At 39.9% G+C, this 72,089-nt stretch overlaps 1 pseudogene; it reads left to right on the plus strand.

The window, feature by feature from the left end:
- The first annotated feature begins 18,882 nt into the window (after positions 1 to 18,882).
- Positions 18,883 to 48,479, plus strand: LOC149317473 (uncharacterized; annotated as a pseudogene).
- The last annotated feature ends 23,610 nt before the right edge of the window (positions 48,480 to 72,089 follow it).

A 72,089-nucleotide genomic window follows, 5' to 3' on the forward strand; every position in this document is an offset into this window, starting at 1 on the left:
TCTTTCAGCCAATATCACTACAAATAATTTATAATCTGAATTCAGTAATGAAATTGGTCTATAATTTTTAGTTAATTTAAGATCTTTTCCTTCTTTTGGTATTAGGGTTATATCTGATTGTGTCCATGTTTGAGGTATTTTCCCAATTATAATTTCATTCATTATTAGTAGTAAGGGTCCACTCAAATGTTCTGGACATATTTTGTAGTATTCGTTTGGGAAGCCATTAAGATGGTTTTAAAGTTCATGTGATAAGCTCCTTACAGTCTCCTGATGACATGAACATATGAATCCAATAAGCTTCCTTATATCAGGGCCTCTATCACAATATACAGTTATAGCATTTTGGTATCACTTTAGCTGTCATGGCTGAGTCCTAGTACCTCACCAAACTACAAATCCCAGGATTCCATAGGATTCATCCATGACAGTTAAGGTCATATCAAATTGTTTTACTAGTACAGTGTGAAAGGGGCCCAGGCCTGTCTATTTTTCCAGTCTATCTATTCTGATTGACAGATGATTTTCAGAGTCTTTGTCAGAAAGAGATATTTCCCATCACCTGGTACCTGATTTGTCGGAAATCTGCTCCCAGCTTATGGAATGGCCTGCCAGATGAGATCCATCAAATTACCAATCTAGAGAGCTTTTTAAAAGCCATTAAAACGGATCTCTTCCGGCAGGCCTTCCCGGAATAAAATACTCAGCCACAAATAAGACTTCCCTATTAATCGAACTCTGCCCATGGTTATTGTCTGGATTTTAAAATGTTAGTTTTAGTTTTATACTGTTTAATCTTGTTTTAAGGGGGGGTACTGTGTATATATGGATGTATTTCAATCTACTGTACGCTGCTTTGATTGCTTGGCAAAAAGTGGGAGAAAAATAAAAACATATTTTTATTTATTTTATTTTATTGTTTCATTTTTGTTGCATTTCTCTGAATCCTACCAGCATTCTCATTCCACTCAAATCCTCTGTCAGTTACTAAGTCCTTTCCCCACTTTTTCTGATACATATTTTGATATGCAGCTTTCATAATGTAAACATTTTCCCTCTTTATTAAAGTTGGTTTGTGCACATTTTAAAAATAAATACATTTTTAGTTAAACAGGTTTACTTTTGAATAATTTAGGGGAAATGGAACCTGATGTTCATGTTTTCCTCCCAGTGACATGAAACCAAAAGAAGCTCATGCAAATTCATTAGTAGTCTTGCAGACCATGTGTTGGATGAATCTGGAATATCTTGGCAAATGCAAATTTCTTTCCAGTTACTATGCCTAACACCAAGTACATCAGGCACTGAAACTGATATGTGTATGTGTGTATTGCAATGCAAAGGATGCTGATCCCCATTCTAGCCTTCTATGTAGCTCTTACAATGATGAGCCACTGCACTAAAATCCTGAGAACTGAGAAAAGTAGCAGTGGTTTTAAGCTATGTAAACTACTTGTAACTATCCCCACCATCTTAAATACATTTACTTGTAGCCCTAAAATAAGAAGTTTTGAAATTCTATTCCCCAGTGAAAACACAACTTCTCCCCATAAGCTTGACTGATGATTTGGCATTTATGTAGGCATGACATGTCTTGGAAAACTGCCTACCCAGAAATGCATGCATTATTTTTTTAAGGCTCACATTACTATCTGTGTATTTCCACAAGTGCCCAGATGTCAATAAAAATGAGCTCCGGGGAGAAGAGGCAAAAAAGGGAAAATGTTGTTTCAAGCTGATATGAATTTCGTAAACTATGCAGGCATGAAAAATTTGAAACATAAATCTGTAAGTCCAGACCTTATCATAAAAACACCTCTGCTTTCTAGATTCAGTATGGATAGATAATAAACTGCTGACTATCAGTTGTTCTGCTGCATACAGGCATAGTCATGATGGTAAAGTAAGTAATAGTTTTAAAATAAAAACCACCCTGGCTCTTCTACTTTATCCCACAGTGCTTTAGGGGTTTAAGAATAGTTGCTGTTTCCTCTGATTCTCCTCATGCCTTGAAGGTCAATTGTGTCTTAGTACATAATACATCAACCTAAAGAAAACACTGTGCCTTCTAATTGCTTATTTTAAAGCCTACTGTGAAAAAACACAGGTTAAACATATTGTCACAGAAGAAGAAATTGATGTGTTGCTTGGCAAATAGGGACAGCTCCAACCAAGGTGTAAAATCTCGTGTGGGGTTTAGTCCTCTCATATGTCTGATATCTTTCAGCTGCCAGCAGACATCTGCGTGGGATGTAATGGAATATCGAAGAGTTCAGAAGTTAATTTCAACAAATGGCAGAGTGTGAAAGAAAGTTTTATGATGAAACTGGTGGGGATAAAAAGGCACTAGTAGAGTTCATTACCCTGAAAGTTCAGAAGTTATGATCATACTTCACCTGCGTGTATCCCAAACTGTTCCATTTCTCTCTCTATCTCTTTAAAAAAAATCTATCTCTTCATCAATGGCATTTACAACCGCAAGGAAATAACACACATTTCTGTTAATGGTGCAGAACTGAAGGGTTTTTAACCTTATTCAGGCATTCCAAAAAAAGTTAACATGAATGCATGATCAGAGGGAACATGCTAGTTCTGCCTCTCCATTATTAGTCTCCACCTGGTGACTGATAGTCTGAAATGAAGTAGGCCTTCAGTACATCTGTAGCCTCTCTATGTGATCAGAAACCCTGATTTCAGAATTCAACAAAATCAGGGTTTCTGAATTGCATAGAGAGGCTGCACACAGGAGAAGTGTGAAGAAAGACGTTTGTCAATCCTAGATGGTACTAGCCAATCACAGCTCCAGGGATACAAAACTGAGGCTAATCTATGGCAGAAGGCAGATAGGGGAAAGATGGAATTGTTGGTGTTGTGTGCCTTCAAGTGGTTTCCAACTTATGGAGACCCTAAGGTGAAACTATTGTGGGGTTTTCTTGGCACATTTCTTCAAAGCAGAATTGGGATTGCCATCCTCTGAGGCTGAGAGTGTGTCACTTGCCCAAGATCACCGAGTGGATTTCTGTGGGATTGCTGGGATTAAAACCCTGGTCTCCAGAGTCATAGAGGCAGGGAAAGATTGCAGAGAGATAGGGTAAAGATGGTCTAGAGATAACGAAAAGATTGCAAAGAAGCAGCAGAAAGGTGGCCCAGAGAAAAGAAAAAGATTGTAAAGAAACAGTGGAAAGATAATCCAGAGTTAAGGAAAAGATTTCAGAGAGGTAGGAGAAAGGTGACCTAGAGATAAGATAAAGATTGTGAAGAGGTAGGGGAAAGATGGCCTAGAGATAAAGAAAAGATTACAGATGGGTAGGGGAAAGATGGTCTAGAGAAAAGCGAGTCAGCCAGGGGGGAAGCCTGAATCGGATTTTTGGGAAACTGTGAATGTTTAAATAGTTCAGGGGTTAATGTGTGATCTAATTGTGTATTACAATGGGCTCTCATTATCATCAGCCTTGCCATCTGCGGATATGAGCTTCCGCGGAAAGCAAGCCCCATTGTTCTTAATGGAGGCACAAACAAGGGGCCACCAGTGTGGCTGTGCACACATCACTCCACCATAAATTACTATTACGGTTGTGTTTTATTGACCGTTTATGGATGTATTTTAGTTGTAATCCCGCCTCGATCCAACTAGGAGAGATGGGAAATATAAATAAACTATATTATTATTATTATTATTATTATTATTATTATTATTGGGAACAACAGGACTTGAAGTTGCATGTCCCCCCTATGGGGGAATTCAGACAGATGGATACAAAGGGAAGACTGTAATAAACTTCTGCTATTTTATTCTTTTTTTTGGTAACAATGTATGGTTGTTCTTGGTTTTGACAGAGGGGTTTATTGCATGCCGTTCAAAGTGACTTACCCCATTTGCATTTAATTTTGAAGCTGGATTTTATCACACATGCTGGGGGCCAGGTGAGTGCAATCCGGCTGCAGCTCAGGTCCCAGCTATACTTATCTGACATCTTTTCAAAAATGGCAGATTCCTGAAAAGATGTTGGATAAGTGTGTCTGGGACCTGGGCTGCAGCCAGGTTGCACTCGCCTTGCCCTTAGCATGCGTTATAAAACCCAGGTTCAAAATTAAATGCAAATGGGTAAGTTGCTTTAAACAGTGTGTAATAAACTCCATAGTTTGGTCATGTTTACCACAATGAACTCATTGAACAAACAGCCACTGATCCATATAGGGATTACCTTGAGGCCCAAGTACCTGATTCAGGAAGGGATCTTGAGGAGGAAAAGGGACAGGAGCTCATGAGTTTGAACTCAGGGCCAGCCTGAGTTCCCTCACAAGAAACTTGCCTACTCATGGTCCTCATGGTGAGAATCATGAAAAAGTGAACAGGGCCAGCCAGTTTTCTCTCTACACATGTTTAATACCCCACACGAATGCATGAGTAGGACTTCTGTCTTTATGAATTCATATAAGAAATTGCCTGATCTATACCTGTCCATCAATTCCATGCTGGAATATTGCATTTCTCCAAATATTGCAATATAGCTCTTGGCAGTTTAAGTTACGATGGTGCACAAACAGATCTTCAAAATCTTCACTCTAATTGTGGAATGGAGGAGGGGATCAGTTTTTTTCCATAGGAAAGGAAACTCTCCAGTACTTCCTCATGTTGGAGTTCACCTTTAGCAAGGGAAATCACACAACAATCCCCCCATCACCCTTATTTTTTATTTATTTATTTATTTATTACTTTTCCTATGCCCTCTTTCTTTTTTGTTGCTACTACAAATGGCAGCTGCAGCAGCAATTGTTCTGGCAACTTGGCTACCATTTTGTCTCTCCTTCCATGCCCCAGACCTGGGGTGCTGGCATGGGAAAACCATGGTCATCAGGGTGACATAGTGGCACTGACCGAATGACCTTTGAGAGAAATTTGATTTTAAAAACATCTATTTAAAAATACCTATTTTGAGAGAGAATTCACTGTTAATAAAATGTGTTTTGGAAATATAGTTTGAGAAACAGGGAAAATTTATAATTAACATTAAAACTAATGTGGACCAGGAAAGGAAAGATTTGCTCATCTACAACTGAGGTATAGGGAAAATGCTACATGAATAAAAGATTTCTGTGGTATAGACCTGGATAATACTTCAAAATGCTGGCAGGTGATTTCATGATTTAGTGTTTCCTTGTGTGAGAATCTTCCTGCACACAGAAATGTGACACAGAGAAATGAACTTTCATTGTGAAGTACAGAATCATACAGCAGAGAAGGTTCAAATAGATATGCAACTGAAGTATCTCCTCAAAGACTGCATATGCACTCCATTAGCTCTCTAAAGATCAACCTACATAATCCCAGCCACACTGAGGGCTGGGATTGCATTAGGTACTTAAAAAAACACTAGTTTCAGATAAAATGTGTAGGGATCGAGACTAATTGCAGGTTTAACAGAAGAATTTCTTTCAAGAGTATACAAACATGCATTACAACTATGCTTATGAAGCACTTTTTCACTGAAAATTCCTCAGCTTCATAATTGATTAATTAGTGGACAAAACATAAACAAATTTGTATATTATCAAGACCTCAACATAGATGTCTTTTTGAGAACACTGGGGAAAGTATGCAATCACTTAACAATTGAGTAAATAAGTCTGCCAGTCATTCAAATGAAAGAATATATTTGATTTTTTTTTCTTTGTCCGACCTTTTTACACACATGCCAGAGTCCAAGTAGTTAAAATAAATATGAAAAAGTGCACTTAAGTCTTGTTCTTACTGCTTAAAATTGAACCACACAGATTAATGATTACATGTGAACTGGAAAACAAAAACAATCCAGTCACTTCTCTATTATATATTAAAACTAAATTGCCTTTCAGAGGAATTAAATACAAAACTGTTTGTATATAAGCCTTTTGACCTACTACATAACTCCCCTGGTAGCCATATGAACACAACATGGTGGGATCATTTCATTTCTGCTGGTTTGGCATTCATAAAAAATACCGTAGAGATACAAATACTTCAGAAATAGCACAGACCAAAAGAAAAGAAAATCATCCTAAAATGTTAAAGTACAATCTGATCAAATGGGTGCTTTGAAACCTTTGCTGGTCATGCATCAAACTAACAAGCCTGTTTTTATCGCAAAAAGCAATGCATTTGCCTTGAGAATTTCTTCCCTCTCCCATGTTGAATTGAATTGCTCCATTTCAATTTCCTTTTTAACCCAAATGGCATAGACTGGCATACAATGCAGACAGACATTTTAAAGGGAAAATTGTTTTCTGTTGCCAGGTTGCTGATTCTGAAGGGATATTAACCATGGCTATGCTTCCTACTTTGATCCCTCCCTTTTTATTTTCTAGATATATGTCTTGCTAAAAGGGTGGTGTTCCAATTTCAGCTTTGGCCATGTTGTGATCACACATTGTCTCTCATTAGCTCAAGCTTATAGGTGTTTTTACCAAGGTATTAATTCATGTAAAAACAATGTCATTGCTTTTTACATGGTCATATCAATATACCGTTGTTCACTCTCTGTTTCGTCTTTCAACCTAGATACTGGCTTTTGAAAGGAAATCAATCTTGTCAGTCTCAAGGAATGCTCATAAGAGGTCATTCCAATACTTCACCACCAATATAGCACTGCATCTTGCACTGGTGGCTGGGGGTTTTCATGTCACTGGAATGGTAAATACATGTTTTTATCTGAACTCTAAAGTTGCCGAACTCCCTTCTCTAAAATAGGCTCAGTGCCTTGGACAGATGCTTTAAAGTGTGGAATAAAACCCAAAGTGGTTTCATTTCCCTACTTATATGGCTACCACCAATTGCTAAGCTAATCACTATTAGTGAAGAGAGAGAGAGAGAGAGAGAGAGAGCAATTAATGCAGTGGTTGGCTTTGGAAAAGCCATTGTCTGTTGCTCAAAAGTAGCTCTCCAGGGGCTCTGTGAGAAGAAGAAGAACAGACAAGTCTACATTACAGAGACATTTATAATGTATGTGAAATAGAACTATCTAGAAAGTTCTCCTGGGCTAGCTCAAATGAGGGCAAGTTTAAAGTCTTCAATTTTTGTTCCTCAGCCTTGGATTATAAATTAGCAGGTGTGCCAACCACCTTACAAAATATCAGCTCCTTTCCTGTCCATTTCCTCCTGTTCAGAAAGGTTTTGCACATGAAGTTGGAGGTCTATGTGAGTAGTGCTTCAGCAAGGAGCCAGTTCAGGCACAGGGCTTATATTAGAGCAGAATGTCACACCCTTCCTATTTCTCAGATGGCCCTGATTAGGCAAGTGCTGACATGAACTTTCCTTTCTTCCTGTGTTATGGCTAGCTTGGCACTTTGGCAATGGCTCACCATGACATTTTCCCTGTGCCTGTAGCCCTAGCAGTAGTGGGATGAGTCATCTGCAAAACAGCTAGGAACCTGGGCTACTAGCATGGGAAGCTCATAGAAACTATCTGAGTCCAAAATCTCTTTGGGTTTCTGGGGATCTGCTAGAAGAAAGGGGCATACTTCTCCTACAAGACTGCACCCAAAGTCACAAGCCAGAAGTTCCAATGCTATGCAATTAGATTGATTGCTCAATAACCCACAAACCTTGTATGCATTACAGGGAGCTCTGTCAGTGTTTTAATTTGGAAGTGTGTATGTGCATACGTGCACGTGGTTGCTTTTAAAAAAATCAGTCTAGGAAGGATATGAGTCAGGGCAGGTGGAAAAAATTATTTGATCCTTTCCCCTATCATTTTTACTTTAAAGTCATCCTCCCCAAGTTGCTTTTACACTCTTCCTTTTTTTAAGTGATAAGGAACGATGACGCACATGCAATCGTAACAACATGGAATGATTCAGGAAATGAGGAGGAAACTGAACTAATGAATAAGCATTTTTAATTAAATGCAAATACCATGACATGAATGAGAAGGAAATGGAGAGGGGAACAAAATGTACCATTTGAGAATAGATCTGTTCAATGAATTTTCTCAGTTGCTGCAAAAGTTTTAGTTGAAATGGGTTTTCAGTGGATATGTATGCTCCACTGCTGCAGATACACAGACTGTCATTTGTGGATCTACATTTAATATCAGCCTGTCATTTTATATATTACAGCAAGAACTGGCCTGTTGCTGACATAATAATAATATATAATAAATTTTTATTTCTACCCCGCCCTTCCAAGAAAATGATCAGGGCGGCTTACAAAGTTATAAAAACATTACAATACAAGTTAAAAATTCAATCAGCAGTTAAAAACCATTAATTACAAAAACAGGAACAGGAAACGATAAAATAAGAAATACATATATCAGGGGCAGAAGAAAAATGCAAAAACATTCATCGATCCAGGGTCAGAAAGGAAAAAAGGGGCAGGAAAAAAACAGACAAACAAATTAAGGTGGGAAGGCCAGCCGGAATAAATATGTTTTCAGCTGTTTTTTGAAAACATCTAATGAGGTGGCGGAGCGAAGCTCTGCAGGGAGCTTATTCCATAGTACAGGGGCAGCAATAGTAAAAGCTCTCTGCGAGGTCCGAATAAGGTTGGACCTAGGGACCTCCAACAATTTAGTCCCAGATGTTCTGAGTGTGTGGGGTGGATTATGTGGGGAGAGGCGGTCCTCCAAGTACCCTGGGCCCAAGCCATTTAGGGCTTTATAGGTCAAAACCAACACCTTGTATTGAGCCCGGAAGCGAATAGGCAGCCAGTGAAGATCTTTTAAGATAGGTGTTATGTGGTCCGACCTGGAGCTACCAGCGACCAATCTGGCTGCCATATTCTGCACTAATTGCAGCTTCCGAGTTTGGTACAAGGGTTGCCCCATGTAGAGCGCATTGCAGAAATCCAATCGAGAGGTTACCAAAGCATGTACGACAGATTCAAGGTCCTTACGGTCCAGGTAGGGACGCAGCTGGCGTATCAGCCGAAGCTGATAACAAGCACTCCTGACCGTCGCATCCACCTGAGAAGTCAGCTGGAGCGACGAGTCAAGGAGTACACCCAAGCTGCGCACCGAGTCCTTCAGGGGGAGCGTGACCCCGTTCAGGACCGGGTGACAGATCTCACTACCCGAGACCGGGGAGCCTATCACCAGTACTTCCGTTTTCCCTGGATTCACACTGAGTTTGTTCTCCCTCATCCAGTCCATTACTGACGCCAAGCAGGCATCTAGAGGAGAGATGCCAGCCTTAGTTACTGCATCAGTCGGAGACATAGAGAAAATTATCTGGGTGTCATCAGCGTACTGATAACACCGCGCCCCATGTCTCCGGATGATCTCTCCCAGCGGCTTCATGTAAATGTTAAAAAGCATAGGGGACAAAATCGCTCCCTGAGGGACACCAGATGTCAGGGCCCTCCTATCGGAGCGACAGTCCCCCAGCTCCACCATCTGGGATCTGCCCGAGAGGTAGGAACGGAACCACTGCAGAGCAGTGCCCCCAATTCCCAACTCCCTCAGGCGTCCCAGAAGGATACCATGGTCAATGGTATCGAAGGCCGCTGAGATGTCCAAGAGCACTAACAGGGACACGCTCCCCCTGTCCATGCCCAGACGGAGATCATCAACTAAGACGACCATGGCAGTCTCAACTCCATAGCCCGCCCGGAAGCCAGTTTGAAATGGATCCAGAAAATCGGTGTCGTCCAAGATCGACTGAAGCTGGAAGGCGACTGCTCTCTCGATCACCTTCCCTAAGAAAGGTAGCAGCGAGATGGGCCGATAATTATTATGGATCAGGGGGTCTAAGGAGGGCTTCTTTAGCAGGGGTTTAACCACTGCTAATTTTAATTTAGATGGAAACTAGCCCTCACTTAGAGATGTATTGATTATGTGATGCAACATTAGTCGCACCACATCTCCCCCCTGAGCTGCCAACCATGAGGGACAGGGATCAAGAGAGCAAGTCGTCCTCCTAACACTTCGGAGGATCTTGTCCACTTCATCGGTACTAACAAACTCAAAGTGATCCAGTATAACAGGGACCACGGAAGCTTCGGACACCTCTCCTATAGGATCTGCACAAAGACTGGCGTCGAGATCAGCCCTTATCTGAGAGATTTTATCCGCAAAGAAGTTGTTAAAATCGTCACAGCAGGCTTTAGATGGCTCCAAGATAGGGCTCAAGGTGGGAGGGAGCCGACATAACTTCAGATTGACACAATCTTCAGGTAACATCAGAGCAGTGAAATGTAGCAACATTTTTTTTAGAAAGCTAGGATCCAGGGAAGTCTCAGGAATTGCTAGTCATTGTAATGAAGTGCTGTTTCCTCTGGTGACAGGCATTACACATGTTACTAAGTAGGAGTCATAACTGAAGCTAAAACTAAAAGCTGACTGAAGCTAGTTACTCCCAACTAGAGTAGACCCATTGAATCAATTGTTGAATGGCGAGTCAATTTATAGATAAATCCTATTGCTTCAACAGGTCTACTCTAGTCAGGACAAACAACAGGATTTCTTCATTTTTATTAATCTTTATTACGTTAGAGCATAAAACATGCAAAGAAAATTGTTTACATAAATCAATTCAGATATATCTCCTTGACTCATTTTTGACCCTTGTCGTATCTTCCTTTTGTTCCTGGATTTGTAAAGAGTGCATATTCTAACAAAGAAAGTATCCCTTAATATTGGTTTGCATTTGGTTTTTCCATATTGTGGGAGAAAAAAGATTTATATACTAAAACAATATATACAAACAACAAGATTCTTTTCTATACTTCTATAAGAAAGATTGGTGAATAGATAAATCCTATTGATTCAATGGGTCTACTCTAGTCAGAAGACATAACAAGATTTAAGCCAATGTATGAGTGAGAATTTCATGTTGGTTCATTTTTTATAAGAATTGATCAAAACTTGCACATTTCTGTAACTTGAAGATAAAAAGAAGATTGAAATTAAAGACTGCAAAATGTGCAACCCCCCCCCCAAAAAAAAAAAAACAAAATTGTCCATCTTGGCCTAAGCTTTTGAATGCTTGACCCTGAAAGCAAACTATGACCTTGAATCCCTGTTTACTCATTTCTGTTGGTTCGGAATTAGAGTTGCCACCTCATTTTTCTGAAAGGTTTCTCATCATTAATACCTATATGTCGGACAAGTATAATAGTTCTGTTAGTATTGGAAATAGCTTGACCTATTGAATGCAAATAAGTAAGAATATCATCATCATCATCATCATCATCATCATCATCATCATCATCATCATCATCATCCCACTTATATAGCAACATCACTGTACATGGCACTCTACAACATGTAAAAGAACAACAAAACCTTTCTTGCCCTCAGTCTCACGATCTAATTAAGACATGGTGCAAAAGGGAAAGGGAATGGCAGAAGGGAAAGGATTAAGTCCAACAGATACTGCCTCTTCTTCTCTCTCCTAGATCAGGGTAGTGGCAGTTGGGATGCAGAGAGAGCCATCTGCTTCTGGGTCTGGGCATGATGGAGTTGTTTGCTTGTTTTAGTTTGAAGAACCCATCCAGTCTTCTAAATTTGTTCATATTTGAGATGGAAAGAACTTCATTTTTTTAATCCATTCATTAGCCCTATCTGGGCATTTTCGGCGTGCCTTTTAAAATATGGGAGCAGGAAATATCTAGCTTCAACCTTCCTTTGCTACTTTGCTTGTACACAAAGTGGTATGTCTGAAAAGGAGAAGATTCAGCAATTAGGATTTTTCTTGTATGAAGAGCTATACAAGCAGTAACCTGTTCTCTTCAGACTGATCCTTTGACTTTCAAGCATGGTTTAGTATTTATAATGAGTTCTGGGGGTGGGGTGGGGGGAGAGTGAAGCAGTTTGAGAAACCTAGATGGTGATACTATGCTAATACTATTTAGACAAAAGTGAGTACCAAGATCATAAACATGATAGTCATTATATGCAGTTAGCACTAATCATGCCCATATTAACTGGGTTAATTATTGTATTAATGTTTGTGGGACTGAAATATGTAATGGTTGTGAAGAAGGATCTTGACTGAACTTATGTGTGAACTCTGAAAAGTATTTAGCCTTCCCTCCTTCCCTATTCATTCTTTTTGGGTGTAGGAACAATTGGCAAATGTTTCAAAAACTTTGAACTTGCAGAAACTTTATTGTATCTGCAGCTTCTGAAATTGGCTACTTCCATTATTACCTCTGGCCACAATCCCATGCCCTGTTATGCACTTAGGAGCAATGAAAATCACAGGGGCTTAAATGCTTGTAACCTTCTCCTACATTGTGGGGTCTTCATATTCGTTTCTTAATATGTACATTGTTTCTCCAACAGTCCAGGCATTTATGAGTACTTACTGCTGTTCTCAGTACAGCAGAACTCCATATGGAAGTTATGACCCTCTCCAGTTACCAAGTACCAAAGAAATTTATAATTCTATTTCATGGCCAACCCTAAGATAAACCAATGTCTTTCTCATCAAGTAACTTGTGTTTAATATTAATCCAAGGCTACAAAAAGCAGATAGGTTGTGAAGAATCTTGTGAGTCACAGTATATGGTCACAGATTACCAAATATACATTTGGAATGTTAGCAGGGCAAGGGTAACTCTTTAATAATAACTTGATCAGAAAAAATAAGTTTGTCTTTGTAAGTAAGTCTGATGTAACCCACAAGACATATGCTGTGACTCACAAGATTCTTCACAACCTACCTGCTTTTTGCAGTCTCAGACTAATATTAAACACAGAAAATTGGTTGGTCTTTTTTGCGATCACTATATATAACTGATAGATTATGTTTGCCTTGCTGGGTCAACAGTTGGAAGATTCTCTGTACAAAGAACACCAGGTACAGATTCTGCTCTACTTTCCAGGAAGTTCCATGATTCACCCTTCCTGAGGGATGTAATTCTTCACTAATATTTTTCTTGAAGAAAGCAAGAAGTACTTTTAGCAATTTTCTTTCCACTTCAAGACAGTCTTTGAAAACCATGCAGTGTTTGAAGTTTTGAAGACTATTTACTATTTGGGACTTACTATTTGCAAAATTTGCATGAAAAACAGCATTTTGTGCATAGGAAATAACATTTTGTGCACAGAAAATAATGTTTCATCATATTAATATAATTTGCTGCACATACATTTGCATGTGATTGTTTTGGACAGATAAAAACATTTTCTCTGTAGGAAACATTTTTTAATGTGAAGAAAATAACATTTCTGTGAAGAAACATTATTTTCTGTACACAAAATACAGTTTGTTATGCAAAAAATGCTGTTTTCTGTGTAAAATTCTGTGCACATGCAAATTTTGCACAGAATAAGTCCCAAAATGCAATGATTATCATCACAAAAGGATTGTTCTTGTAAGGGTTTCTCACCACTTTTAAAAATGTGTGAATTTTTTTAAAGGGCTTTTTTTTTGGGGGGGGGGGTATTTTTGAATATTCATTCTATCCCTACATTGTTATAAGTTTATACATCCTTTAACTGTAAACAGGTATGCCTTTGTCATCCTGTAAGCCAAAACAAATTATTTTTTCTACTCTTTAAGTAGTCAGGGGAATATTCTAGTCCATTCTCTACATGCCCACCCATTATGATTCTAGAATGTCATGGATTACCAAATATATATTTGGAAAATGAGCAGGACAAGCGGTGTGTTCCCATTTTGCTCATAATAGCATTGTTGTACCAGATCCTATGAACAGGTACATCAGTGGCAATTAGACAAGAGATGAGGTGCTAAAGTCAAAACAAAACTCCAGGAAACAACATCCAAGCAAAATAACGAGAGTGCATATAGAAGTTGGAATGGGTTTGTTTTGTATTACTCTTGAGTGCTGGACCTGAGCCAATGGATTCAAAAGTGATTTCACCTAAAGATGAGGAAGAACTTCCTGACAATAAGGGGTGCTGAATAATGAAACAGGCTACCCTGGGATATAGTGAACTCTTCATCACTAGAGGCTTTTAAATAGCAGTTGGTTGGCCATCTGTCATGGATGTTTTAGCAATGGATGTCCTGGGTTGTTCAGATTACTTTTAGTGTCACTTCCAGCTTTATAATTCTATCATTCCATAAAGCTATGAACAAGAAGGAAAATACAGTAAGTTTATATAGTGTTCCTTTTCATTCAGAAGAGAGCTGAATCTGTCCCTTCCACTATTGTTGGAACACATTCAGATGCATGTTTTCAGTAACATTCACAACTGAGTGCATTTGTTCAATACGGTAGAAATCTGAGGGCCACTTCTATTTGGCTGTATCCCTCCTAGCTCCACTGGTGCATGGATAAGTACATTACATGATATTTCTAAAGTCATGCAGTAGTTACACTTTAGCATTCCCAACCTTTTGCAACAAAGACGCTTACCATAAATGTCAAATGTCAAGCTGGGTGTAGAAAAGGAAGAGGGACTAAGGATTGTACTGTAAACATACATTGGCTAATGGAGTGCAGTAAAAAAGAAATCAGAAGAAAATAAATTATTTGTTTTATAGATTATAGTAAAGCCTTTGACTATGTAGACCATGAGATACTATAGACCACCCTAAAAGAAATTTCATTGTCCTGATGAGTAACCAATACTGAAAAAGAGTCCATTGTCAGGATAGCTTATGGAGAAACAGAATTATTTCCAACTGGCAAAGAGGCCAGAAAAGTCTGCATTTTATTATTCTGTTAATTTATATGCAGAACATGTACAGAAGGCAGGACTAGACTCAGAGGAAGGAAGCATGAAAAGGGGAAGGGACATCAACAATTTCAGATGTATACATGATACCATATTACTGTCAAAAATTAGCAAAGAGCTAGAATAACTATTGATGATATTCAGGAATGAAAGTGCAAAAGCAACATTGCAGCTGAATTCCAGGAAACAACATCCAAGCAAAATATTGGAACAACAACAAAATGACCACAGAAAATTGACATGATTTTAAAGTTATCAATGAAAACATTTAAATAGTTAAAGGTCTTCTATATCTTGGCTCAGTCATATATCAAAACAGAGAACTCAGAAGAAAGCAAGTACTTTGGAAGAGAAGCTGTGACGAAACCAGACAAGGTCTTCAAGTGTTAATATATATATTATTAAATTAAAAAGTCAGGATCATCCATGTTGCAGTATTTTCTATTCTCATTTGTTGGTGTGTGCCTTCCAGTAATTTTTGACTTATGGAGACCCTAAGGTGAACCTGTCATGAGGTTTTCTTGTTCAGATTTGTTCAGAGGAGGTGTACCATCACTTTCCTCTGCGGCTGAGAGTATATTACTTGCCCAAGGCCACTGTGGGTTTGAATGGCCAAGCAGGGATTCAAACCCTGGTCTTCTGGCATCCTAGTCCAACATGCAAACCACTACACCACACTGGCTCCCCCTATTTCTTTGTATATTTGTTACTAACAGAGTGTCTTGGAAATCCCTCAATCATAAGGTTGCTATAATTTGCAGCTGAGTTGAAAGCAATTAACAACAACAGATTTCCTAAACCAATATTTATTTTGTTGTTTGGGTGAGTGGAATGTTTATTACCCTTAAGACTCAATGTGGTCCTAAGAATCCTTAATTAGTAATATGGCACCCAATTACAAGGGAAGTCACAAGATCTCAGTATAGTCAGACTTCTTTAGTCATGACTTCATTATCCATGGATTCAACCAACCATGGCTTTAAAATATTTTAAAATACATACAAATTCCAAAAAGCAGACCTTGATTTTGCCATTTTGTATAAGAGACATGATTTTATTATGCAACTGTATTTAATGAGGCTTGAACATCCATGGATTTTGATATCCACAGGGAGTCCTGAAACCAAACCTCAGTGAATACCAAGGGCCCACTGTAATATGTGACTGAGCCCTAAGTAGGTGTGGGCGACAAGTTGTAGATTATGAATCTGGAAATAATAATATGTTTAAATGTATAATGAGCTAGAAAATTACAACACAGGTAAAGGGGAGTCTAGATAAATTGTCACCAAAGTTATCCACAATCTTTATGTGTGATCAGATGAACACAGTAGTATCAGAGAACTGAGATTTTCTCACCAAGTTATATGACACAAACATTCTTAGCTTTCTAGTTTCCCTCCAACTATGCTATTTAAACACATGCAGCACAGATGTTCTGGCTTGTGTAATGTCTGTGCGACTTTGCCATTACCATAACCTTTTCCAGTGCTTGTGTGTTTTTTGACATCAAATTGCCAGCAAAGCTATCGCTGAGGCATAGAGAATGGCATCAAATGCTACATTTTCATTTCCTCTTGATAAGTACTTTCACATGTGCTAGCTAAAAGCATTTCACTGTCCATGGTGTTTATTTCTCTGTTGCTTTGGAAGTGGCTGCAGTGTTTTTACTAGCTTTCATGGGAAAATCTTTTACCATTTAATTAATAGGCCCACAGCAGCCTGGAGGAGTGACAATCCATCTCTGTCAAGGCCTTGTGCCAAGTACATCCTGATTTGCTCTTTTCCAACCTGGACTAAACTGCTCATGAAAGTATGTCTTTTTTATTGTTAACAGAAACATAACATAGAGCAGAAATACATGGGTGCCACCAAAGATCCAACAACCACTCCTAACATACATTCACATATGCCCTACTCTGCTTCTGCTAGCAAACTATATGATTTCTACAGGAGCAACTGGTATTGTTTGGGTTTTCATGAACATCATCAGTGCATTTCTTTACAGAGGGCATGACTTAAAATTATCATTACACTAATGGCCCCAGATTATGTCTGATCTTGGAAGCTAAGCAGGGTCATCCCTGATTAATACTTTGATGGGAGGCCAATAACAAATACCAGGTGCTGTGAGCTGTATTTTCAGAGGAAAGAATTGGCAAACCACCTCTGAATATACTTTCTCTAAGAAAACCCTATGAAATAAAGAGGTCACCATAAATTGATAAGTGACTTGAAGGTGTATCTACCCATACATACCTTCTTGGAACAAGGGGAAGGAATTCTGGAAGACAGGTAACCCTCAGGTACAGCCTCCATTGCAGGATGAGAAACTTGTGGCCCTCTAGATGTTGGTGGACTGTACTTTCCAGCAACCCTGTTCAGTAGGCCTCAATAGTGAGGGATCTCTGGGCTCTTATGGGGAAGGTGGGTATAAACTAGAGGAGGAGGAACAGCAATATAATTAATATTCCCATAGGAGGAATCACAATCCCTCTTTGACAATTCCTGATATACACTTGGAACTACTGTTATTACTTCAGTTTTGTGAACATTTATCTGTGTCTCTTAATTTTTGCGAGCAGCCCTGAGTCTGGGAAAACACGTGATATAAGTATATAAAATAATAATAAATTATAAATTATAATAAAGCATAATGCTATTTTTCTTATGTTTTTAAAATTCCCCATTGATTATTTACTAGAATTATATAGAATCAAGCAGAAAAACAAGGGAATATATAGCAGTAGATTTGATAGATAAGCAGATAATTTCAGGTATGGCAAAATGTTTTGCTGAGGTTTTTACCCCTGTGGAAGAAAAGACATAGACACTGCAGATGCAGTTGTTCACATGGTTGTGCCCAGCTCCACCGGCAATAGCATTTCCAAAAAGCAAATATGGATGACAGATTCATGCACATAAAATTACAGACTCATAAAGCTGGAAGAAACCAAACTTAAAACTCTGATGTCACAAAATCAGGCAAAACATCAGTTTTTGGCAACTTTGGGCAATTGCTAGGGACCAAGCAATAGCAACAGCAGCTTCATTTATATACCGCTTCATACTGCACTAAGCAGTCTCTAATTAGTTTACAACTGTTCTTAGATTAACTATGGTGGGATATAGACTTCCTCTTTGGGGCGGCCTGCACCTGCCCCTTTCCCCAACGGATCGGGGCCTCAGCTGCCACAGTGACAGCCCTGGAGGCCCCGATCCACTGCTTTTCCTGGCCTTGGGGAAGCGGCAAAATGCTGCTTCCTCACGGCCTGGAAAGGGGTGTCCTTGGAGCTTCATGCCCCAAGGACACCCCAACAGTGGCGGGGAAAGGGAGAAAGGGGCCGCTCAGCCCCTTTCTCTCTGTATCACTGGCACGGCCGTTTAAAGGCTGTGCCAGCGATATGCACGGCAAAAGGAGTTCCCAAATGGAGCTCCTGGCGCTGCTGAAAGGGCGCCACAAGCACCCTGCAGTGGCACCAGGACATCACATCCGCGCCACGTCACATCAGTGTAGCCGTGATATCATAATGGCGGCACCCATGTAGACAGGGCGCCACCATTACAATGCGTGGTTACGTGCTAGGGTTGTGGGGCGTCTGGAAAGGACGCCCCGAGGCAACCCTAGCATGTATCCAGGCCAGCGCTTTGTGCCAGTCTGGATACCGCCTATGTTAGAAAAAATATGTGTACTACCTCCTGATGCTGTGTGGACTTGCTGCTTGCTACCTGCATGCTCCATCTCACCTGGTGGACTGCTGGCCTCCTGTTCCCCTTGCGAAGGAAATAAAGGCTGGGTGCCTGCTGTGGTGGGCCTGCCACCGGCTGGGGCGATGGCAAAGAGGGGTCACCCCTTTGGGGGAGCAAAGGAGCATTTGGCTGGTAGGGGAGGGAATATAGTTGGCCCTTCTTATACGCAGATTTGCCATCTACGGATTTGAGCATCCGCGGATGGCAAATCTGGAAATTGTCCCCAATGGCGGTGCGCATGCACGTGCGCCGCCATTGGGGACAACTTCCTTCTCCTTCCCTTCCCTCGCTTCCTCCTCCCTTCTTTCCCTGCCTGCCTCCCTTTCCTTCCCCTTACTTACAAGCTGGGTGGCAGCAGTGGCGGCGGAGGCCAAGTCTTGGCTTCCTTGCCGCTGCCGTGACAGGGCGCGATGGTGGTGCTGGAGGCCTCTTGGCGGTGAGGAGGAAGAACTACCATGCCGGAGGCCTTCAAGGCCTCGAGCGCCGGCATCCGGCCTCCTCCATGCCTCCGCCGCCACGAAAGGGCTGGATACCGGTGCTGGAGGCCAAGAGGGCCCCAGCACCGATACCTGCCTCTTCCCCAGCGGCAGCGGCGGTGAGGAGGCTGGGTGATGGTGACGGAGGCCTTGAAGGCCTCTGGCGCTACTGCCCTCTGTGCCTCCTCTTCAAAAAAAAGGCACTGAGGCGGCGAAGCCAAGACTTGGCCTCCGCCGCCGCCACTACCACCCAGCTTGCCCCGCAGCGGTGGTGGAGGAGGCCAAGCAGGCGCGCCGAGATGTTAAAGGTAAGTAAGGGGAAGGAAAGGGAGGGAGGCAGGGAGGGAAGGGAGGAGGAAGGGAGAGAGGGGAGGCGGGGGCAGGAACTTTTGTCCCAATGGCACACGCACCGCCATTGGGACAAATGGGACTTGAGCATACGTGGATTTTGGTATACGCGGGGGGGGGGGATCCGTAACGGATCCCCGCATATACCAATTGCCCCCTGTATTTTAATATATTTTAATGCAATTAATTTAACTAAATTTTGATGTTGGTATTTTAGTTTAGATAAGGGGATGTATTTTTAGTTGTGTATATGTTATGTAACTGTTTTTGCATTTTTGTAAACCGCCTTGATTCTTTGGAAAGGTGGTATATAAATAGAAATTATAATTATAATAATAATAATTATCATTAACTGTAAACTAATTGCCTCCAACAAGCTTGGTACTCATTTTAGTGACCTCAGAAGGGTGCCAGGCTGATCAAACCTGAGCCCTTGGCTGAGATTGAACTCACAACCCTGTGATTTGTGAGTGAGTGGCTGCAGTACCAGCATTTAACCACTGCACCACCAGGGTGTGGTACTTTGGTGTGGTATTGCTGATACTTAGCCTAGATGATTCTTTTGGCCCTTTGAAGTTAGCTGCCATTTTTATTTCCCATAGAGTCCTCAGGTGAACACTTAAATGACAGCTATGGCGATATTGGGAAAGTCATATGGTCTCAGAATCAGGAGAAGGCAATAGCAAACCTCCTCTGAACAAATCTTCCCAAGAAACTCCCATGATAAGTTCACCTTAGGGTTGCCATATGTCAGAAATGACTTGAAGGCATACCACAACAACAAATGGCTAGCCACCTGGTGGTGCTTGAAATATTGTTGAGCTGCCTAGGTGAGCTTACAGTGGCCCACTGAAGGAAAAAAGACCCATTATAGGGCACAATGCACAGGTCAACTCAGATTTGGAAACAACCCACTAGGAAATACCTAGACATACTAAAATACATAATAGTCTTGTAAAAGACAGAACTGGATTTTGATACAGATAATCCAGATCCTGGGATGTTGGAACAGTGATCACACTAAAAAAAGTGTACTTGACAGTTTATTTATTTATTTAAAAAGAAAACTTCAAATTGAGGTGCTCTGTTAGTCTGTTGTGGCAAAAACAACCAAGAGTTGTGCGGCATTTAAAAAGTAATACATTGTATTCTGGATAAGCTTTCATGGACTCCAGCCTACAGCTGCATCTGATGAAGTGGGCTGCAGTCCATGAAAGCTTATGCCAGATAAAACGTGTTAGACTTCAAGATGGCACAAGATTATTTGAGATTTTTTTGTTTTGTTTTGCTTTGTTCTTAACATTTTTTGGAGCTGTTAGCATATGTAATAATAATATGATTTATTTTTATTTTTATATACCGCCCAATCACTGAGAATCCGGGCGATTTACTACAGAGGGGATAATAGACGGTTCCCTGCCCTCAGGCTTACAATCTAAAAAGACATGACACAAAAGGAGAAGGGAATGGTGAGGAGGGGAGGGGATCAGGTCCAGCAGTTCTTCTCTCCCTCTGAGGCCTGGACCAAGGCAGATGGACCGGAGGGAGGGCTCTTCTTCTTCAGCCTAACCCCGATGGAGCTGGGCCAGAGTAATTCTCTCCCTCACAGGCCAAAAGAAGACAGTTATGGAGGGAGGAGCCTCTTTCTTCAGCCTAGCCCTGATGGAGCTGGGCCAGACTAATTCCCTCCCTCCCAGGCCAAAAGAGGACAGTTATGGAGGGAGGAGCCTCTTTCTTTAGCCTAGCCCTGATGGAGCTGGGCCAGACTAATTCTCTCCCTCACAGGCATCTGTCCTCCACAAACACCATCGCAAGTGGGAGAGACCAAGGGGAGCTGTTGCTACAACCCAGAGCATCTGTCCTCCACAAATGCCATCACAAGTGTGAGAGACTAAGGGGAGCTGTTATTACAATCTAGACCATGTGTCCTCCTCAAATGCCAGTGCAAGTGTGAGAGACTGAGGAGAAGTTGATGCTATAATTCAAAGGAGTTGTGTGAATAACTGGGGGGTGAAATTGACTTAACATAAAGCTAGAGTTGGGTTTGAAAGGAAAAAGGGGGGGATTTTTTTTCTTAAATCTTTGGTAAAATTCATAAGTACTAATTTAAAACTTATTCTAGTAATGGCTACTTCAACAAGAATCATCAATAGCTCTACACAAGCTCCAAAACAGCAACAAAGAAGACAATCTTCTGATATATTTTCTAGAGGAAATTAAAAAAATGCAGACGCAAATGCAAATTGAGATGGAGCAAAGGATAAAGAAAGAGATCAAAACTTTACGAGCCGATATTAGACAAGATTTAAAAAATGAATTATCAGACATAAAAGAATCTTTAGAAAGCCTGACGAAGGAGATGAATACTATTAAGCAAAAAGTTACAATACAAGAAGAAAGGACTGATAATTTGGAAGAGGAAGTAGAAAAGATAAAAGAAAAAGATAAAACTGAACTTGAGAAAAGGCTAGACAAAAAGGCTTTGGAAGATTATAAAATTAGAGAAAATTGTTTAAAAATTAGAGGAGTTGAAGAAAAGACAGGAGAAAATTTATATGAAAGCTTGCTCCCAGTACTAGCCAAATTTGCAGACATTGCGGAACAAGAACTGATAAATGACGTTAATAAGATGTTTAGACTTAACTCTACAGTGGCGAGAGAAAAAGGATGGCCGAGAGATATCGTGATTTATTTTTTACGTAAAAGAGTAAGAGATCAAATTTTAGAAATGAGCTATAGAAAGGCTTTGATATATGAAGAAGATGAGATTAGGATATTTAAAGATGTGCCTAAGCGGATTTTGAGGAAAAGAGAAGAATATAAATTCTTAACCTCTCTTCTAAATAGACATGGTATAATATACAAATGGGAGAAATTAGAAGGAGTGTCAGTTTTCTACAAACAAAAGTGGTAAAAACTTAACACAGTACAAAAAGCAAAGGATTTCTGGAGAAAATGTAATAAAGACTTTAAGAAGGATACAGAAAAAAACTGACACTCAAGTGCAAGCTTATAGGGAGAAATTAAGATCTGCAGATAAAAAGAAAAATGAAGAGAAAAAGGAAGAAGAAAAATCTAGTTTGAAAAGTAGTTTGGAGGAAGATGAGAGACTAGACAACAATAAGGCGGAGGAGGCACAGGGGGAAGAGAAAAGTGTAGAAATTGGAAGTGCAGAATTATCGTTTACAGGAGAAATAGAAGAAAATTAATAGAGGAAGTTTTAAAATGACATACCTGAAGGAATTAAGTTTTTTTTTCATGGAATATTAAAGGACTAAATGAGAGGGAAAAAAGGAAAGAAATTTATCATAAGCTCAATAAGTTGGGCTACGATGTAAATATTCTATTAGAAACACATTTAAGAAATAAAGATAAAAGATTGTTAAGAAACCCTAAATTAGGTTCTGAATTTTTCCGTATTCAAGCAAAAAAAAAAAAAAGAGGAATTGTAGTTTATGTGAAAGCGAAGTGTGAAGCCCGAGAATTATTTAACGACCCAAATGGGCACTACATAGGAGTTGAGATTAAGACTCAAGAAAAGGAAATTATCTTAATTGCAGTGTACGCCCCTCAAGAAAAAAAGGCCAAATTCTATAAAGGTTTAGCACACATTTTGTTAAATTACAATGGCAGAGATATAGTCCTATGTGGTGACTTTAATGGGGTGATAGACCCAACTAAGGATAGACTCTCGGGGAAGAGGGTTAAACAAAAACAAGGAAAGTTACCTAAGTCGTTTTTTAAAATAATGGAGTTCTTACATCTAGTGGATATTTGGAGATATAAAAATGAAGAAGTAAGAGAATTTTCTTTTTTTTCTACAAGACATAAATCCTTTGCAAGATGGGATTATTTTTTTATTTCTAAGACACTATGTAATAACTCAAAAAAGGTTGAGATTTTAGCTAGGACACACTCTGACCATAACCCAATTAGTTATGGAGGAAGGAGCCTCTTTCTTCAGCCTAGCCCTGATGGAGCTGGGCCAGACTAATTCTCTCCCTCACAGGCCAAAAGAGGACAGTTATGGAGGGAGGAGCCTGTTTCTTCAGCCTCGCCCTGATGGAGCTGGGCCAGACTAATTCTCTCCCTCCCAGGCTGAAAGATGACATATATGGAGGGAGGAGCCTCTTTCTTCAGCCTAGCCCTGATGGAGCTGGGCCAGACTAATTCTCTCCCTCCCAGGCCAAAAAGAGGACAGTTATGGAGGGAGGAACCTCTTTCTTCAGCCTAGCCCTGATGGAGCTGGGCCAGACTAATTCCCTCCCTCCCAGGCCGAAGGATGACAGTTATGGAGGGAGGGGCCTCTATCTTCAGAATAGCCCTTGATGGAGCTGGGCCAGCCTATTATCTCCCTCCTAGGCCGAAGGATGACAGTTATGGAGGGAGGAGCCTCTATCTTCAGGCTAGCCCTGGTGGAGCTGGGCCAGCCTATTCCTTCCCTCCCAGGCTGAAGGATGACAGTTATGGAGGGAGGAACCTCTATCTTCAGGCTAGCCCCGATGGAACTGGACCAGCCTATTCACTCCCTCCCAGGCCAAAGGATGACAGTTATGGAGGGAGGAGCCTCTATCTTCAGGCTAGTCCTGGTGGAGCTGGGCCAAACTATTCACTCCCTCACAGGCTGAAGGATGACAGTTATGGAGGGAGGAACCTCTATCTTCAGGCTAACTGTGGTGGAGCTGGGCCAGCCTATTCTCTCCCTCGCAGGCCGATGGATGACAGTTATGGAGGGAGGAGCCTCTATCTTCAGGCTAGCCCTGATGGAGCTGGGCCAGCCTATTCTCTCCCTCGCAGGCCGATGGATGACAGTTATGGAGGGAGGAGCCTCTATTCTATCTTCAGGCTAGCCCTGGTGGAGCTGGGCCAGCCTATTCACTCCTTCCCAGGCCAAAGGATGACAGTTATGTACTAGCAGAGGTCACCCATGGGGCTGAGCTGATGAACAGACCTCGGTGCAAATAGTGATGACAAAGAGGGATGTTGCCTAGCAACTTGGTGGCAGCCAGCATTTCCCTCTAACATGAGCCTCTTAGTGGTTAATTTTTCAAAAATAGTCTGATTCTGTTCACAATCCTTTCTGTAATGTGTGTATTTCCTTAAGCAAGTTATGCTTGTCTTGCCAAACCTTCCGCTTTGAACTAATTTATTCAGCAGCTCTTCTTAACATGAGATATGATGCACGATGTGGGTTAATTATTCCATAGGAGTGACATTTGAAAAACAGTCAATTAGTGTAGTAATGATTGGACTCACAGTGCCCCATGCACATACCTCATCAGACCAGAATAATCAGTATTTCTATGGGTTATGCATAAAACCATAGCATAAGCTATCTGTGTGTACAGTATAATTAGGTAGAAGAACATTTATATTCATAATTGTATTTATGCATCCCTCAACATCAAATGAAACATCCTGCCTACCTCTGGGCCTCTTTCACCATTGGGAGAAAACAGGATGGCATTCCTAGAAGAGCATCCTATGTGATGACAAGCTGCTTAGAACAAAGGTTGACACAATGAAGATGATTGATGGTGGCAAACAACTGTAGAATTCAGTGGGACATCTGGCTAAGATATTCATGTGTTCCTTTTTGGTTAAATAACTTGTTGTAATTTGGGTTGTAGCAGAAATTGCACTTAGATGGTATGCTACATTTTGTGTTTGCAATTATTAACACTGAAAATGTTAATTTGAGTTACAGAATATCATACATTGGCCATGACACTACATCATCAGAGATAGCTACAATGAAGAGGCTCCATTGGCATAGCTTCTTCTGTCCAGTGCCACCCATCCAAATTTTTCTAAGACATCCAAATTTTCCTCACAACTACTCAAACTGAAAGGCTTCTGAGGCATTGAATAACAGGACACTGGAAAATGTTGAATGCAGTGCTCTCCTAGTCATGGAGCACATTGAGCTGGACAGCTAGATAGATGCCCTGTGGTTCCACCACAGCTGCTGGTCTCAGTGCACACTGTGATCAAGATATCTGTAGTCAGAGCTTAAGAGGTAGGTTTTGGGAGTCACGTTTGGTCATTGACAGCCATAAATCCCCAAAGTAATGACAGAAATCTTGGAAGCCACTTTGGGTCCCATTTTGGGAGAAAGGTGCCATATAAAAGAAGTAAATAAATAATAAATAAATCAAAATTATAATCGAATACATGGTTAACAGGATGCCAGCTTTCATCATTATGAATACAAGATGTTAAAAGTGATTGGTATATCAGTGGGAATACAAACACAATGGTGTTGGCAAGGAAACATTTGTAAATGTATTCATCGGTTGATAAAAACTGCTTTTTTCTTAAGCTCCAGAAATGTGGAAAATAATGTAATATATTTCTGAGCAACTTTAAGCTGTTTCATCCATTAAGTAATCATCAGCATCAATGGGGTCAATTGTGTTATGGTGGTATGGCTGTTTTGGTTTTTGATGTCGTCCCACCATTTTTCTTCTGGCTATTCTTATCAACAAATAATTGTATGACTAAAGAATAACAAATAACAGATCATAATGTATTGAAGAATAATTTGGAGTGATTCAAACCCTATATAAAATGTTTGCTCATGCTAAAATTGCCCCACATTTTGAACAGCAGTGATGAATCAGTGACCCTCCAGATGCTGCTGGAACACATTCTTGACCATTAACTATGAGCAGGATGGGATAATGGGAGTCTGAATCCAGGAACAATTAGAACGCTATTGATCTTCTGCCACCTCTGACTTAGGAGCGAAGCAGATGGGGCAGTCCTGATCACTGGGGGACCACTGGGGGACTGCAGCAACCAAATGATGCAGTTTTGAGCTTGCCCACTGGTGTGGTTCTGAATGGACTGCAAAAAGGAACAGTAAGAAACTTTCAGAGAAAGATGCCAGCCACAGATGCTGGTGAAACATCAGGAATAAACTCTTCTAGAATATGGCCCCATAGCCCGAAAAACCCACAACAAACAAAGGATTTGTGCTTTATGGCTTTTAGCCTGTGGAATAAGGTTTGAGGTATTAGAGAAAAGACATTCTCCACTTTACCAGTATGAGGTACAGCTAAAATCATATCATCATCACCAATTAAGGTTGCCAGATTGAAAACTGGGTTCCTATACCTTTAATTATTTGATTTTGTAGAAGAAGTGGTTTCAGCAGGTTACTGTTGAAATTCACTCTTCTACATGGCCACTAAAAGTATGGGAACTCTTTCTGGTTTTCCCTTTGGAAGCTCTATCATGGAGAGCAGTACACATGATGATGTATGAAAGACAGCCAGGAGCCACATATGCAGCCAGCTGATAATAGCCATAACTGTGATTTCTCCCATGGTTGCACAATTGTCAAGGGAAGGCAAACAGAACTTGCCAGGTTTGAGGACAACAGTGCCATATTTCCTTCATGGCTGCAGGTCCTATGGGCTTCCTCCACCTGCCACTACTATTTACAGGTGCTTAGTTGTGCCAGCAAAATGCAGCAACAGGATTCTGGCCAGTAACTACTGCAGGTATGTTTTGCCCATTATCATCTATCCAATTTAAGAATGCTTGCTTTTAACTTCATATGTTAGGTTTAGTTTAATGCCTCATGAAGAAATAGAGTGGACCTTTAAAATGCTTCCACTGTATCCAGAGATTATCAGCTTTGTACAGTGAGTGATCGCAGATTCTTTTTTTGCCAGGTAATTAAAGGCTGGTTTTCTGAATTCATTATACATTTGCTTTGATAGATTGTAATGTCAAAAGTTACACTAAAAAGCATAACTGAGTGTTTTATTTCTGCCAGCTCTAACAATTATTACAGTCTGCATAGCTGACATCACTAATCCCATACAAAGCAGGAGAACAGTGGTAAAGAATGTATTAAATGAATGTTTAAGAAATGACACCTATTAATTAGAAAATTATTTTGACACTGATTTCCCTCTTTATTATTTCATTTTAAACATTTGCTTCCCTTCTCTTCAATCCAAAGATTTCCAACATAACTTAAAATAAAAATAAAAATAACACCTAATTAAGATTCAATAAGTCAGTAGAAGCAGAATTTAAATCAACAAATTCAGAAGCTCTGGGAAATGAAAAACATTGACTTTGCTTATCATCAAAAGGTCAGATTATTTGGTTCCAGATAAACCTTGTTCAATAATGGGACTCTATCACAAAGGAAGCCCTCTTTTCAGCCATCCTCCCTACTGGCAGGCAGACCTCTTGAAGGGCCTCTGGGACACATCTTGTGCATGGAAATGGTCAGTGGGAGAAAGTAGCCTTGAAAGCAGGTATGTAAACCTTCATTTATTTTTTTATCACATGGAAGACTGATTTCAACAGTTTTCTAACAGCTACATGAAACAATGAGGGTTTTGTGCATTTTTCAAATATTTTTCATATTTTGGAACTTTTTTGTTGAAAATAAATTTTATTTTATTTAGAAAAAATAATTTTTGTGTAAAAACCATCTTTTTGGTGCACAAAACACTACACAAACTGTGTTTTTGGCACAAAATCCATTTGTTGTTTTCAGAAACATATATAGGTGGTCTCACGTAAAATGCATTATAAAGTTGACCCTCTGTATCCATGGATTCTTTATCCATAGATTCATGGCTTGACAATATATTTTTTTAAAATGTAATTTTCAAAAAGCAAACCTTGATTTTTGCCGCTTTATATAAGGGACACAATTTTACTATGCTTTTGTATTTGATGGTACTTGAGCATCCATGGATTTTGGTATCATTGGGGGGGGGGGGGGTTCTTGGAACCAAACCCCAGAGGATACTAAGGGCCCACTGTAGATGCTTAATGAATCAGATGGAATCTTTACAGATTACTGCAATCCTTCTTCCTTACCATCTCTTACCTGTGTTGGTGCTGTAAGCAAAAATCCAGGCGGATACAACTGAGAAAATCCAGGGGGACACAACTCACCTGCTTTGAACTTGTTGCTGAGTGTACCGAGTTCCATACATGTTGGCATGATTATTCAGGCTCCCAAGGCTGAGAGAAGGACTCAGAAGGCAAGAGCAACAAATATATAATTGCTCTGCTTGTGCTTTTTATTTCTTCCCTGAATTGCTGTTGACATTTCAAAAATAATGTCCACTCCACCAAGTATAGCCAATTTATATAAACAAACAGGAACAATATAAAAGAGTGTGATGTGGCAGCTAGTGAAGCAAATGAAATTCTAAGCTGCTAAACTGCATCAACTGAAGTATAGTGTTTAGACTGAGGGAAACAATAGTGCCACTCTATTCTGCTTTGGTCAGATCTCACCTGGAATACTGTGACCAATTCTGGTTACTACAATTCAAAAAAGGATGTTGACAAGTTGGAATGTGTCCAGAGGAGGGTGACCAAAATGGTGAAAGGTCTGGAAATGATGCCCTATGAGGAGAGACACAGAGAGCTAGGTATTGTTAGACTGGGGAAGAGAAGGTTAGGAAGTGATATGTTAGCCATGTTTAAATATTTGAAGGGATGTCATGTTGAGGATGGAGGAAGCTTGTTTTCTGCTTCTCCAGAGATTAGGACATGGACCAATAGATTCCAGGTACAAGAAAAGAGATTCCACCTCAATGTTAGGAAGAATTTCCTGACTGTAAGAGATGTTTGACAGTGGAATATACTGCTTCAGAGAGTGGTGGAATCCCCTTCTTTTGAGGTTTTTAAACAGAGGTTGCATGTCCACCTGTCAAGGGTGATTGTGTATTCCGGCTTGGCAGGGGGTTGTGCTAAATGGACCTGATGGTCTTTTCCAACAGCATTATTCTATAATCTTATGATTCTTTGAAAATGTATAGATGTTAACATTCATCTGTATTGAGACTGGGGAACACTTCTCCCATCAGCTGTTATTGGCTTTTAGGCCAGAAACATGTGGGAGCTGAAGTCCAAAGATATCTGGAGACCATTGATACCTGGAAGGCCACAGATTGCCTCATCCAGGTGTGTAACTATTGGGCTGTTTGTGGAATTAGAGTGTTGTCCCCCAAATAAGAATTCTGCTCCTCCTAATGAAGTTTCATTTAGTTCCTATATTTTTAGCTCTGAAGTAACATAAAACCTCAGTGAGAATGGAGAAATTCATTTAAGGTGTCCAAAGATAATGGATCGGCTAAGTTACCAAGGGAGAGCAAGCGCAGCAAATACAAGAATTCTAGTTGTGAATGATTTTCTGTGTCTCATTGTTTGTAATGCCAGGAATTTGGGAACTGAAGGAAAATTTCATGGGGAGGAGGCAAACATCCTTATTTTGCCCCCCACCATAGCTGCACCCATAACCCAGCTTGATCTAGATGTTGAAATGCAATTTTTATCCAATGCAATAAACTAATGTAAAAGTTTTAAAGCAGAAAAATTAGAGATGTTAAAGGGCAGCTAAATCACAGTCAATAGGAAATATACACTTAAAAAAATAGCAGTGCAATAATTAAAACACCACATATCAGAGCACTATGGTGCACACTTGTACAGACAGCCATGCGTGTAAAATCAAAACAGCAATCTAAACTGTATCAGTCTGCAAATAATACAGTACTAGAACACATGGGCCAGTTCCCCCTCCACTCCTTGTGCTGCTCTTCTTCTTTTATCTATCAGCTCAGAATTTCCCAGGAAACTCCACAATGAGTAGTTTCCACTCACACATTCACTGACAGGGAATGGATTCATCATGGACACTATAATGGGTTTATCATGATACAAGATATTATATCCTTCTTGCTTCTCGTAAACCAGAACAAGACACTTCAAAATTGTTTATTCAACAGAAGAACTAGTGGAGTTGGTGACAGAGGCAATCTAATGAGTCATCTGGGTTATCTTTCTGCCAGATGAAGATTAAAACTGTTTATTTTTTCCAAATGACAAAGAGATGGAGCTTCCAGAGTGTTCTATGTCAATTGTAGTTAAGAGTGTTTTTAAAGGCTGGTCTTCTCTCTCTCTCTCTCTCTCTCTCTCTCTCTCTCTCTCTCTCTCCCTGTAAGATCCGCCAACTTCCACCAGTGATCCACAACAGCAACTTGCTTAAAAGCAGTGAAGTTTATTGAGATACAGATGAAAGTGAACAGACAGACTTTTCAGTGAAATCTGAAAGGCAAACCTCAAACACCAAGTTAAAAGTACTCAAGCCCCCACCTTTTTTTCCTCTCCCGCCTTTTCTCCTCTCCACCTTCTTCCCCCCTTGCTTCCCAGGCTAACTAGGCTTGAGAACCCAACCTGACCTTGGACAGGCTCCGCAGATGTCTCCAGCTAATTAAACAGTGCATTCCAATCCTAAGTTGCAATCCTCCCCATCCCCCCTAGCAAAGCAAGCAAAGCTGGCAGAACTTCAATTAAAGCCATTACCCAGAATATGAACAGAAACCAAAGGGAAGGTGAATATTGATCAGTAATTGGCTTTGGAGTTCTGACACTCCCTCCCTCCTCTTTTTAATTCTCCTTTTCACCATTTACCCACTATCCATTGTAATCAGTCTATTGAAGTAACCAATGAGTACAGACAGACTCAGAATTGGAAAACAAGTCAACTGTGCTTCTAACCTCTGGGGAATCCTGGCTTCAAGCATAATCTGATAATTTCCTTTTCCATGCTAACACTGATAGAGCTTTTTTGGATTTGTAACTTTTCCCCCTGCAGGACTTGTCCTTGCATGCATGCACATATATACATGTTTAACTCAAACCGATGAACTGCAAATCTTGAAAGTATTCCATTATTCTACATAGGTCTCCAATCTCTCAGAAGTGCACTGTGCAGGCATTATTCACTATATAGCAATAGTAAATACTATTTAATAAATGCTAAATAGAATAGGAAAAAACAGAAATGTCTAGTTCATGTAGAAGGTCATGACCAACATTCAGAATAATTCTTAGGATGGCTTTAACAGTTATAGCTAACCTCTCTTGAAAGAGTTTGTACAGCTCAAAAGATGTGTGACTCACTGGCTTAATGAGGTGAGCATTTCAAATGATATACTGACCAGCTATGTAATAATTCAGAACATTAATCTGGGACTTTCAAATAATATACAAATGGTGTGCCATACATTATGCACTTAGATGAAATTGTTTCATTACTTCAAACAGGTTTAATTAGCTCTGTCAAAAGCCTGTAGCTTATATAGTCCAAATACTGGTGAGTATAATTAATCAGATTTATTTTTATTTTTTTTCTCATCAACCTTTATTAATGGTTTATAGTTAGCTGGAATATTATTATCCTTATTATTATTATTTTAAAAAGGTCTTCACCATGTGTATTATATAGGGCAAAATCCAACAGTAGTCCTAAATGGTACTTTTTAGTCACCACTAGTTGAAGTATTGATTTCGATGGGTCTGTTTGAGATAGGATTAACATTTGATTTAGATATAGTTTATGGCAGAGATCTTTCACCAGTGGTGTGTCATACACTATGATACATGGCTGAACAACTACAGTGGAACTATGATACATCTGCCTTCTCCCAATTAACAGGATTCACTTTCCTTCCACAGGATCCCTCACTTACACTGGGACATTTTTTGGCTGGTAAAGAACAGGGTATGGCTGAGATGTGTCTGGCTTGCTAACTTTAGCAAGTTGCACAGGACTTTCAGAGGATTTCTGGGAGGTCCCAGAGAATACCTTAATTGTTGTGACTATGTTGGAAGCATTAAAAGCAAAAATACATTTTTGGGAGGTAGAGAATTCCTACTTCGACAGTGACCAAAAAAAAGGGGGGTGGTGGTGGATGGGAGACATGCAGGCATAAATGTGACATATGTTTTCTTATGTCACTAATAGAATGTTAGTCATACGTTTTTATTTTCATTATTAAAGTATCACAATTCCATGATATTAAATAATTTTCTCATTTTGGGAGTTCCTAGAAAGTCTATGTAGATTAAAATCAGTTAATTGTCTTCTTCATTCCTTTCTTTTGATTGCATGGTCTGTTGTCAGATATAGACAGTTTCAGTTAATGTTACAAACAAACTCAAAACAAACAAGCTTCATTTATATACTGCTTTATATCGCCTAAGCAGTGTCTAAGTGGTTTACAACTGTAAGCTAATTTGCCCACAACAGTCTGGGTACTCATTTTAGTGACCTCAGAAGGATGCAAGCCTGAGTTGAGCTTGAGCCCTTTTGCTGGTCTTGAACTCCTAATCTACTGTTGAGCTATAAATTGGTTACTTACAATATGACTGAAATCCCTTTGATAATAATGTGTAAATTATGTTCCAGAAGCAGTTGACAATTTTTGTCACAATCAACGTGTAACTTAGGGTCCAGTCTGTATTCCAGTTAAGCATAAATGTCAGATGAGTATTATTGACAGTATTATCCCTTGGTGAGCAGAAATGCTCCTGAAGAAAGACTAGATTCAGCAGTGAAACTTGTTTTTGGGACTCTACAGCATGTGTTTCTTTCTAAATGTGAAAAGGCTTGATCTCTCTTGGACTTAACACAGCTGTGATTTTGGATTCCTAGCTCTTTAGACACCAACTTAGATTAGCACTTTAAAGTATGGATAAGAAATCTCTTCCTCCAGTTGTTCCACTCTGCATTCAGCATAGCCAATGGTAACGGACTGTGGAAGGTGAAGTCCAAACCCTCCACAGGGCCAAAGTTTCTTCACTTTCAATTAGGGACACAATTCTTTGCTCATTTCATTCTTTAAGGAAGCAGTGCAGAATTTTACCTATTTTCTTCTTGTGAGAAAGTCATTAAAAACTGTGCAGTTTTCAAAACCTATTTGGAGTTTGACACTTATGTGAAAAATTTACACATAGCATTTCTGCCCAGAATGCAGCATTTTTTTTTGTACAGAAAATAATATTTCTGCACAGACATTATTTTATGTGCAGCAAATACTGTCTCCAACACAGGAAATGGCTGTAGTTGGGGATTCACTCTGTGCAAAATTTGTACTTTTATTTTTGGTATAGAAAACAGTATTTTCTACATTTTAAAAAAAATGATATTTCTACTTAGAAAATATGTTCCCTGTGCAAAAAATAAAAATAAATAAAAGCTGTTTTCTACTCCCCACCCCCAAAAAATGCACAAAACAGCTTTTAAATTATGTTATAATATGATAGGTTGTTCAATTGTGTTTAAACTTTTAATTATCGGTATTTTCAGCTTTATCACATACTAGGTTTTTTTTGTAAGGCACCTTGGGTCCCAATGTAGGAAAAAGGTGGCATATAAATACATACATACATACATAATGCAAATTCCTTTTTAAACTGTGTTTCCCAGAACTGGACACAATATTCCAGGTGGGGACTGACCAGAGCAGAATAGAGTGGCACTATTACTTCCCTTGATCTAGACGATATACTTCTATTGATGCAGCCTAAAATCGCACTGGCCTGGTTAGGTGCCACATCGCATTGTTGACTCATGTCCTGAAACACATTATGTGAAACATTATTTTAGAATATTTTCCTTCCGTCTGTACTTTAAAGCCAAATTGGTGCTTGCCAGTAAAAAAGTGTCAGGAATAGCTCAGGCAGTGAGATTTTGGAGGCAGGCCCATCATGTCATTATGAAGACCATTCCCAAATCTCAATTCAGATGCACACAAAATAGGATGGGATGATGAAACTTGCAGTGCAAGAGAGGAACTTTTCTGAGCAACAATCAAACTATGCATACATAGTAATCTGCTAAGCATCTGTTTTTTTTGGAAGGGGACTCCTATGAGGCCGTATAGTTACATAATATTTTTTTTAAAAAATCTGACAATTTAAAAATTGGCAGGATTATCACGTGCATTGGATACAGCATCACTTGCACATAGAAAGCAACCCTTTGTGGAATAAATCCAATTATCTATCAAGCACAAGGAACTATGAAATGTGTAGGTCCAGTGTTCTTATCCATCTGGGTCTCTTTGCATTCTAATGGTTTAAGATTGATTCAAAATGTCTTTGTGAGAAAACAATGTATATAATTATATATGAAATGCAATGTAGAAAAGATTTTGATCCATGTATGATGATAGGTTCATTATTTAAAAGGAAGTGAAAATGGCCAGGATTGAATTACTAAGGCCATCATCCGATACAGAACACATAAGTGGTTAGACTTTTTTTAAATGCTTACACCTTGCCTCCCAATGAGTCCGAGGTAGAATACATAGTTCTCCTTTTTACTTCATCTTTACAATAACACTATGAGGTACATCATGTTGAGAGAGAGAGAGAGAGAGAGAGAGAGAGAGAGATTGACTTGAAGTCACCAGTGAGTTTTATTGCTCAGTGAAAACTTGAATCTAGATCTCATAAATCTCAATGTACAGTAACACTCTAACTAGAATGGAAACCTTTTCTGTTATACTTTCATGTGTAAATTACACTAGTTCAGTTTATTTGAAAATGAAACTCAAGACTGCACAACTTTAGAAGCAAGTAACTGAATAAGACAGAGCAATTAGTGGGAGATCCTGCCAGAAAGAGAAATCCACATTCTTAAGAGTTAACTGAGATTTCCATGTGAGACAGCTCATCAGTTCCTGCAACCCTCCTACAAGGAATCATTGATCTTCCCATGGGTAACAGTATTTCTTCAGGATCCAGAGTAGAGGTCCCCAGAGCCTCTGTGGACTCGATTGTACTGGATCATTTTGAGTCTGTGAGTACCGAGGAAGTGGACAAGATCCTTCGAAGTGTTAGGAAGACAACGTGCTCTCTCGATCCCTGTCCCTCTTGGCTAGCAGCTCAGGGGGGATCGGTTGTAACTGTTATGTTGCTCCACATAATTCATCTTTTAGGGAAGGACGTTTTCCATCCAGCTTGAAATTGGCCATTGTAAAACCGCTGTTAAAAAAGCCCTCCCTAATTATCGGCCTGTTTCCCTGCTGCCTTTTTTGGGGAAGGTGATCGAGAGGGCGGTTGCCTTTCAACTTCAATTGGTCTTGGATGAAACAGATTTTCTAGACCCATTTCAAACTGGCTTCCGGGCGGGCTATGGAGTCGAGACTGCCATGGTCGCCCTGGTCGATGATCTCCGTCTGGGCATGGAAAGGGGTAGCGTGTCCCTGTTAGTGCTCTTAGACATCTCAGCGGCTTTCGATACCATTGACCATGGTATCCTTCTTGAACGCCTGAGGGAGTTAGGTATCGGGGGCACTGCGCTCCAGTGGTTCCGTTCCTACCTCTTGGGCAGATTCCAGATGGTGCAGCTGGGGGACGTGTGCTCCGATAAGAGGGCACTTACATCTGGTGTCCCTCAAGGAGCCATTCTGTCCCCCATGCTATTCAACATTTACATGAAACCGCTGGGAGAGATCATCCAGAGACACGGGGCACAGTGTTATCAGTATGCTGATGACACCCAAATATGTTTCTCTGTGTCTCTGACTGATGCAGTGACCAGGGATGGCATCTCTCCTCTAGATGCCTGTCTGGAGTCAGTAATGGGCTGGATGAGGGAAAACAGACTCAGCTTGAATCCAGAGAAAACGGAAGTACTCATGATAGGTTCCCCGCACCCGGGGATGGAGATTTGTCCACCTGTCCTGAATGGGGTCACGCTCCCCCTGAAGGACTGAGTTTGCAGCCTGGGGGTGCTTCTGGACTCGTCGCTCCACCTTACATCTCAAGTGGATGCGACAGTCAGGAGCACGTGTTATCAGCTTCGGCTGATACGCCAGCTGCGATCCTACCTGGACCAGGGGGACCTTGAAACGGTGGTACATGCTCTGGTGACCTCTCGGTTGGATTTCTGTAACACGCTCTACATGGGGCAACCCTTGTACCAAACCCGGAAGCTTCAATTGGTGCAGAATATGGCAGCGAGGTTGGTCACTGGATGTTCCAGGACCAGCCATATAACGTCTGTCCTATACGATCTGCATTGGCTGCCCATTCGCTTCTGGGCGCAATACAAGGTGTTGGTTATTACCTATAAAGCCCTAAATGGCTTGGGCCCAGGGTACTTGAAGGACCGCCTCTCCCCATATAATTTGCCCCGCGCTCTCAGGTCGGCTGGGAAGCAACTCCTGAGGGTTCCTGACATGAGATATTCCGTGACTACACAGAGGACGTTTTCTAGCTCAGCCCCGCAACTTTGGAACTCTCTTCCCGGTGAGCTCCGCTCGGTTACCTCCCTTGATCTGTTCAGAAAGAAGTTAAAAACCTTCCTCTTCCAACAGGCTTTCCCCCAGATGCTATGAGATCTGCTCTCTCCCCGTTGCACCAGCACTTTATGCTAGTTTGTCTGGTTTTATCTTGTAACTTTTTACTCTGTTTTTAATTAATCTGATGTATTGTTGTGGTTTTTATATGAATACTGTTTGTAAATTGTACATTGTGTAGTACTCTGTTGTAACCCGCTTTGATCTCCCAGGAAAAGCGGGCTATAAATAAACAGTTTATTTATTATTATGTTCCTAGTGGGAATGATTGCAAATCTCTGATTCTTTTCATAACAGCATTTCCCCTATCTAACATAGGAATGCAGCCAACTCAGGGCATATATATAGTCTCACCCTGTTCCTTCAACTTTGTTCTCTCTATACAGAAAGTGTTGTGATAGTGGCTGTAACCAGGATCTCACCAAGCCTGCTATCTCTATCTCTTTCAATCAGAGCTTGGCAAATCATATATTCTGTTGAAACTGATGTTGCCCTAGGGGTCCAGGGAGAGGAGAGAGAGAGAGGTCAGCTGAGGTGCATGTGAACTAGTGGTTTATTCCTCTTATATAGAAAAATCTCTGTAGTAGCTAAAAAGTTTGTCCAGTATAAGCAGTGGCTTATTATAAACATGTACAGTAAAGCAGAGTATATCATATTACTTCTGTATCTTTCTGAACTATGATCTACTTCCCCTTACTTTCCATTTATGAAATTTGGCCTCTGGAAGCTGAGTAACTACAACAGGATACCTTGTAGATTTCTACAAAATGCAAGTTAACTGTAAATCTTTGGACATCTTTTCAAATAAATCTTTATTTAAGCCCTGACCATGTCTGGATAATGTTTTTTCCCTCCTTTCTTCTTCTGTTTTCATTTTTTTCTCCTTTTGTTGTTGCTTCATATGCTTTTGTGCATTGGCTAAGAAATCCTGAGAGAGGCAGTTCTCCCTGTAATTCTGGTTGAAATCCAAACCACAAGTTGATGGAAGCCTCACAGGAAAGCCTTGTCTAGCAAAATGAAAAGAAAAGAAATAAAAAGCTGGTCCCAGTTGAGTGCAGTATTTTCTTTAATTCCTCATTTCAAGGAAGAAGTAGAAATGGAAAGGCTCTTCTCTAGATAGTGTGTTGATTTGTCCACAGGATTGCTGTGGCTAATGTGTGGTTGCTAATATAAACTAACACAAAGATTCAGACAAATCCAAGAATAGATGAAGGAAATTTTCTCTAGAAAAAATACACTGCTAAATTTGATGAAAAGTGTGTGGCTTTTTGAGTTAGGATATATGTTCCTCCTGTTCAGTTGTTGTTGGTCCTGATGCTCAAGGGAGTAGCGAACACTTGCAGAAGAACCCAGATGACCTGAAAGTTCCTTTGTGTATTTATTACCTTAGTTTTAGTGGAGCAAAGCTTAGACATAAATAGTCCTTTAAAGCTCTGTACAGCTTGGGTCCAGACACACTGTATATCTTTATACAGGCCAATTTGAGATTTAAGATCTGCAGGAGAGGACTTTCTTTCAATCCCACAACCTTCACAGGCACATTTGTAGAGGACACAGGAGAGAGCTTTTCAGTGGCTGCTCCCAGGCTATGGAAATCTCTTCTAGAGGAGGCTTGTTCAGCTCCCCTCTTGCTCTCTTTCCTCTGGCAGGTGGAGACATTTTTATTCTGGCAGGCCTTCAAATTTTAATGATGGAGCAGTAGTGTTTGTGTGAAATGGTGTCTTGCATTTTTAAACTTTCACTGGTAATTATGTTTTAAATGTTTTGAAATGTTTTAAAGCATTTAAAAATAATATAGTATTTAATTCTTGCTAACTTTTGTAAATTAATATTTTGGCTTAATCGTATTTTAATAATTGTAAGACAATTTGGATCCTATCTTGGGAGAAAAGAAGGACATACATTCAATAACTAAATAAATAGTCAGAATTCATATATTCAAAAATAAGTTGATATAAATTCATGTATAAAATAAGAAAGCCAGGTATATTGTTGTGTTCTTGGTAATTCAGCACTATACTCATACACAGTGTGGCTTATATTTATATATGATCAAGACCTGCATACAACAGTGAGAGATTATGATGTTATAATTTTTTCTTATTATGTTTTATGTACTTTTACACACGTGCATCCTTGGATATTCTGCTTGCAAGTTTGTATGTGCATACTTGATCATTCTAACAGTGTTTGAAGAGTCATGGCTTTATGCCAGAGTACATTCAAAGCATCCAAAACTTGATCCCAGTTGTGCTGGAGAAGAGGTACTATATCTGTACTATGAACCCTGAAAATTTTGCAAAGTTTTATATCCAAAACCCCACATTTTGCAACAGCCTCCAAACTGAGTTACAGACAACTAAGCTTTGGGGCTCCCAGTAAAAGTTTACTATGAACCATGGAATTTGGAATCACCTCCAAACCTGTGCCAAAGTTTGGAAATTGTTTTGCAGTTAAAAAACCCTGCTTTTCGCAACAGCCCAAAAACTTAGATACAGACATTTGAACTTGAGATTCCAAGGAAAAACCTCTCCAGCCCCCAACACTGTCAGATTTTCTCTGAATCTGTGCCAAAGTTTTACAGTTATTTTGCAACAAAACATCCACATTTTGAAACAGCCTCAAAATTGAATTATAGGCACCTCACCTTCAGGTTCCTTTTGGCCTGTTACAGACAGCCAAAATAAAGCTGCTTCGAGTCACAATGGAGGTATAGTGTTTCAATGATGCATGCGTCCTAAGAGTCTAGAAGCCACACCAAAGCCACGCTCCAGTCCTTAGGGCTGGAGTGTGGCTTTGGTGCAACTTCTGGACTCTTAGGACGCATGCATCATTGAAACACCATACCTCCACTGTGACTCGAAGCAGCTTTATTTTGGCTGTCTGTAACAGGCCTTTGTCTCTTAATGAGAATGGGGTACTAATGTGGTCATCTAATTTTATGACTGCATTGTGTAAAGCAGTGCTGTGTACATGCCAAAGTTCTGAAAAGTTATTGTTTGGACTACAACTCCCAGAATCCTTGTGGGATTCTGGACATAGGTGTGTTACAGACTGCCGAGAAGCGGCGGTCTGTCGCCGCCACCGGTTGCAGCATCTGGGAACCACAGCAGCCAAACGGCGCAGTTCCCGGATGCTGCCAAGAAGGAGCATGAAAATCACGCTCCTTCTTGCGGCCCCGAAGAGACACCGTGAGGCACTAGTTGCGCACTCGCAGCATCACTTCCGCCACGCGACGTGCAGATGCACAGCGTCTGCTACATCAAAATGGCAGCAGCCATGTGGAACAGCCGCCGCCATTTGTTACGGACTCTGTCAAACTGGGACATCCTGAGGATGTCCGAAATGGCGGTCTGTAACCCGCCATTATACTCCCTAAAAGTAACTTTTTAAATCTCTGATGTGAGTGTGTAAAACTAATGTCTTAGAGCCTTTTAGTCAACCAAGACATGAAATCCATTTCCACTGAGTTTATCCCCTGGTACACTGGAGCTTAAAATGTAGAGTTTACTCTCTCCCTGTTCTGCTTTATTGGAATTTTAAGTGGGGAACTGATAAAGGTATAATTAAAATCTTGCAAGTTAAGTACATCTCATGAATTATTAAACCAAAGCACTAACAACAAACTCTGCAAAGAGCACCATGTATGCCTCCTCAGGTTTTGACAAAAAACACCCTTGCCAAGGTCACATTGGCATTTAAAGGGTTTGCCTGCATGTTGCAGATAACATCCTTCCTCCAGCAGCTTTAATGTTCATAGGCGTGTCAGAGAGGGAAGTGAAAGAATGACTGGGGGGAGAGTTCTTAACTATCTACTAGTACACTTTTTTGGATTTTTTTTTTTTTGGGGGGGGGGTGATTTATTAAAGTAGGGAGCAATGTATCTCCCGTATTTGCCTTAATGTATGTAGGACTCTGTATTTTGATTAAATCCACAAGGTGGCAACTTGCTGCAGATTTTTTTTAAAGAAGTGTGCTGATACCCAAGCATCTTCATTAAGCATTTTGATTGCCTTCAAATCACCCTCCTGCAAAGATGACTTGTTTACTCCTCATTATTGGGAGCATGTAATGCAGAAATGTGCCTAATCAAAGTTTAACTGGGTCTAATGCTTCTTTTCTTGGGAAGCATCATGCTTTATTTATTTATTTCATCCAAGGGTATCTCACTGGGAATTTTTCTAGGGAGGCAGAAGGCCAGGAGAACAAAACCCTGAGCTTGAATGGTTTGTTTATAACAGCAGTGTGACTACCACAACTCTACAAGGCAATGTTCCCAAATTGTGCAGTTGGCAAGCAGAGACCATCATTTTGCCAGATGGCCTACCAATAAAATTATCAAGAATGGTGCATATACAGTAAGAGATGAAATGACAGAAGAGGATGGAGATATTATTTTTTGCAGATAATAAAATGGGGGATAAAGTGATTGGGACAGTAGCCTTTGAAAAGCCTGTTAAGTCTTTGCCAGTCTGATGCTTTCCAGTGAGCAGACTACAAGTTCTATCATTCTGGCAACATGGCCACTAGGAATAATGGAAGGTGTCCCAGGTTTGTGCCAAGCGATTGAAGCGAATAGACTTCAGTTAGATTGAGTCCTTTGTCAGAATTTTCACATTTGTGAGAACAGTTTTAGTGAGTTTCTATAAATGCATAAAAGTTAAAAGTGCCTTCTTGGTGTTAGTGATGGATAGTCACTTTCACTTACCATCTCCCTCCCTAGCTTCACAAAGAAAATAAATATTAGAGACATCTTTGCACAAATTGAACAAATCATGACCAGTTTTTGTGGGAATGGGGGCAAATCTCGCTTAAGCTAAAATTCTGTTCTGACCTTAAACTCATGTAATTTCTGTTGCATCAGTAATGACACCATCTCAGTTATGGTGGAAGGCTAATAGATTTGCAAAGGTAGTTCCATCAGTTGCACATGGGCACACAAGTGATTTCACTTTCTCTACATACAGTATGTGCATGTGAAATCACTAAATAGAATGTATCCTTAACTGTAAGCAACGGCACATTGGTGACTGCTGACTTAAGGTTGCTGCTGTGCAGTTGTTTATGCAATGGTACAAGTTAGTGTAACTTTGTGAATGTATATTTAATGGTAAGCAAATACTGAATGGGTTCTTGGCTTTGATGTCTTGTTCTCATGCTAGAGGTGAGATCTTCACAGGCAGCCTCAATCATAAATGAGACACTGGCAAGATTTATTCACGGCCCCAGTGACAGGAGAGTTCCAGCCAACCAGTCAGCCAGCCAGCACTCCCTCAGCCCAGAGAAGAGAAAAGAAGGAGGCTGCAGCACCTGCCATTTTAATTCCCTCCCAATGCCTCTGTGCCTGAATGCAATATAAATTGGGCATGAAATCCAAAGGTAGTAGAAGTAATGTAGTGATGAGGACTCCAGCTTTCTCACCAGGTCCTTGTGTTCTCGGTAGTTGTCCTTAAACAATTATAAAAAGTAAAGTAAGTTGGCATTTGCTGTAATGAACCACACAATCTGTTTGCAGGAAACATCATAGTATGAATCAACTCCATTAGCATTAAATGGTACCACAGAAAAACAGTTCATATTAGTTGCACTCCCATGGAAAAATTGGCTCTGTGTTTTAGGATAGAAATACGATAAGTGCTGCCCACAAGGACAAAACTGATTTTTTATAGAGCAGCTGTGTCTGTCTTGACAAATCGTAGCAGAACATCAGCAAGCAGGAACAGCATGTTCTATGGTTTTGCTTGAGCATTCTCCATCACAGTGTGCTGATCTTTGGTACATCAATAAGTTCACAAACACACACACACACACACACACACACACACACACACACACTGACCTCCTACTGCAAACAAACAAACACACACATGCATGTACACACTTCAGTTTTAGAAATGTGGGTGATGAAATGCATCTTGGCCAATGTAGGTGTGTGGTAAATTGCTGCTGGATCAATAAGGAGGACAAGGAAGGGGATGTGATTCATGCTAGGTACCTCTGTCTCTTGGGGGCTACTTTTGTCTATACAAATTTAATCACCACTTCTCAGGATTCTGCCTCTTTGCCTAGTCTTGAAAGCAAGGGACACTACCCTAACAAAAAATATACATTAAACACACAACCCTCTGGATATCTGCTCAGAAGCAAACCCTACTGAGCTTATAGGGTTTTATTCACAAGGAATTGTTGCACACTATTAGAGACTAAAGGCAGAAGAGGGAAATCTGTGGCCCTCCTAATGTTTCTGTGCATAAAATCTTGGATGAATAGCTATGCTGGATGGGAATGAAGAGAGCTGGAATCCACTAGAATCTGGAAGGCCAAGTCTGGACTAAACATACAAAACTGTATATTCCTAGGTTGTCCCAAACAAGACACTGCAGTCTGTTACATTAAAAAGGGTGGAGGTGACTGAGGGATCACCAGTACTAACTACAAGTTTTGGGAAATTCAGGTTTTTATTCAGAAATATGCAAGAGTGCAATCAAACACACAATAATAATTCAGACAGAAACAGCATTCAGAACTAACTGGAATGGAGGTATGGAAATTGGATAGCAGAGTATGTGGGGTGTAGAAAGGGCAATATTTACCTGTTCAAAGAGTAGACCACAGAAAGTGGGAAATGACTCAGACTGGGGTCTGAGGGTAAGACAGATAATACACTGAGCACCTACTGGGGGCCAACTATGTGCATGCTGTGTGCCATTGTCTGCAAAGAACTAGATTTAGGGACTACTATTTATACCTGAGAACATGCCTGACTCCATATATGAAAATATAGAGACCCAAAATATAATGTGGGGGATGCAATGTGTACTAAAAGTTCAGATGACTGAATACTCCCCATTCAAAAGAAACACACACACACACACACACACACACACACACACACACAAGATTACCAGAGAAATGGCTATTATTTGCCTCTTAAGTATAGAGAGAAAGAAGGAGGGAAGAAAAGGCAACTATGGTTGCAATTTTGTTGGCAGTATATGTGGTGTTGCACTGTATTACTTAGAAGATTTTCACACAACATTGCTATATCGTTCCTGTAACGTCCCAAAGTGTACTGGAATCGTCATAACTGATAGACGATTCCAAAAGATTTTTACATGAGGCTGTTAGTGTTCTTAAATCATTGCTGAAACGTTACTGTGTCCAGTGTGTGAGTGTAACTGTTTTGAAATAGTTTTGTAATCATTTATTGCTGAATTCTGATATATCAATGTTTTAAGAACACTAACAGCCTCATGTGAAAATCTTTTGGAATGTCTATCTGTTATGATGATTCCACTACACTTTGGGACGTTAAAGGAACGATATAGCAATGTCGTGTGAAAATCTTGAATGGCCTCATTTCCACTTACAGATAAATTGGTGTGCGATCCGAATCAATGGATTGATTCGACATCGGATCATGGTTTATACTACACTTGCCTCAACTGCATTTTCTGTCATTTTCTGGCATCAAAATAATCCACTTGTGGTTCACATTCATGAATGAATTGATTCAAAATGATTCAGCTCCAGCCAGTCAAAGGGCAAATTTGAATCGATTATGATCCGCTTCTGGTTCACACTTTCATTAAATCGATTTGGTGAAAAAGATGCAAAAAAAAATCAGTGTTAAAAGGATGTGGATTAAATGGGTCTGGTGCATGGCACCCCCCTCACCAAATCGCTTCAGTGAATCTCTTCAAGTGGGAACCAGGGTCGTTTGAATTGGTTCAAACCAAATTGCAATCCAGTTTAAATAGTAGTGGGGATGAGGTCTAAATACATACTCTTCTTTAATACATTCTCTGAGTAGCTTACAAGGTACAATGAAACACAAGAAACACTAACACTGCAGAAATAAAGCAGTTTGATAACACTTTTACTCAATATCTCAATGCTATGGAATTATGGGATATGTAATTTGTGGTGCTTCACATTGCTCTGATAGGGAAGGCTAAATATCTCACAACTATAAATCCTACAATTTCATAGCACTGAGTCATGGCAGTTAAAGCAGTGTCAAACTGTCTTATTTCTGCAGTGTGGCAATATCCTAAAAATACATGTATCTAAAAACACAAAGGAGTTATGTTTAACATGGTGTTAAACTGTGTTAAATTGAATCAAAATAATTTAAAACTCCATTTACCTGTAGTCACATGAGCATATACCTTTTTTTGGGAAAGATGCTGCTGAGGGACATATTCAATACCTCTTGGGCAAAGCCCAACCCTTCATAGAAAGCAGCTTCCAAGTACTGGAATACAAAATAACAAAGATTTATTTGTGGTGGTGGTGGGGGATAGGTTCTGAACTGATGAGAAAAGAGGTGATATTGTTCTCTCAAATCTCCCCTAGCAATTCACTGTTTAGATGAACAGGTAAAATGCTTCCCTACTCCTGGCAGTGGCAAGTGACGATGTAGAAATGCACAGGTGAAATGCTACCCTCCACCTATGACATCTGGAAGTTTGCCCAGTGTCAGTCCCCATCTTAGGTAGAACATCTGAAGAACAAAGCCTGCAATCAACAAGGTTATGGAAAGTGCCTCTGCTCCTAATGTTCTGAATGCCATTGACCTCTCCTACAGCATCTGTGTGTCTCCCCTGGCCAGCACTTCAGGAAGGTTGTTTTTTGTATTATAAGCAATTGCTAACCCAGCATAACCATGGGACTTGTAGTCCCCCCCCCCCATACCACAAAACTGACTTTATCAAGTTCTCTCTGGCATATGCTATCCAAGGCTTGGGCCTAGGATACCTAAAGGACCGCCTCTCCCCGTACATTCCGCCTCGCACCCTCAGAACGACTGGGCAGCAGCTACTGAAGGTGCCTGGGGCTAGGTTAACCTCCACTTCTCGGAGGACGTTCTCCATAGCTGCCCCAGCCCTTTGGAATGCGCTGCCCACAGAGCTCCGCTCGTCTACCACCCTGGCCCAATTTAGGAAGGACCTTAAAACCTTCCTATTCCAACAGGCATTCCCCGAATAAATATCCTGTGGGCCTCCCTCCTCTTTCGTGGCCAAGAGGTTGGGCTATGGGGCTTTTTTATTGTTTGTTTATGTGTATTTTTTAGTGTGTATTTTAATTTGTTGGATTTTAACTATGTTGTAAGCCGCCCTGATCGAAGGAAGGGCGGCATATAAATAAAAAGTTTATTATTTATTTATTAAGTTCCTTACTCCATAGAAGTCACCACATGTACAGTTCTACATGGGAAAGTGCATTTGTGTAAGCATTTATTATCTTGCTTTAACCAGTTTTTAAACGGAATAAGGCTCAGGGTTATAATGATGTTGCATGTGTGTAGCTTTACATGAACATTGTTGCCTACAGATCTTAGCCACATATATCAAATGCAGAAAAGATCACAATGAATAATATGCAAATAATATATACATTGCAGTAATCTTTGTTTTTAAAAAGCAGTTATACCCACAGCCAGGAAGAGCCATGGCAGCTCGAAAAGCACACACCAGATACATGTATCTGGATGGCAAAGGACACAATGGCAGGATCTTTTTAACAGTGTTTTCTAAGCACATGAGAGAGATATCTGATCCATCCAGGAAAAGGATCTCAACTATAGTCACGTGCGAGGGGTGCCTCGGAGTGGCGCTTCCAGACACTCCACAACTCTCGCATATGATGAGGGCATCAAAGTGGTGGTGCCCTGTACACATGGGCGCTGCCATTGTTACACAAGTGCCGCGCAGCATCTGCATGGCACCATGTGGCACTTGCATAACAAGTGTGCCAGTGGAGCACTGTGGCACAGTCATTATGCCACCACTGCAGCATAGAAAGAACCCGCTTTTTGTGGGTTCTTTTTTTGCCGGCAGGAAGCCTTGCCATTTGGTGGCTGAGGCTTCCCTCTGGCAAAAAACAGGCGCCTACAGGCCACCCTTTTTGGGCTGTCTGTACCCTGCCTATGGGACAGGGAGGAACAACATGGTATTTTCCATCGTGGGAATTTGGCCAGTACAGATACATAACAATTTCATTAATTTAATTTTTAACAGAAATTATAATAATGTTCCTATTTCTTTATAAATGAGATGGAAAGAATGTGAGATTAACACAAATGTGAATGGGGAAGAAGGTAAAGCTGACCAGATTTGTCCACCTCTACAGTTCGCACCATTGACATTAAGCTATTACTGTTTCTTAGGTTTTGTCTGTCGATTTGTGCATTAAAAAAGACACATCATACTTCATTTTGTGTTTTATCTTAAACCCCTGCGTTCCATTGAAATGCTGTCTCCATTTCCTAACTTTATTTGTTCTCTGTTTGATCTGTCCTGTGAACTACATAAACTACCAAACATCTGGATTAGATAAACTAAAACCATTCTGGGAATATATTTGCATATTCAGTGTTTGGTAACCTTTGACTAAGATGTAACACTTTCTCCATCCCTCCCCCCATATAAAATTTTCCATCTGTTTGGCATTTAACTCACACATCTAAAGCAGAAATGTTCATTGTATTAACTTTTTTTGAAATGATATGTAGTGTGCAAACATCCCATTGTGGATTTAGAAGATTTATCTATGAAATGAAATACAATTCTGTACAAATTTACTGGATTCACTAATGTGAATCCAGCTCCAGGCATAGACATATTCCATATTTGTTTCCAAGAGGTGCTAAGTAGTAAGGTCTGTAAAAAACAACAACCTTGAAATAGTAAGATTATAACCAGCAATCAAGATAGGGAAGCCAGCAGCAAATCTCCTATGGGTAGCAGCCTTCCTACAATCTACCTCAAAGCTACAGCCAGCAAAGTCAGTATGGAAGTGGCAGCAGCAGTGGATGAGGAAGTGGTAGTGGATCTGATGGCTATGCCCAGGATTAATTGTTCATGAGTGGAAGTGGTAGTGGAGAAAGCTATGGCATCCAGGATCAAGGTAGATATGAGGGTCAACCAGACCACAACTATGGCAGAGGCAGTGGAGGAAGAGGTGGTGGTGGACATGATAGACGTAGCTTCGATTGGAGTGGTGGTAAAGGTGGCAACAAAGGTGGTCATGAAGGCATGGATAGTGGTCAGCAAGGTGGTGGTTTCAATAAATTTGATGAACCACAGGACCAAGGATCATGCCATGATTTTGCTGGTGAACAGAATAACTCTGACAACAAAGCGGCCTTTGTGAAGTTGAAGACTTTCATGGTCAGCATCCATAGTTTTCCTTGGGTTTTTCAGGCTATGTGGCCACATTCCAGAAGAATTTACTCCTGATGTTTCACCTGCATCTGTGGCTGGCATCTTCAGAACTTGGTGGCATTGAAGTGTGTGGCATATATACACCTGTGGGACCCTTGTTTGGGAGGATATATATACTCCACACACCATATGGAGTATGCATGCCACCAACCTCTGAAGATGTCAGCCACAGATGCAGGTGAAACATCAGGGATAAATGCAGATGCAGCCACATAGACTGGAAAACTCACAGAAAACAATACCACCTTTGTTCAGGGACTTGGTGAAAATGGAACTATCAAGTAAGTAGCAGACAGCTTCAAGCAGATTGGCATAATCAAGACAACAAAACGAAACAAAACCGGACAGCCCATGATTAACCTATACACAGACCATGAGGTAGGAAAATTGAAATGAGAGGTTACAGTTTCTTTTGATGATCCTTATTTGCAGAGGCTGGCATTTATTGGTTTGATTAGAAAGATTTCTCAGGCAACCCCATCAAAGTTTCACTTACTACCCAGAGGACAGATTTCAACTGATGTATTGGGAATGGCTGTGGAGGAATAAATCATGCTGGTGAAGAAGGACCTATGCGCCATGGTGAATTTGGTGGTTCCAGCAGCAGGAACAAGAGTGGCTTTCCGAGCATGGGAGGTGGCCAGCAGTGTGCAGGAGGCTGGAAATGCCTGAATCCAACATGTAAGAATATGAATTTCTCATGCTTTAAGGAATTTAATCACTGTGAAGCATCAAAATCAGATGGCCCTGGGGGTACTAAAGATGGGAGGTGGATTTGGTGACGAATGACGTGGAGGATGTGGAGGCATTGACCCAAGTAGTTTCCAGTGGAGACAAGGGCAACTTTGGACCAGGAAAATGGATTCTCAAGGGTGCCATGGACAGGACTGTTGTGAGAGATCTTGATGAGCCTGCAGAACATGGGAAGTTATAAACATCTTTAATTTGTATGATGTCCTTTTGTTGCAAATTTGTGTGTTCTTTGTTGGTTTGTGTACAAACTTTGTATTCCTTCACATTTATTGTTTACTGTATTTGTTAATAATCTGATACATTTGAAAACACAAGTTGTAGTCATGTATGTATAACTGTGTTGTGGGGTGGGCTAGGAGGCTTGAATAATAAAAATATTTCAGTTAATACAGGGGGGGACAAATTTTTCACTCATCCCTAATACTAAGATTAATAAAAATAATTTTTTTTGTTTATATCCTGCCTCTCTGTCCAAGACAACCAGCATGGTTAACAAGTCAAAACAATACAATACCATATCCCAGTATCCTGGGACTTTAAAGGCTATAACCAACACCTTGTACTGCACCCAAAAACTAATGGGCAGGTGTCATGTAATCACTTCTGGCTTTACCAGAAACCAACCTGGCTGCCATATTCTGAACTAACTGAAGTTTCTGAACTAAACACAAGGGCAGCCCCATGTAGAGTGCATTGCATTGCCCCATGTAGAGTGCATTGAGGATACCAGCATGTGCACCACAGTTTCTAGGTCCCTCACTTCCAGGAAAGGGCATAGCTGGCGTATCGGCTGAAGCTGATAACAGGCGTTCCTGACTGTCGCAATTACTTGATTTGTCATCTGAAGCGACGGGTCTAGGAGCACCCCCAGACTGCAAAGACAGTCCTTTGAGGAGAGTGTGACCCCATTAGGAGGTTGTACCACAATGTTATTTTAGGAAAGCATAATACTGAGGACAAAATAGTTTTGATGAAAATCATCTGTCATATACAGTTCTAGATCATACATGAAACATGCTAACTCATTACTGTACCATCCTGTGACCCACTGTTTTAAGGATATTTTTTCCTAAGTATCATTCACTTCAAGTATTGGAACTAACCTGGGAGTAAAGTACTTCAGACAGCATAACATAGAAAAGTAAGGTAGGAAGTGGGGAGAAGATTTCCTTTGCTAATTTGCAAAGTCTTTTTTTAAAAAAATCAAAATCAGACATCACTCTAATCCTTGCTTTATGGAGATGAACAGGCTGCCCTCTCAAAATTCAAGTAAAGAGTTTGTGGGAGCAGAGGTCTCCTTTGTACAAAACACTGCTCGTAGAATTTCTGATGTGGTCAAATGGACCAAACAATTTATAATTATTTAAAATGCTCTCTCCCTCTCTCTCTTTCTCTCTCTGTGTATGTTTTAAAAAATCATGGATTTTAAAAGTGTCACTGGGCCACATGGGACCTTCCAAGGATGTCATGTGGCTTATATGGGTCAGGTCCAGGTTATTTGAAAGATGTACTGTCAATTATGAAACTGCCTGTGTTTTGAGACCTGCTTGGGAGGTTATTTTCTCTGTCCCACTGTTCTCACAGGAACATCTGGCACGAACCTGGGAAAGGACCTTCTTAGTGACTGCCCCCAGGCTCTGGAACTTCCTTCCTAGAGAGGTTAGATTGGCACCCTCCCCGCTTTCTTTCTGCAGGGAAGTGAACAGATGAAAACCTTTCTCTTTTGGCAGGCCTTTGAGGACTGATTCTATAAGACCCACCCCACCTATATAAGGTGATAGGTTTTCTATTTGTTATTTTTGTTGTACTGAGTATTTATGTGCTTTATGTTTTTAGCTTGGGGTGTTGGATAATATAATCACTTTTTAATTTTTCTATTTTGTTTTATTTTTTAATTATGTCTTTTTCATGTGTTGTAAGCTTCTTTGAGTCCAAAACCTAGAAAAGGCAGGGAAATAAATAATAATATAGGCTGTATGCTTCCCAGCCATGTGGTATGCAAACAATACTGCCTGTAAATTTAGAGCTAACACTACATGGAGCACTTAGGTTGCTATCTTTCTACTTCATGTACAGTCTGCCCTCCCCATATGCGAGGAATCCATTCCAGACCCCCCGCGTATGGGGAAAAGAGCGTATGCTCAAGCCTCACAGAAAATAATGGGGTAGGTGCTTGCGGTGGCACAAAGGGTGCATGGTGCAAGTACGTGTCCCATTATTCCTGCTGGGGTTTGCCTTCCGCATAAGCTTAAAACCACAGAAGGCAAGCCTGCCTATAAGGAGGACTGTACTCACTTTCTCCTGCAGGGAATTTTCACATTCATTCCTGAAAGAACATCAAAAAATAGTGGCTACTGAAAATGAATAGAGAGAAAGAGAAACAGGGCAAGAATAATGTGGAGGAAGTTGAGATCTGCTCAGAGGAGCAAGGCCTGTTCAGGGTACTTTGCTTACACATTCCCATGAAACTGGAACTGGGAAAACTGCTGTCAGATACAAGAGACCCCGGTGTCAGCCAGATTTTGGAAACAATTCACTTTTTGGATGACAACTCACAGAATTCCCACCCAGTATCCCTATACAAGCACGACATCTAAATTCTGATAGTAGCACACCTTTGCAAGCAAAATGAATTATCTGTGGATTTTCAGGGATGGATACTGTTTTGAAAAGAGACTGTCATAGACTTCCTAGTTGTATCATCTATATAATGTTATTTTAGGGAAGCATATTTGGCCATAAAGACTGTTAACCAATGGCTTCATATGCAGTATTCTATAGCAGTTTTCCTGCTTTGCACTTGCTCACAAATGCTCTAGCAGAATTTACTGTTTGTATCTTTAGAAGCTCTGAGTACAGTTACCACAGCAACAAGTAAATGGTTAGTGATTATCCATTTGTTTACTGAATGTAAACACAATGGCTTGAACACAATTTGTACCTGTGCAATTTCCACTGATTATGCTTTTATATATGGCATGCATGTGCAAACAAAACCACCTTTTCTGAAAGGCATACATTATTGTCCTACGCCTTAAATCAACCTGAGACAGGGCCTGGAAAATGTGGTGAGATAACTCCCTCTTCTTTCTGTTAACAAAGAAAATGACACTTGGCATTATGGCCACAATGCTTTTATTTAGCATTATCACCAACACCCATCAGAGGGAATCAAACACATGTGAAGAGCATTAAACAGCCAAACAGCCCATTCAGTGGTATCTCAGCAGGAATGTAGTTATCTTCCATAGAAACCCCACTCTCCATCTAAAAGACTCCCTGCTATTTTATTTCTGGCTATTTGTCTGGGTAATCACTGCCAAATAGGCTTCAGTTGTGGCAGGGCTTTGGAGAAGGCAGGAGGTGAAACTGATAGGGCTTAAATATTTAATCTTTGTTTTTAAAACCAAAGTACTTTACTAGCATGGATTTGGTTCTTCTGTTTATTTATTTATTTTTGACATGGTCTCACTGAGAAAGTCTTCATTTTTGGGAGTGATGACATGGAATGTAAAAAAAATGGAATACAGGTTATTTATATAAGTTTAAAGTGAGCAATAAAGATACCATTTTTTTTACCTTGATTCAAAGAACTTCCTGGCTGTCCAGAAGGGGGAAAAGTAGAATTCATTACCAAATGTACATGAGCATTCCATGTGAATGCACAGTAGAATACAAGAGTACTTGACCAATTAATACCGTCACAGATTATCTTTTTTTGGGTCCTTTTAAAATAAATAAATAAGAGAGATGCTGTCTGCGGGTCCAGAGGCCATTCAGCAAGTCAGTAGTCCAGATAAACAAAAGCAGCAAGAAGTCAGAGTTGTAAATCATAGCTAATCCAAGGTCAAAAACAGAAACACCACAGAAGTACTGCTAGTTATGAAGAAAGGGGGGCTGAAAGCATTAAACTGCTCAGGAGTGGCTGGGAGATTTATAGGCAGCTGGTTCAAGACCCCAGGTGCCTAATTAGATTAGTGGCTCCTATGTAATAACCTTCGGGAGCAGTGCAATGGATTCTAGAGGGTGAATTATAACAATTCAGTTCAATGTTGCCAGAGCAGAGTTCTACATGCAATAACATTGTGTATCAGTGCTGCCAAGTTTTCAGAATAGCAATAAGGGTCAGAAAAAAATCATCATACACAGGGCTAACAATCAGCAATTAGTTCATGTTCTATGTCAATACCAAATGAAAGTGTTAATTTCAGTTCACTTATTGAGGAATTTCTCCGTAAAATTAACACATTGTTCACATTCATAAATTATATGATGTACAAATATCTGTCTTTATGAAGGGCCCATGGCTTTTGGGGGTATTTTGCTTTGACTGTTTTAAAGGAAAAACTCAAATGAGGGACATCAATAAAATTGCCGGTCCTATAAGGAACCCACTTTCTGACCTTATACATCCCTTATAATAAGGGGCATCTCTTATAATAAGGGACACCTGATAACTCTACTGTGCATGCACATGGAATACTCATGCACATTTGGTTGTACATTCAGTTGTGCATTTGGGTATGCCTTCAGTTGTACAATGTTGTCATTCAATACAAGGGTTGTGTAGCACCATTAATAACTCTGAGGCTTAGCTTTATACAGTGCAACCCTGATGTGATATCACTGGTCCTGTCTGGATTGGATTTGACCAGTGCAAGTTGTGGAGAAATTACTTTCAGTGTATTTTTGAAGAATGTATGAGAAATCATAAATGCTTTCATGTGAAGAACAGAAAGAGAGAATTTTTGTTTGTTTTTAAAAATCTGAATGCAGGGAAAAGACGACAAATGGATTCTCTTGTTTCTTCTTTTAATCCATTTTTACTTAAGAACCAGTTCAGGAAATGACAAAGATGGGAATCATGCAGCCCTCCAGATATTGTTGAAGTATGAATCCTCACACAATACCCACTCTTCCTTTAGAGCATGCTAAAAACAATCTTAATCACAATGAAAACAAAAGCAAAAAATTATGATTGGCTTTGAAGTATGAGCATTGCTCCCATTAATCCAGATTCCACAAACTCTGAAAAGAGCCCTATTGCATGGGGTTAAAACAGTAGCTTACCTTCCCAAATTCAGTGCTAATTTGGGAGGCAGCCAGGTCCCGTCACACAGAAATCACTGCTGAATGTCTGCCTAGGTCCATCCTGGATGCAGCCGGGTTGTCTAAGCTGATTCTACGGTCATTTTTAGAAGTCTTTTTCAACACGGAAGCTTCCAACTTCTAAAAATGGCTGTGGAAGCGGCTTAGTCGACCTGGGCTGCATCCAGAATGGATCCGGGCAGTGATTCGGTGGCAATTTCTGTGTGATAGGACCCAGCTGCCTTTTGAATTAGCACTGAATTTGGGAAAGGTAAACTGCTGTTTTAAGTCCATGCAATAGGGTATTAAATGTGCAAACCCCTTCTGTACAAATCTGTCAAGAAGACCCTATGACTGTTCACCTTAGGGTCTCTATAAATCAGAAATGACTTGAAGGTACACAACAGCAAGAAGGAGGAGGAGGAGGAGGAGGAGGAGGAGGAGGAGGAGGAGGAGGAGACAACAGCAGCAGCAGCAGCAGCAACAAAAACTAGGGATACCCTTGGAGCTGGTCACTGAGTTCTGACAGATAGCCTTCTCTAGGGATGTTTACTTAACTGTTGTGTATTTTGCACCTTCATATTGTTGATTATCTTTTTGTCCATAATGGAGCAGCAATTCCAAATAAGTCCAGTTCAGTTCCAGGTTGTAATAACTGTAACTCACTATAGTTAAATGAACTGTGGAACTCACTAGTAGAGGTGAGGTCTCAGCTTGGAAAGTTTTAAGAGTGGATTGGGCAAATTCTTGGAGAATGGGGCTACTAGTCCTGACTTTACTTGTTTGTTTGCTTGTTTTACTTATACTCTAACTTTCTCCTGCCCTATGTCTCTAAATACCATTTTGTGGGGAGCACAAGTAATGGAGTACTAAAAGGCATCTTGTTGGTCATGGAGAACAGAATGTTGAATTAGGTAGACATTTGGTCTCTTCCAGTGTGTCTCTTCCTATTTTCAGATCTCATCTACCTTCCAAGCCCTATATTATAGTGAAAAGGTAGGATATATATTAGATAAATAAATGTAACTGTAATTATACACATACTTTTAGGTTAGCTAACATATGTTTCCTAAATCTGTGAATGAATTTTGAATAGGTACTACAAACATTATATCATTATTCACTACAATTTACAGAAAAGGAAAACAAGGATTCATTTTTGTTGTGTTTCCAGATAGGTCAATAATTTGAAAATGGATTATATTAGAAATGATTCCCTACCCTTCTTTCCTCTCCTGCTAAGAGAATCTAATGGTTCAAAATACAAAATTGATTTATTGATCTATGTAAACCTTTAATAAAAATAAATCATAAAAGAGAAGGAAATAATTTGAAATGGGAGTATGCACCAAGATGATTATTTCTGTAAGAATGTAAGGATCTGTAAACACTCTCTGCATAAAGATGAATAAATGGATTTATTGCAAATGAAGCAAACATATCACCTTTTAATAAAGTCAGATCTTTCTTTTTAATGAAACATCAAGAATATGGGAAAGGAATTTGTTCTGGTACTCTGAATTTCCTTCCTTAAAGAATTTCCCATGGTAAGAAAAAAATGGATGAAATTGTCGGAAAGCATGAGATGGTTTCATATGGAACCATATGGGCCTATTTACAATTTCATGTATAAGACAAGATGATTGGCTGCAAGTTGTGTCAAGTTTTTTGGATAGAACTTGGCTTATTTTTTATTATTATTGGCTTGTTGGAAACTAGATTCTTGTCAGAATATCATGTCTTTATGAAGCTGTACCTATCATGTGATCTCATTGGCTAGAAAGTTCTTGGTGGTCTATGCTAGCAGTTTATGTGGATATCGTCCAGAGTCACAGGGCAAATTCTGGTAGCTCTAAGCAGCTTATTTCTATTCCTGACCCTACTGCCTATATCAACACAACTACACCAACAGTATTTGGGTCTTTATAGCTAGTATGGAGTCCTGCATGTTCTTTCCACCTGTTTTGGTTACACTTGTCTGTAGATACAAGGATCATCATAATTATACTTGGAACATATCACCAAAGCTAATAGTTTAGTCATCACTTTGCTCACAGTCTGAAAATACCATGCAAAAAACCCCACAAAAAAACAAAAAACAAGTTATAAAAGTCTATTATACTTACAAGGTTTATATTAAAGGCCAACCTCAAATTTATAGGCATTTTTCTTAGGAAGTTGGCATCTATTGGACAGAGCTACGAATGTGCTGCCTTGCAAAATTCAAGTGAAACATTAGTTAGATTAGTATTCAGATAGAATTGATGTATCCGAGTCATTTGATAATTGCTCAAGTGAATGCAGAAAAGTAGCTGACTGTCTCATTATTAGTTCACTTCATAATCTGCTAAGCCAATAACAGTTCTTGATAAAAGACTCTACAATGCACTTATGGATGAAGGATTGATCTAAGCATTATTGGTAAAGATACCTGAATCTCACATTATGAAAGTAGACAATTTGTCCATCATCCAGATGATGATGGTGATGATGATTCTGCAACAGAAACATAAAGAAAGAGGGATGATTCAGAACTAATATTTATTGCTTACAGAGTTGGTAAAATTGCCCTAGCCCTGGAACAGACTGGCAACAATTAGCAGCTTTCGACCACTTTGGAGACATGGCATTCAGATGACACATGCCTCCAGTGTGGCCCAAACCATGCCAATGCCGGGTTCTGATCCTTTGGACCAGATTACAAAGAAGCCAAGATAATCTGATTCTTGGTGATGCAGGTTGGGGCCAGCAGCAGCGGCCCACTTTTAGAGCAGCGGCCAGCAGCAGCAGCCCACTTTGTCTGTAGTCCTTTAAACTTAGCCAGCCCCCCGTTAGATTGGTCAGGAACAGGGTTTTTAGCTCCCACACCATTTCCCCCTCTTTGACTTTGAGAAATATCTTGTAATGAATATAAACTGTTCTGTTGGTTCCTGCTGCTATATTTTTCTGTCTTTTTAATACAGAAATAATTGTTTTTGCTGTAAGACCAGCTTGTCTTCAACCAGATGTCTTCTGTTCTACCTCATTTTTACTTGGAGACACTGGTTAATTGCCCATTTTTAAAATTCTAAATTCCTGCAGAGAGGTAGGCCTGGAGGAGATTCTCCCCCCCCCCCCCAAAAAAAAAACCAGCAAACCTAGTGCACTACTCTTAACAACATCATATTGAGTAAAAGGACTTGTGAGAATGTGTCTGGTACCAAACACAAATCCCTGAGCGAAGCACTCCTTAATGTATGAATTGGGAACATATGACCATTCACATATTATCAGAATGCAACTCCCATGATCCCTTGCCACTTTCTAAACTGGTTAGAATTAATGGAAGATTGTGGTCCACCAACACATTTCCTATCCTGCTTTAATGCTGATCTTAAATTTCCTGAGGCCACTATTTTGCCAGTGAAGCTTAGCATTCTGTTAAAGAACAATCTACACCTAAAGCCGGAAAACATACCAGAGGTGAAATTTGACAAATCATGTGTACTGTTCACAAATTCCCCTGTTGTTACTGAAAAGAACTGGCAAGAATCAGGAGCAGCTTGGACTTACATGTCCATTTTCACTGAACTCCCTGTTCTTCCTACTGCTTTGTAGCTCACCCTCCAATCAGTATACGAGATGGGGACAAAGATAGAAATGTTCTAGCCTGTTGGCCTTTCTTGGAGTGCACAGTTCCCATTTGACATCAAAATGAAATTATTTTTTCAGCACAGAATCATTGTCTGAAGTGCACTTTTTGCAACAGATCAAAATTTGAAAGTGTTGTGAACACAACAGTGAAATAAAGGGCTGTGAATGTCAACATTGTAAGTTGATGGAGGTGAGGTGGACAGTATCTTTTTTACAAGAAGAAACTTAAAATGAGAATGTTCAGTGGAAGGCAGGCTGGGGGAGAAAGCACTGTGAATCTGAGGGAAAGTGTGAAAGGAAAACAATACTGCAGCTGACAGCCTATCTCCAAATGAGACAGTGTCTCCATTTTAGTTGTATGCCATCACCTTGAAATTCTTGATTATAGTGTGAATGTGCCATTCTTATCTGACAGATGAAAAAAAAAACTTAACAGAAATTCAGCAGTCAAAAACTGCATTAAGTGCAGAGCTGAGGAATAAGGTGATGACAATTGAAAGACCCCAAACAAAGAAATGCAGAAGAAAGCAATCCACATTTTCAGGGGCCAGAGTGCTGGCCTTCACACTTTACTGTAACCTGAACTAGTTAAAGGGAATGATTAGGGGTTAGTCTACAAATAAGTGTACTATGCCAATTGCTGTGGATTTTTGCACATTTACATCAACACATAATTGGAGAGCTGTGAAATACACAGAGATGTCTTTCGGTGACAAAATACAATATCCTATATTTTGTTCAGTAAATTTCTTAATGATTTATTGCATTTTGCCACTAAAAGTTATTTCTGTACATTTCATACTTCTCCTTTTATATTAACACCTAGAAATTAAAGGCTTCTTTTTTTCATTATTGTAGTTCCTTGTTGGTACATACAACTAATTGACACCATAGCATATTATATACTTACGTATTTATTTATTTATACTGTGGGTTAGTCCTTATGCTAGTTGTCAGAAGTACTTTTCAAATGCCATGGCATAATGTCATATATGGAATTAGTCTGTGATATATAGTGCCAAAAACATGGATTATTTATAATTTAATAAGTTAGTACGTCACTGCTGGCATGACATTATGGTTATCACATAGACTATTTGACACAAAAAAACCTCAAATCACTTAAAATGCTATAATTTTAAATTCATAATATTTGAAGTGTGCCATACCTTGTATGGTGGATGTTTGTGTGCCCTTATATGGTACTGAGCCTACTATTTAAGCCCTTTCAAAAAAGTCTTGCTGCACTCGGTATAAATAGTGGTTATTTGCAACTTCATTGGTCTTCAAATATGGTATCATGGAGAAATCTGAGAAAAACTGAGACAAAAAACAACTTTTCAGGTTTCTTTGGTACTGTGTTTATATATTTGTTCTTTGAACACATCTGCAAAAAGAACAAAAATAGGATTGGGTACTTGTTTCAAGATGGAAAACTATTAGCACTACCAGGCCAAAGATGTAGTGCAGGTACTTCTCATTCATTTTTATTAAAAGAAAACAGATGGAAAAAGCAGCAGGAAAACAGTAGTTAAAAAGGACAATATTGAGTCCTGGATCTTTTGATTAGCATCTTGTTGATGTCTTCAATGTTCATAAGCTTGCTTATGGAAGTGGTTGGATATTTTTGTGTTCTGTTCTGTCCATGGAGGTGACAAGCAGTATACTTGAATCTATGGACATTCATTCAGGTGAACAAACTTATCATTCAAAACAAGGATAACTTAGTGCAATCAATGCAGAATATTACATATGGCAGTTTAAGCTGACCCACCCTGATACAGGGTTTCAGAAAATGTAAAATTCTGTGAATGAGGCAGAGTAATGATATAATAAAAGCTTCATCTGGAAGAACACAGAATATGAAAATACATACCATAAGGAGATCTGTGTTGTAGTTTTCATTGTGATTTTATTTTATTTTTGTTTTTAAAGTAACATCAGTCTCAGCAGGCTGAGGCTTTGTCTACATGGACAAATTACCCCAAATTTTCCCCAGGCTCACTGTGTCCTGTTTACATGAGGCAGGGCCAAAACTCTGAATCAAGTGTGGACCATCTTCATCATGCTTGATCCAGTTTGGGGCTTCTTCTCCCTAACCCTTATTTAAATTACTCACTTTTTGTTGTGGGTTTTCATCTCTTCACAGTGGCAATGGCAGTTGTCTGCACTTGCAGCCATTGCAAGCTGTCTGCCACCATTGCTGTGACATGAATCACCTGAGATCAGAATGAGGCTCCCAGCATTGATAGCACCGCATTCTGACCTCAGCAACGGCACAAGGTGACCAACAGGGATGACATGGTAAGGTCTTTTGTTCACTGCAAGAGCTATTAATTTGAAAGATGGGGGGGCATTGGGGGTCCCCACCAGCATTGCCGGCATCTTTTTGAAATTGTGGGAAATTATAGCACAAAAAGAGACCTTCCAGAGTTACAGAGCCAAAAATCCACAGCAAAAGAGAGAAGTTAAGGGGGAAATTTGGGAGGGAATTCAGGGCCAGAATACTCTGGGGATGGCAGTCTGGAGTATTCTGGCAAGTGGAAGAATGCTTGAGTGGAAGAACAGCAGACAGAGAGCACAATCCCCTTTTCTGCAGACATTTTGCAGCTTAGTTACCCTCCCCAAACTGGTTTAAACATGGTACAGGAAGGTTGCAGACTTTTGATACTTCCCCCCTGCAGGTGGGAAAGCAACTGGGGGATGATAGTTCAGGCCAGAAACCAGCTATGGGTTATGCTTAATTGATTTCTCTCTCTCAATCCTTTTGTTCACACCAACTCACAGCTTTCCTAGGAATGTCTGGGAAATTCATTTAGTTTGCATGTCAGTGTAGACTTAACAAATTACTACTTCCCAAACCTAAACAGAAACTGGAGCATAGCTTGTCATCAAAATCAGTACACATGTGAAATTTGTTGTGCAATTAATTTTTAAAATATTCATAAAAATGAATACAGTACATTTTAAAAAACTTTTTTTTACAAAGGTGTACAAAAATGCTCATGAATTTTCACAGACTAAAAAGGGAAAAAATTACAGTCCAGTGTAGAATTTGGATGCCACAAAATTAGCAACAGGAAAATAAGAATAGTTAAATCAATTAGTGAAACCAATGAGTGAAATCAAACTTGACAGGTAGAGCAATTTTTTCCCCATTGGGTATAGACAAAAAACCCCAGAGTTTTCTGGACCTTGTACTTTGGAGCAAGGAAATCTCATATAGTATTTTCTGGCTGTATTAATTTACCTTATGAACAAAGAATGGACTAGAGTTGATGGAAACAAGTACTACAAAACAACAATTCAATTTACTCTGTACTATATATATCTATATCTATATCTATATATATATATATAAAATGTTTGTAACTGGAATAAGAAAAGCCTTATGCCCATTATTACTCTTGTGCATGCAAGAGCAGTCATAGCCTACTGCTTAATTTATTATATTTCACTTGGTTTGCAGAGGCTTTAATGGTTATTATTATTAAAGATATTCCCATAATACTCAAAATTTCTTGAGAGCATTATTAAATTGCCTTTTGCAGCAACATATATAGAAAGTGATCGACCTTGTGGCTTAGGAGATGAAATGATTCCCCCCCCCCATTCTTGTCTGGCTAGCGTAGCTTGAGCCCACATGGTTAAATCAGCAAGGGAGGGGGAAGTGATTATAAAAACAATGCTTTTTTTAAAAAATGGGATTGGTGAAGTATACTGAATTAAGCAGCTGATACAAGATTCTGGCCAAAGAATCTTAGAGTAGGAAGGGACTCCAGAGGACATCTAATCCAGCCCCCTGTCATATAGAATCCCATCTGCTCAAAGACTCCGCTCAAAGACTTCCATGGATGGAGAGTCCACCACTTTCTGAGACAGTCCATTTCACTGAGCAGCAGAAAATGAGCTCATACCATCTTCTACATGATATCCTTTCAGCTATTCAAAGATGGCTATCGTGTCTCCTCTCAGTCTTCTCTTCTCTATGCTAAACATACTTAATTTCCTAAGGTTTGGTTTCCAGATCTTTGATCATCTTGGTTACCCTTCTCTAGACACTTTCCAGCTTGTTCGAATAACATTTGTGTAGAGTTTCCTCAAACATATGCATTTTTGTAAGCACTTTCCTTTAATATATACTTTCAAAAATGTGAAGGAGACACCAAATTTTTGAGACATATACATTTGGCATACATTTGTGTGCCAGTTTGCTTATAGGTTCAGCAGACCTAAATTTAGTAAGTGTATATAAAAATTTAGGCCTAATGTATTATTCTGTTAAATGACATTTGCCCTTTTAAAGGCCAACAATATATTATGTATCTAAATTGGATTATGAACAGTTAGTTTGTCCACACCCAAGTGTTCTGTTTATGTGCGCTCAAGACAAAGTTTTTCCACTGGATTCAGATGTTCCTCCTTATTTGTATCAGTGGGGACATTTATCAAATTCAAGAAGGACATCCATGTAAATTGTGTGTGGATTTCCCTTGCTAAAATGTGACCATTGTACTCAGTTGTACATTTTGGGAGAAAATAGAAATGGATGAGGGCCCAATCAGAATTTGTACCTTTGGTTCAATTTTCAAAATTTAAACAGAGATGATCACATGATTAAACTTACCTGAATGAATTTTCACCCAACCCCTGAATTTTCTCACCAGTTGGGTGATAATTTCATTTCAGCTAATTTGTGATAAGCATTTGTGAAAATTTCCAAAGTTCTTCACATTCAGGACAGAAAGAAATTGAAAGGTTACTTTGAAGGAATATGGGAGAAAGCAAAAATTGATAAATTAAACCACCCAGGCCTACTAAGTACATGCATTCCTGTATTTTCAACCATTTTAGAACTGAATTAAGATTAACATCTCTTTCCTTCTGAAAGACTCATCGTATATCAAACTTGAGTGTCGGGCAGGAATTTACATGTTTCTGTACTTTATTGAACTTGACCAGTACAAATGTGTAAAACTTGTTTGGCTCATATTAAAAACAAATTTACTATAATCTGAAAATTTCTTCATTTTTAGGGCAGAAAGAACTTGGATTTTTAAAAGTCATATGGAAAAAAAATTGAAATGGACATGTGGATACATGAGAGGTGACACATGAAAATTGACATGATAACTATCTTTAAATATCTGAAGGAATGTCATGTAGAAGATGGAACAAGCCTGTTTCCCGCTGTTCCAGAGACTAGAACACAAACCTATGGATTCAAATTACAAGAAAAGAGATTCCACCTAAACCTTAGGAAGAATTTTTTTTTTATGGTCAGAGCAGTTTGACAGTGGGTTGGACTGCCTCAGGCAGTGGTGGACTTTCCAACTTTGGAGGCCTTTAAACAGAAGTTGGATGGGCACCTTTCAGGAGTGCTTTAGTTGTGTTTTCCTGTATGGCAATGGGTTGGACTAGAAGCTTCTTATAGTGCCTAAGATTCTATGACTGTATGGCATCATATTTTAACTTAGAACAAGATCTTTTTTTAAAAATGAGAAACAGATATTGGTTTTGATGGAAAGGGGCTGTGCAGCACATGGCAGATCTAGGAAGAGCTAGGTTCCTACATCCATTTAAAGTGCCCTAGATTGACTTATGTGTAAAAGGTCCAGTATAACAAGTGTAAAGAAATTCAGAGACATAGCCATGTTAGTCTGGAATACCAGTATAACAAGATGAACATTTGTATACAGAAGAATAAATCTAAGAAATACCGAGATAATATGAAAATCAGTGCATATCAACACCATAGCATGTATGAAATGCTCAAGTATTTACGCACATTTTATGCAGCTCCGGTCCGAGTATTTGGTATTAAGTTCACCATTATCAATGAATATCAGAATTGCTTTAAAAGTCTTCCATAGAGACTTGAGGTGCTTCCTGACTTCTACTGTGCAATTGTGACTAATACACGGACTCGGGGGGGGGCAGGGGGGTCCACTTGTAACCTTCGTAAGGTTTCCCCCATGGTTATTTCAACCTTTTTAGTTCCACCCCCAAAAAAATTTAAGGAGGAAAAGACAGAATAGTTATGCAATAACTTTTTATTCATAGCACTATGAGCCATCCATCTGAAAGCACCCCCTGAGTCTCATTCACTTGAGTAGAATGAAACAGATGCTACAGGATTACGCATGGGATGCTGAACTCTTGAAATTTCACACATGCTTCACCATTCAGGAAGCAAGCTGAAAGTCAACTGAAGCTGACTGAAGGAGGTGCTTTTGACTTCATCTTTTCTGGAAAGAGGTTGTGCTACATTTCTATGAGATGATGATGGATATGAATATCGGTGGGGAGGGGAGCCCTTCTACGATTCCTTCTCACATACACCATGATATTTGCTCTGTTTGTACAAACATTAGCACAGATCACATTTGGTGCTACATTTGTGTAATAGAACTCAGGAAAATTAAATCTCATACCCTATGTGTGAAGCCATACATGGTAATGCTTTTAAACCCTTTGAATTATGACAGAGGAAAATGCAACTGCTATGGCAAATGGTGACAATATTGTAATTTTAAAGTCAGAAATGGCTAAGGTTTATTGCTGAAATACAACAAGGAATCTGCAGTCTTATCAGGTTTTTGCAAACTGCTAAAATGTGCTGCTACAAATTGGGAAGTAAGGTGCAGAAGAGCTTCCCCCCTCCTTTATCTCAGTTGTAGGTTGACTGGATCGTCAGCCCTTCTTGGATAAATTAGCAGAGACAAACAGCATATTTTAGTTAATTCTACTGCTCCCTCATGGCAAATCAAGCCCTCGAGACATCCTTTAATGGGCTTCAGTAAATGCATTTTCCTTTCTGTGTGTAGCACTTCAGGAAAGGGACTTGAATTTGAAAAACAGTGAAGCAAAACTTGTACCAGTTTGAAAGGAAAGATCCTTGGGGAGCAAGAAAACTGAGAGAGCCATAGTGTTGATCTTGCTGAATGAAGAGGACAGCCATAAAACATGTGTAACAAAGGCGTACATGATTTGTGTTACCAGAAAACACCAGTTCACTTCCATTTTGTCCCCACACTACCATCTTGGCTAGCAATCTTAATATGGTGATACTGTTCATATGGTTTTTAAAGTTAGCTGGCAAAAGCAGATTGACTAGTTTAAAGAACTAGCCCTTCATACAGAGGTCCAAAACATACTGCAGAAACAATCCATCTTGAGACCACTTTAACTACCCTGGCTCAATGCTAGGGAATCCTGGGAATTGTAGTTTATTGTGGCCCCAGAGCACTCTGACAGAGAAGGTCAAATGTCTCACAAACCTACAGTTCCCAGAAATCCCCAGCATTGAGCCAGGGCAGTTAAAGTGGCCAAATCGGATTATTTCTATAGTGTGTTTTGAACCAGAGACATGTTGGTTCTCTATGACTAAAGATCCAGTGATGGCTGATGGTTTCTGTGTCATGGGCTAGTCAGGCCACACAGGTTATAATCCAGACTTGAAGGTAGCTATCTAAAATACTCAGTCTACTTTGAGGGGGTGATATAGGAGCCACCAATTCCCACTGTAAGGGCCCCTTGCAAGTATAGATGTCAGGTTTTCCAAATTAGACATGACCTTATTGCTTATTGATTAGCTACTCTTGGGAGTCTATATGTAAACTATCAGCTAGTACCAAACATACCAGGATCACTTGGTCTTCTAATCAGAAAAATACAAGTGTCCTCCCAGTTTTGTTTACCTGGAAATTCCTCTTTCTGTTGCTACCCTAGTTTTCACACACACACACACACACACACACACACACCAGAACTGATTTTGGGCCCCTGGAGCAAACCTGGGTAGCACTCCATTCTTTTTTGTGTGTGTTCTTTGTACTTTTTCATATAAAAGCACCAAATATCAAAGTAGTGTACTCCTGGGAGAAGAAAAATGAACGTTGCAACATTCACAATTAACATTTTTAATTAAGTGCTGGCTTGTTCCCACTGATCTCTTTTTTCCATAGGCAGACTACAAAGGAACTTGTATGTAGTGCTTTGGAAGGCTTGGGAACTTTGAGTTCTAAAATAATAGGGCAGTCATTTTAGGATGACTTTCAACATACTGTACCTTGAGCCCTTCTCCACTTACTGTTTTAGTCAACAATAGATGAAAGCATTCTTTATGTTTTTGACTTTTTTAAGTGCCAAGGTCAAATGAGAACTTTGTGGAGTTTTCCTTACACTGAATGATGGAATGCGAGGGCCATTTTCATCATCCTTCCTTCCTTCTGCCCCCTTAAAAACAATTTTAGAAGGTTGGCTGACCTTCTGGAGAGGCATGAGCAGTGACAGAGGCAGAAATAGGCTATAGGTAGAAATGATGGCTCCAGAAATGATTACCTCCCACCCTTTCCACCAGTGCAGGGCCTCCATTGGATTTTGAATAGCAAGAACACTCCTTTTCATGGAAAATATTTGTTTCATTTGGAATGCAGGTTGATTAGCTATTCTCTTTTTATAGATCCAAAAGGTCAAGGGCATTTCTTAATTGTTAGTCAATAATGAAGAGTAGGAAATAGTTGTTTTACTTGTGTCTATCTTTGTAGTTCTCCAAGCCTTGTAAAAATAATGGTTTCAAGCTCTCGTCTTTCAAGTGTCACATTAATCCATTGCAAATAACAATCTTATTAGTTTCCCATTGTATTAATAATTAGCTGTTTGTCTTCCCAAGTAGGATTAATGAAAAACTGTCTTTTGATTGCCTGAAGCATCTAATCTATCTGTTCCCTAAGCCAATCAGAACAAAGCAAGTCAATAGCACCATAGTGAAATACTTTCATTCCCTGTACCACCATCCATTAGATGAAATAATTAAAGCTGTGTCAATCATTTAGAACAAGTAAAAACAGTCACTGAAATGAAGCATTGTTATGAGGTCAATGTTTCTGCTTCTCATCAATGCTTTTTTCTTTGCTTTTAAAAAGTGTGTGTGTGTGCGCGCGCACGCACGCGTGTGTATGCCTTGCTGTTTAACAACAGGAGTTATTGGGACAACATTCACTTTCATTGACATTGTATCTCAAGATATATCATTCTTTGCAGTTTTCCAATATGTATTTGTTAAGAAGCAGACTTATGGCTAAGAATGTGCAATGTGAGCTGTTAAGTGTCCATTTCATTATAGTTAAGAATGCAAAAGGGACTTTAGACAAACCAGGAGTGTGTTACATTGCAATCCAAAGGACTCTCTTCTGCTAGCTGCTCTCAGAAATCTGCTAGCACAATAATATACTGACAGAATTGTTCTGTGGGGTAAGATCTGCTAGCAGAAATACTTAAAAAGGATATGGATGAGAGAAGAACTGGATTTTAATAGATCGAAACCAATTCCAAACCAGGAAAATAGCCATAATGCTAGTACTAAAGATGCTGGTGAAATCTCAGTGAGCTCCATTTGGTATTGGATTTCTCATTTTCCAACAAAGTAGAAATCATATTGTTCAGGTGACTAGAATCACCCATCATTGAAACATTTGTAGAAAGTTGTATAAATGCAAAATATTGCAGTGCGTTTAAAATTTAACACACTTTGTTGTGGAGAGGAGAGGAAGTATTTTTATGTCAGCTGTGTGAAATCAAATGTCTCCCTTATCTCATTGCCTTGCCACTGAATTCATTTAGTTTTTCCTGCCCTCTCTCCATTTCTTTCCTTCTACTGAAATCCCATTCATGGTTCAAGTGTGAGGCACACCAGCAGGCAGGTAAGCACATCCACACCTACACACCAATCCAAAATAGAACAACGTACCATATTTTCAAACCCAAAACTTTTATGGTCTGTAGTCCTGGTGATTCAGTCCAATATCTGAGCCAGCTCATTGGCAGTACCCTTGCTGTTTTTTATATTTTGTTGAGAATGAAGTTCTTTCTTGTTACCCTTTCACTAGAGCTAATGATATGAAACAGTATTAGTTTCAAGAAAACACAATGAAGCATAGTAATGTACTATAATAAAACACACACACACAATGAAGTCTAAGTCCTAGTCTTCCTTCTAGCAGGTAAATTTTATTCTTCTTTTACTCCCATACATGCTGTTACAGCGAACCACAGTCTTTCTCTTTTTTATTGCTTTACAATCTACTGTTTCCCATGCTTATCACTAGGATCTTCCTCTCCCCTACAACAAATTCCTCTACCAAATTGCCAGTGGATGGAAAAGTATCTACAAAAAGATTCTTACCAAGTTTTCCAGATAATATCTTAATATACTTTGGGTTTGTAATTTTTGTTTGAAATTAGGCTCCTTAGGTCAGGTCCGCAACACACATGTTCTTTATTGTCATTCCTTCTGAGGCATGATGGGCCATATGAAGTGGCTTCCAGCCACTTTGGAAGTGTGCTGTTTAAACGATGCACACCTCCAAAGTGGTCAGCAGCCATGGCGAAGCTGTGCTCTAGTCCTTAGTATCAGAGCAAAAAGGAGCCAGGACAGTTGTACTCCTGGTGGCACTAGTTGGCCCCTGTGTTCATGGCCCACCTTGCAAGTGGACTGTGTTGACTGTGGGGTTCTGACCCAATTGTGGCTGAACAGACTCAGGCTGGTCTTGCGTTCCCCTCTGTTCCACCCTTGAATTATATGTACAAGAATACATACTGGAATATAGGAAAACCCATGTATAATTTGTGGGTGCGAAAAAGTGTTAAATGAGAACACTGATAGAAGTAGATGATAATTACAATCCAGCCAAGACCCACAAAGGCTGGAGTAAAAGTGATTCATACATACAGTTAGAAAAAGGTGAGAGTAGTCTTCAGTAACACACATCATCCTTAGGCTAGGAATGGGTCAGCTTGGCCTCACACTTACTGTGAACTCACCCCAGCTGTACTGATAGGACTGGGTTCAAATTGGGGCCACAAAGGAACAAGAAGAAGGCATATGACATCATCCCAGATAGGCAGCATTCTACAACAAATCTAGGAAAGAACAATTAGCACTCTCTCCCAAAAGTCTCAAAAACAACTACACAGGCACCCAGCCCATAACTCATCATTACTTTTATGATCTAGTTGGACCAAGTAATTGTGCAGCAGATGTTCTAAAATTCAGGCTCCTAGCTGTGCATGCTAGGAGGCAGAAACTAGGAGGGGTAGGGGAAGGTTAAGGACAAATGATGGGCAATGCAGTTCTGGAAGGGGGAGATGAGACAGAGGGCACAGGAAAGTATCACATTAACATATGAACATATGACAGATGTAAAGCAACAGAAGGCAAGACCAAGAAGAAGACATGTAGGCTGGGGACAAGATGTTAACAGACAAGCAAAGGGAGGAGAAAAGCAGAAGCTGCTGGAAGGAAGCACCAGTAAACAGAAAGAGAAGAAAGGAAGGAAGCAGAACTGAGAGAAATTGATGGGGGAAAATGAACTAATGAAAGTGGAGGAAGCTAGATCAGAGATAGAAAGACAGGAAATGGGAAAATAGTCTGCACAAGAATGAGAAAAGGAGGAGAAGAAGATAGAAGAAGAGGAATCCATAAATGTTGTTACAAAGGAAGGAAGGAAAGCAATAGAAGGTTTGTTCAGGGCACAAAGTTGTTGGATTTTTAAAATTTTTTAATTAATGTCTCATTGCTGGTCGCATTCGCTTTTATCCATTGTGCTAATTTCCCTCTAGATTATAAAAACTCTCAGGATACCAATACTTAAAGTCTCTGCAGTGCTATATTTTATGGATAAACAGATGTTTTGGCTTTATATGGGAAATCAAGCCATCCTCAAATAGTGAACAGATAAATAAATGCCCATAGAGACTTTCACAAGTGACAATTTAGAGTTTTGTGCTCTGTGTATATGAGTTGTAAATGAATACTGGCTGACGATGCAAATGAATGAGATTGGTAAAGCTACAGTTTTTGACAACCCAATATTTTAAATAGCAAGAAGGTAGAGTACACAGTAATTAGAAAAGTGCTGTCATGTGTATCAGTGGAGATGAATGAGACAAGATAGGTATGATTGTTTCATAAGTCTTGTTTCAAGGCTGTTTCAAAGTCATTATACTTCAACTTTATCAATAGTGCAAGTTATTTTGTCACAGTTTTTTGGGAATGTTAAAATACAGCAGTATATATGTGATATAACAGACAGAAAAAAATCAACTTTGTTAGGACTGTGTTTCACAGAATTGTTATATTTTACTGGCTTGGAGTGGAGAATAGTTGATCATTTCCCCAACTTCCCCTTCATAACTGCAGTTTCTCAATGAAGACCCTTCTGGATTTAGACATCTCTTACAGGCAAGCCATTGGTTCCTCTTAAACAGGAAATAAAGTAAGAAAATTTTCATACCTGGCATAAAGGTGGCTCACACATCACTGAAACATCCTGAAAAGGTGGAAAAGGGCATGTGTCTGAACACCAGGTGCACTTCCTTAATTGTCATGGAAACATGACTCCCTCCCTTGCATCCCTGAATTGTTCCTGGGAGCAGATTTTCTATGAATGCAAACTGCAATGATTCAGGGATGCTAGAGGGAGCCACATTTCCATGACGATTAAGGAAGCATGCCTGGCATTCAGACACACACACTTCCTCCACCTTTTGAGGATGTTTCAGTGACATTTGAGCCACCTTTATGCCAGGTATGAAAATTTTCCATGAGGTCTTCTTTCTTGGTGTGGTGTGTGTTGTTTACCTTCAACTAGTTTGACTTATGGCAACCCTAAGGTGACCCTATCACAGTGTTGTTGTTGTTGTTGCTGTTGTTGTTTGACAAGATTTCTTCAGAAGGGGTTTGCCAATGTCACTTTTCTCTTTGACCCTGATCTGGTCCTGATTTCTATTAATCCCTTAGGGGCTCAACAGACCGCCCGTAAGGGGTGTCTCTATGCTGCCCCTTTCCTCACCAGATCAGGGCTTTAGCAACTGCACACAGCCCCGACCACAGAAAGAAGCAGCAAAAAAGCAGCTCCTTTTTGTGCCATGGAAAGGGCACCCTAGCCATGGTGGTGGCAGCTTTCCAGTGCTTCTTTGGCACAGCATATTTAAATGCTGCACCAACATTGTGTATTGTGTTGTGTTTTATACATGTTAGCCATCTTGGGTCCCACTTTGGGAGAAAAGTGGGATAAAAATAAATAAAACATTAAATTAAATTAATAATAGTAATAATAATAAGACTTCTGTGATGCCTCCACCATGTGGTTGGGTGCACAGTGTGGCACCGGTGTGGGGGTGGCATGGGGGCAACAGATGTGTATACGACATGCTCTCATGCCAGCATATAATGCCTGTCTGTACAGGCTCATACTCTTCTTTCAGTCCAAATTGTAGGCTATCATCCATGAACTTAGGCCCGATATAAGCAGGCAATAAGCCATGTCCTGGGGCTGAAATTAGGGCTCGAGAGCACGGAGCGACCGCACGCTCCTGAGACTTACCACACCATAATGGCGCAGCCCCATCTACATGGGGGCCACCATGATGATGTACATGCAGTGCAGCAACCAAATGGTGCCGCGCCATGCGGACATAATCAACATGTATGAGGGTGTGAATGTTATCGCGCGTGCACCCTAAAAGGAACCTGCTCCTAGTGATTGGAGAAACCCATGTTTTTCTCCTCGTTCATTGAGAGCTTGAGGAGAACTTGAAAAAAAATATTCGTTCCACAAATCCCTCTTTCAAAGGGTGATTTCTTCTCTCCCTTTCAGCAGCCAGCGAAATATTTTTCACAGATTTCTCTGAATGACAATTAAAGACAGGGCGAATAATTACGCTAATTACTTTGCATTTCAAACTCAATTACCATGTCAAAAGGAAGTTTGGCAGAGGTTTAAACAACATTCCTATGCTTAAAAAACCCTGAAGGCACACACACAAAAGGGGGGGGGGGGAAGCCCAGTCTCAAAAAATAAACTGTGAAGCCCCAACAAGAAATGCTAGAGTTGAGGGGACTCAAGGACCATCCAGTCCAACCCCCTTCTGCTATGAAGTAATACATAGGAATACATGGCATACTAGAGGGCATGTAGTCTCAACATCAGGATGACACTGGAAGATGGGACAAACTGAGGGTTTTCTTGGCATAAAGAGGAGTTTTGCCATGGGATGCCCCTGAAGCTGAGATAGTGTGACCCTCACAGATGAGAAGGGGAGGGATTGGGTGCCAAGTGGCAATGCTCTTCTGCCAAGCAGGAATCCTCAATTAGGAGCAGAGTAGGGTGTGATGGCAAGAATTCTGCCATGAATAAAACCTACCATGAAGGAATACTTAGGAGTTGGAGTTGAAGCTGATAGGATGTGACTTGCCCAAGGTCAGCCAGTGAATTTCTATGGTGAACTGGGAGGCTAGAGTTGGGGTATCCTCAAGGACCATACACACACACACACGCACACACACACGCACACACACACACACACACACATATGTATATACACACACACCAACTGTGGAGCAGCTGAAAGTGTAATGCTGCATGTATATGCTTACATACACCTTTGTGTGTGTGTGTGTGTGTGTGTATATATATATATATACACATACATATACATACACACACACGCATATATATATATATATATATACACACACACACACACACACACACAAACTGTGGAGCAGCTGAAAGTGTAATGCTGCATGTATATGCTTACACACACATCTTTGTGTGTGTGTGTATATATATATACATACATATACATATACACACACGCATATATATATATACACACACACACACAAACTGTGGAGCAGCTGAAAGTGTAATGCTGCATGTATATGCTTACATACACATCTTTGTGTGTGTGTGTGTGTGTGTGTGTATACATACATATACATATACACACACGCATATATATATATATATATATATGTATATATATTCACACACACACACAAACTGTGGAGCAGCTGAAAGTGTAATGCTGTATGTATATGCTTACACACACATCTTTGATCCAATGCTAAAATTTCACCCTTCTTCTCTCCTGTGATAATTTGAATGGCAGAGGCTCAGAGCATGGCATAAAGGGCAGAAGGCCTTACCTTTTGTTCTCTTTTGTTTTTCAAAGCAAAGCTGTGAATGAGCAAAG

This window comes from Sceloporus occidentalis, unplaced genomic scaffold (genome assembly GCF_023333645.1).
Source record: "Sceloporus occidentalis isolate IW3139 unplaced genomic scaffold, rSceOcc1.0.p SCAF_3, whole genome shotgun sequence".
NCBI lineage: Eukaryota > Metazoa > Chordata > Lepidosauria > Squamata > Phrynosomatidae > Sceloporus > Sceloporus occidentalis.